General features: G+C 46.2%; 3 protein-coding genes and 1 pseudogene across 3 annotated transcripts; 1 reads left to right on the top strand and 3 right to left on the bottom strand.

Moving 5' to 3' along the window:
- Window positions 1–5,260: 5,260 nt before the first annotated feature.
- Window positions 5,261–6,259, top strand: LOC141980981 (olfactory receptor 52K2-like). Its single transcript, XM_074942789.1, has one exon. It carries the CDS (start codon window positions 5,261–5,263, stop codon window positions 6,257–6,259), a length of 999 nt encoding a protein of 332 aa, XP_074798890.1.
- Window positions 6,260–12,410: 6,151 nt separating this feature from the next.
- Window positions 12,411–13,409, bottom strand: LOC141980972 (olfactory receptor 52R1-like). The gene has a single exon (XM_074942779.1). The coding sequence runs from the start codon at window positions 13,407–13,409 to the stop codon at window positions 12,411–12,413; it is 999 nt and encodes a 332-aa protein (XP_074798880.1).
- A 20,252-nt stretch (window positions 13,410–33,661) lies between these two features.
- On the bottom strand, window positions 33,662–34,660 carry LOC141980964 (olfactory receptor 52K1-like). The gene has a single exon (XM_074942766.1). It carries the CDS (start codon window positions 34,658–34,660, stop codon window positions 33,662–33,664), a length of 999 nt encoding a protein of 332 aa, XP_074798867.1.
- A 25,744-nt stretch (window positions 34,661–60,404) lies between these two features.
- On the bottom strand, window positions 60,405–61,394 carry LOC141980958 (olfactory receptor 52K2-like; annotated as a pseudogene).
- Between the last annotated feature and the right edge of the window lie 10,465 nt (window positions 61,395–71,859).

Genomic DNA, 71,859 nt, shown 5'->3' with positions numbered 1-71,859 from the left:
TCTCTAGCCCTTGCTAAAGAAAACTTATAGGATGCTCAAAAAGAGCAAAAAGCCTGGTATGATAAACATGCCAGAGAGCGTTCCTTCAAAGTAGGGGACCAGGTCATGGTCTTAAAGGCGCTCCAGGCCCATAAAATGGAAGCGTCGTGGGAAGGGCCATTCCTGGTCCAGGAGCACCTGGGAGCCGTTAATTATCTCATAGCATTCCCCACCTCCAACCGAAAGCCTAAGGTGTACCATATTAATTCTCTAAAGCCCTTTTATTCCAGAGAATTAAAGGTTTGTCAGTTTACAGTCCAGGGAGGAGATGACACTGAGTGGCCTGAAGGTGTCTACTATGAAGGGAAAAGTGCTGGTGGTGTGGAAGAGGTGAACCTCTCCATGACCCTTGGGCGTATGCAGCGACAACAAATCAAGGAGCTGTGCACTAGCTACGCACCAACATTCTCAGCCACCCCAGGACTGACTGAACGGGCATACCACTCCATTGACACAGGTAATGCTCACCCAATTAAAGTCCAACCTTACCGGGTGTCTCCTCAAGCTAAATCTGCTATAGAACGGGAGACCCAGGATATGTTACGGATGGGTGTAATCCGCCCCTCTGGCAGTGCATGGGCATCTCCAGTGGTTCTAGTTCCCAAACCAGATGGGGAGATACATTTTTGCATGGACTACCGTAAGCTAAATGCTGTAACTCGCCCAGACAACTATCCAATGCCACGCACAGATGAACTATTAGAGAAACTGGGACGGGCCCAGTTCATCTCTACGTTGGACTTAACTAAGGGGTACTGGCAGGTACCGGTAAATGAATCTGCCAAGGAAAGGTCAGCCTTCACCACACATGTCGGGCTGTATGAATTTAATGTACTCCCTTTTGGGCTGCAGAATGCACCCGCCATCTTCCAAAGACTTGTAGATAGTCTCCTAGCGGGATTAGGAGAATATGCCGTTGCCTACCTTGACGATGTGGCCATATTTTCGGATTCCTGGGCAGAACACCTGGAACATCTACAAAAAGTCTTCGAGCGCATAATGAGGCAGGACTAACTGTTAAGGCTAAGAAGTGTCAAATAGGCCTAAACAGAGTGACTTACCTTGGACACCGGGTGGGTCAAGGAACTATCAACACCCTACAGGCCAAAGTGGATGCTATCCAAAAGTGGCCTGTCCCAAGGTCAAAGAAACAGGTTCAATCCTTCTTAGGCTTGGCTGGTTATTACAGGAGATTTGTACCACAATACAGCCAAATCACCGCCCCACTGACAGACCTAACCAAAAAGAAACAGCCAAATGCCGTTCAGTGGACCGAAAAGTGTCAGAAGGCCTTTAACCAGCTTAAAGCGACACTCATGTCTGACCCTGCACTAAGGGTCCCAGACTTTGACAAACCCTTCCTAGTAACCACCGATGCATCCGAGCATGGTGTGGGAGCAGTTTTAATGCAGGAAGGACCGGATCAAGAATTCCACCCTGTAATGTTTCTCAGCAAGAAGCTGTCTGAGAGGGAAAGCAACTGGTCAGTCAGTGAAAAAGAATGTTACACCATTGTCTCCGCTCTGGAAAAGCTACACCCATATGTTTGGGGATGGCTTTTCCACCTGCAAACCGACCATGCTGCGCTACAGTGGCTTCATACCGCCCCGGGAAATAACAACTGGTTAAAATCATCCTTGAGATGTGGAAATTATTGTTAGTCTTTATATACTTGGTAGTATATTTAGAGGTGCATGTGTCTATTTAACTCTGTTTTTTTCTAGAGCTCCAGGAAGAAATCCCAGCCAGCGTTTCACCTTATCTGTGATTTGGGGGGCGTGTCATAAATATAAAGGGAAGGGTAAACACCTTTAAAATCCCTCCTGGCCAGAGGAAAAACCCTTTCACCTGTAAAGGGTTAAGAAGCTAGGATAACCTCGCTGGCACCTGACCACAATGACCAATGAGGAGACAAGATACTTTCAAAGCTGGAGGGGGGGAGAAACAAAGGGTCGGGGTCTGTCTGTGTGATGCTTTTGCCGGGGACAGAACAGGAATGGAGTCTTAGAACTTAGTAAGTAATCTAGCTAGATATGCGTTAGATTATGATTTCTTTAAATGGCTGAGAAAATATTCTGTGCTGAATAGAATGAATATTCCTGTCTTTGTGTCTTTTTGTAACTTAAGATTTTGCCTAGAGGGATTCTCTATGTTTTTAATCTAATTACCCTGTAAGGTATTTACCATCCTGATTTTACAGAGGTGATTCTTTTTACTGTTTCTTCTATTAAAATGTTTCTTTTCAAGAACTGAATGCTTTTTTCATTGTTCTAAGATCCAAGGGTTTGGGTCTGTGGTCACCTATGCAAAATGGTGAGGATTTTTATCAAACCTTCCCCAGGAAGGGGGGTGCAAGGTTTTGGTGAGGATTTTGGGGGGAAAGACGTTTCCAAATGGGCTCTTTCCTAATAAAATAAAACCGGTTAAATGTTTGGTGGTGGCAGCGAAAGTCCAAGGGCAAAAGGTAAAATAGTTTGTACCTTGGGGAATTTTTAACCTAAGCTGGTAAAAGTAAGCTTGGGAGGTTTTCATGTGGGTCCCAACATCTGTACCCTAGAGTTCAGAGTGGGAAGGAACCTTGACAGGTACTATCACCTACCATAACTTGCTTGCTTTGCCTCTGTTAATGCAACCCAAAATTGCATTTGCTTTTTTTGCAATAGCAAAAGAATCCACACCCCTGAGACATGTCGCTATATCAACCTAACCCGGATGTAAACAGCATGAGGTCGATGGAACAATTCTTCCATTGACCTTGCTACCATCTCTCGGGGAGGTGATTTACCTGTGCTGATGGGAGAACCCCTGTCATCCATGTAAGTAGTGTCTACACTTCGGTGCTTTGCAGTGCTGCTGTAGTGTTTTAAGTGTAGACAAGCCCTCAAGCAGATCTTCGAGAAAAGCATCCAGTCTGGATCTGCAGACATGGGGAGTTGGAGAATCCACCACTTCCCTTTGCAGTTTGTCCCAACGGTTAATCACCCTGAGTGCTAATCATTTGGACCTTATTTCCAGTTGAAATTTGTCTGGCTTCAGCTTCCAGCCATTGGGTCTTCCTCTGCCTTTCTAAACTAAATTACAGAGCCCATTAGCACCCACTGTTTTCTCCCCATGGAAGTCTCTGTTTGATTGTCTTTTTGATGAGATAAATAGATGAAGCTCTTTTAATCTTTCTCTGTCAGGCATCTTCTCCAGTCTCCAATCATTTTTGTGGTTTTTTTCTGCACCCTCTCCAATTTTTCAAAATCCTTTTTGAAATGGGGACCCCAGAACTTCACACAGTCGGTTTCATCAATGCCATGTACAGAGGTAAAATCCTTCCCGTGATCCAACTCATCACTCCCCTGATTATGCATCCAAGGATCGCATTAGCCATTTTAGCCAGAGCATCACACCGGGAGCTCACAATGAATTAGTTGTCCACAGTCACCCCTAAATCCTTTTCAGGGTCCCTGCATTCCATAATACAGTGCCCTAGTCTGGGGGTCGGGCCTGCATTCCCTGTTCCAAGAGGATCACTTTGTATTTGACTGTATTAAAACATTTTGTTTGCATGGGCCCAACTCAACAAATGCTCCAGATCAATCAGTATGCCTGCCCTGGCCTCCTCATTGTAACCACTCTGCCAATCTTTGGGTAGTCCGCAAATTTTACTTGCAACAATTTTCTATTTGCTTCCAGATCATTGATGAAAATATTGAATAGCATCTGGCCTAGAACTGATCCCTGTAGAACCCCACTACAAACACCCACATTGCTGGAAGGTTTCCTAGAGATCTCTCTGGAGGATTCCAGTGAAATCTCAGTGTGCATCAACACCCTGTTCTGCCATACTGCCTAGCTGCTTGGGGAAAGGCCCAGCACACTCAAACACAGCCAGCCTTGTACATTTCTCTGCCCTCAACCCACAACTCTGCACTTCACAAAACAAAACCACTTTCCAGGGGTCTCTTCTCCTGCTTCTAGCTCACCTGATTGTGACTGACGAGACTGGCTGGACTCCTCCAGAGAGGAGAACAGCTCCTGACTGGACATAGCACTGGGCAACCCCGGCATGGGCTCCACATCTTCTAATGCCTCCATCTCTTCATCGATGACCTCCTCCTCTGGGTTAGGTCCATTTCCATCAGCTCCAGCCCCACCGAAGTATCCACAGGGCTCTTGGTGGTGGAAGTTGGGTCGCTGCCAAGGATAGCGTCCAACTCCTGATAAAAATGGCAGGTCTGGGGCACAGCACAGGAGCGACTGTTTGCCTCCCTGCCTGCTGGTACGCGTGCCTCAGCTCCTTCACCTTTGCTCTGCACTTCAGCTTCTCCTGATCATAGCCTTTTTCCCGCAAGCTACAAGAAATCTTCCCCAAGGTACTGAAATTCCTACAGCTGGAGCTCAGCTGGGACTGCACAGCCTCCTCTCCCCGAACACTGAGCAGATCCAGCAGCTCCATAGTGGTCCAAGCTGGAGACCATTTGCTGCATAGAGCCATCATGGCCACCTGGGAAGATGTGATGTGAACACTCCACATCGAGCAAACAGGAAGGGGAATTTCAAAATTCCTGGGCCTTTAAAGGAGGAGGAGTGGAAAGTATTTACCTGGATGCAGGGCAGCAGAGTTGAAACTCCTGACCAGAATGGTTAGGATGGGCATTGTGGGATGCCTTCAGGAGGCCAATTACAGCAATGAAGTCAAGCACGGTGTCTACACTGGCACTTCAGTGACAAAACTTTTGAGTAAAAAGCCTTACAACTCTCGTTAAGGTGCCTTTATTATATCACTGAAACTGGGGAGTTCCGTTGTCAAAAGCGGCTGTGTAATGTTTACACCTCTACTATTTCTTCACCAAATGCTGCCTTTTGGCAAAAAAAACTTGTCAGTGTAGATAAGGCCTAAGGCACAATGAGGGAAACCAGTATCCACTCGTGTTTCCTGCTGGTGCCTATTAAAGTTTCCCACACCACGATGTGTGGAATTATTGATGAAAGGAGCACCATAAAATATGGAATTGACATTAGTAGGGTCAATTGTTCATAATTCATTTATCTGAATAATGAAAATGTCATTTCTCCGTGTGTGAAGAGCGACCAATCGGCTTCATCCATGAGAAGAGCTTCCAGTTGTGCATGTAGTGTCTCATATTAACATTGTCTCTCCATCCAGACATTTGTCCTGCGACCATCACGCTAGCCCCAGGGCTATACAGGAAGTCAGGGGAACGTACGGTCTATGCAGGAAACACCGTTCTGGCTCAGTGTTGGACACCTTCTCCCCTACACCATGTCAGATTCCAACTCAACCGATTTCACAAACCCGTCCACCTTCATCCTGCTGGGAATTCCTGGCCTGGAGGCAGCCCATGTCTGGATCTCCATTCCCTTCTGCACCATGTACACCTTAGCCATCTTGGGGAACTTCACCATCCTGTTCATCGTGAAGAGGGAGCCAAGCCTCCATGGGCCCATGTACTATTTCCTCTGCATGCTGGCCGTCACCGACCTGGTCCTGTCTACGGCCGTCCTACCCAAAATGCTGAGCATCTTCTGGTTCAATTCCAGGGAGATCCATTTCAGTGCCTGCCTCACCCAGATGTACTTCCTTATCAGCTTCTCTGTGATGCAGTCTGGGATCCTTGTGGCCATGGCTTTTGATCGCTACGTGGCCATCTGTGATCCCTTGAGACATTCCAGCACTCTGACAAACCCTGTGGTGGCCAAAATTGGCCTGGCCGTGGTGCTGCGTGGCGTCATGTTCATATTGCCCTATCCCTTCCTGGTGAGGAGGTGGCCATATTGCAGAACCAACATCATTCCCTACACATACTGCAAGCACATAGCTGTAGTGAAGCTGGCCTGCACCGACATCCGCATCAGTAGTTACTACAGCCTCTCTGTGGCATTCTTGATGACCAGTGTGGATGTGTTTTGTATTGCCGTGTCCTATACCCAGATCCTCAGGGCCATCTTCAGCCTCCCAACAAAGGACACCCGCCTCAAGACTTTTGGGACCTGCAGCTCCCATCTCTGTGTCATCTTAGCCTCTTACACCCCACATATCTTCTCCACCATCACGCAAAGGTTTGGACACAATATGGCCCTGTATTTCCATGTTCTCATGGACAACATGTGTCTCCTGGCGTCCCCCATGTTAAACCCCATCATCTATGGGGTGAGGACCCAAGAGATCCGGGATAGGCTGCTCCAGCTCTTTACTCATAAAGGGACCTAAAGCTTTCTCCTGGTTGCAGTCTGGTGCTCTGGCTCTCAGGTTGAGCTCCATGCAGGGCTGGCTGGTGACATGGTGCTGGGCCCTCTTCCCTGAATTACTGACTGGCCAGTCATAGAGACATAAAATCCCTTCCTGACCTTACCGTGCTGTGTCAGAATGATAAATTGGCAAATCTGTCTATGTGCAACTCATAGGGTTGCTGCCTTTCTCATTCCTGGTAACTGGAAGCCTGATTCCCCACCCCTCTGCCCTGCCTCTTCCCCCAGGTTCCACCCCTGCTCTACGTCTTCCCCTCAAGGCCCCATCTGCAACTCTCTCCTCTCTTCTCCTCCCCCTTTCACTCTCTGGATCATCCCTGTGATACTCTGCACTCCGAAGCACCCCATATTGACCATGGTGATGTAATTATGGTACGTTTTGTACAAAATATTCCCTGTGAGCTATCATTCTAAAAGTCTTGATCTGCTAAACATTGATATCTCCTTGGGTTGTATGTGCGATCATTGTATGTGAAGTTATGAAATCGTGCTATGTGTGTGATGTGAGGCTGGAAACACCCAAAACTAGCCTGTCAGGTATGTCAATGGTGTAGCCAGACAGCGTTAATTGCTGTCGTCAACACCCACCGAGGGAAGAAACCACTAGCACAGGAACTCTGTACAAGGAAGCCTCTTCGGAGGGAGCACAGAGACAATGAGAATGTTTAATGAGTGGGGGTGGATCCCCCATATCACATGCATAGACCTTCCAGCAAGCTAGAAGAAACTATAAAAGATGGGGAGTGACATCATCTCTTGTATTCTTTCCTGCACAACTCAAAACCTTCAAGAAGCTCTGAAAGGCAAAGGACTTTGAATAGGGGAGGGGAACCCAGGCTGCAAAGCAGATGCAGCCTGTGCCTCAAGAATCTGTAAGACTTCTTGTATCATCAGTCAGGGTGAGATATTGCTGATTCAAATCCTATCTAGTTTGTAGAAATCTTAGATTGCAAGATTGTTTGATTTCCTAGGTAACCTGCTTTGATCTCTTTGTTATCACTTATAATCACTTAACATCTATCCTTCTGTAGTTAATAACCCTGAATAATGTTTTATCTTAACCAGTGTGTTTTTGAGTGAAGTGTTTGGAAATCTTAGCTCTGTTAAGAAAGGGTGTTGAATATCTTCCCTCCATCAAGGGGAGAGTGGATTATTTAATGAGTTTACACTGTACAGATTGCTGTGCAGTTCAAGACAGTCTAAGTCTGGATTTAAGCTCCAGCAGGGGTGCAAGGCTGGGGAGCTGGGAAAGTGGCTCGTGCCTCCATTGTTGGTCCATGAGTGGCTTAGGTAAAGCCCTCAGATAACTTAGCTGGGTGTGTGGCGCCACCTGCTGTCCGGAGGGGCTGGCTGTGTGTCACCAGCAGAGCAAGAGGAGAGGCCAACCCAGCTGAATGGTTTGGGGGCACAGCAGTCCCAACAGCTACCAGGCTTCGTGCTGGGGGTACATCCTGTCACACTCTCCACCTCCCACCCAACCCCCACAGCTGGGCTCCCTCTGCTCCGAAGCTGGGACGGGAGCTGCTGCAGTCTGATAAGGAGCTTGCCTGTGGGTAGGAGGTGGCGCCGGTTAATGATGCAATGCTACCTTCTGCACTGCAGTAACCAGATATCATTATACATAGAGAAATGAATAGAATTCTAAAGTCAGTTTCATGGTAATGATAGTGAGCTTTAGAGTAGCAAAGAGTTTTCAGAATTGATCCTTAGGTTGCAGTCGAATGTCCAACATCAGGGTGATCCAGAATGGAACTGGAGACCCCTGTCTTGTGACTTGAGTTTCCCTAATGAAGCTTAAGTAGATTTGAGATGACAGGATCAGGGCCCAAGTATTCTTTTATAGTCCCAGGGGGGAGCCTAGAGAAGGGTGATAGAATCACAGAAAGCACTGAGGAGGTGGGTGTGGGTTCCTTTAGTACTGGAGCAGGAGGCAACACTATCCCACTGTGTAGGAAAGATAGGAAGTATGGCAAGATACCACCCTGGCTTAACCAGGAGACCTTCAATGATCTAAAACTCAAAAAAAGAGTCCTACAAAAAGTGGAAACTCTGTCAAATTACAAAAGATGAATATAAACAAATATCACAAGTGTGTAGAGACAAAATTAGAAAAGGCAAGGCACTAAACGAGATCAAACTAGCTAGGGACATAAAAGGAAACCAAAAAATTTCTATAAATACATTAGAAGCAAGAGGAAGACCAAGGACAGAGTAGGCCCGTTACTCAATGATGGGGGAAAGACAATAACAGAAAATGTGGAAATGGCAGAGGTGCTTAATGTCTTATTTGTTTCCATTTTCACCAAGAACGTTGGTGGCGAGTGAACATTTAACATAGTGAATGCCAGTGAAAATGAAGTAAGATCAGAGTCTAAAATAGGGAAAGAACAAGTCAAAAATTACTTAGACAAGTTAGATTTCTTCAAATCACCAGGGCCTGATGAAATGCATCCTAGAATACTCAAGGAACTGACTGAGGAGATATCTGAGCCATTAGCAATTATCTTTGAAAAGTCATGGAAGACAGGAGAGATTCCAGAAGACTGGAAAAGGGCAAATATAGTGCCCATCTATAAAAAGGGAAATAAGGACAACCCAGGGAATTACAGACCAGTCAGTTTAATGTCTGTACCTGGAAAGATAATGGAGCAAATAATTAACCAATCAATTTGCAAACATCTAGAAGATAATAAGGTGATAAGTAACAGCATGGATTTGTCAAGAACAAATCGTGTCAAACCAACCTGATAGCTTTATTTGACAGAGTAACAAGCCTTGTGGATGGGGGGAAGCAGTATATGTGGTATCTCTTGACTTTAGTAAGGTTTTTGATACTGTCTCGCATGACCTTCTCATAAATAAACTACGGAAGTACAACCTAGATGGAGCTACTCTTAGGTGGGTGCATAACTGGTTGGAAAATCGTTCCCAGAGAGTAGTTAACAGTGGTTCACAGTCATGCTGGAAGGGCATAACGAGTGGGGTCCCTCGGGGACCAGTTCTGGGTCCGGTTCTGTTCAATATCTTCATCAATGATTTAGATAATGGCATAGAGAGTACACTTATAAAGTTTGCAGACGATACCAAGCTGGGAGGGGTAGCAAGTGCTTTGGAGGATAGGATTAAAATTCAAAAGGATCTGGACAACTGGAGAAATGGTCTGAAGTAAACAGAATGAAATTCAATAAAGACAAATGCGAAGTACTCCACTTGGGAAGGAACAATCAATTGCACACATACAAAATGGGAAATGACTGCCTAGGAAGGAGTACTGCAGAAAGGGATCTGGGGGTCATTGTGGACCACAAGCTAAATATGAGTCAACAGTGTAACGCTTTTGCAAAAAAAGCAAACATCATTCTGCAATGTATTAGTAGGAGTGTTGTAAGCAAGACACGAGAAGTAATTCTTCCGCTCTACTCTGCGCTGATTAGGCCTCAACTGGAGTATTATGCCCAGTTCTGGGCAACATATCTCAGGAAAGATGTGAACAAATTGGAGAAAGTCCAGAGAAGAGCAACCAAAATTTTTCACGGTCTAGAAACATGACCGGTGAGGAAAAATTGGAAAAATTGGGTTTGTTTAGTCTGGAGAAGAGAAGACTGAGAGTGGACATGATAACAGTTTTCAAGTACATAAAGGGTTGTTACAAGGAGGAGGGAGAAAATTTGTTCTTCTTAACCTCCAAGGATAGGACAAGAAACAATGGGCTTAATTTGCAGCAATGGAGGTTTAGGTTGGACATTAGGAAAAACTTCCTAATTGTAAGAGTGGTTAAGCACTGGAATAAATTGCCTCGGGAGGTCATGGAATCTCAATCATTGGGGATTTTTAAGAGCAGGTTGGACAAACACCTGTCAGGGATGGTCTCTAGATAATACTTAGTCCTGCCTTGAGTGCAGGGGACTGGACTAGATGACCTCTCGAGGTCCCTTCCAGTTCAATGATTCTATAACACCACCTCAGGAAGGGAGGGGGTGGAGAGCCTGCCACTGAGACAACTGTACAACTGTCCAGGCTGTTAGCTGTGAGCCCTTCACGGCTGATCAGGGGATAGTTCCTACTCTAGAGAGCATAGGGATACGTGTCCTAGAGGGGGGCCCAGAGGAGGAAACTGGGGAAGGAATAGTGGGAGTACAGGAATGTCTCCTCACTGATCACATGGGGGAGGATTCGCGGGACAGAATGGACGACTCAGCATTTGTGCTCCCAGGCACCCAGCCTGTGGCTTAGGCTTCGAAAGGGAACTGTGTAACTGACCTGCTGGAGGGGAGTAGTCACCACAACTGACCTCTCTGGGTAGAGAGAGGGGTGACTCAGGGTATTCCAATCCAGGTCACAATTTTTCAGGACTTTGTTCCTGACGTGCTTGTGAAAACTAACTCTGTCTCTTTAAGACAGGATGTAGCTCCAACTGAATCAATGGTTGTCTATGGAAATGCTAATGACCCAGCTGACAGAAGGGAGGAGGAAATTCCCTGGGTTGGGAAGACACAGAAACCAGCTGTGAATGAGCTGCTGGGAGAAGACACACCTCTTAGCCCAGAGAGCACAAATCACAACCCTCTAGGAAAAGGGGAGGGGAAAATCCCAGTGCTGGGAGTAGGGATCACAGGGAAAGTCCAAGGTGGGGGGTGGATTATTTCCATGGGTAAAACCCTGGGGTTGGGAAGCAGAGCCACAGAGCGTTAGCCACCATGCAAATTCCTCTTATAACTGGCATACCAAGACCCCAAAGATGGCCTTAGACTCAGATCCCTACTGAAGGGGACACTGAGGGGAAAGGAAAACCAGTAACTAAACACTTGGAACTAAACAAATTTAATTAACATGTTATGTTTTTAATGAGCCTCATGAGAATGGAAGCATGTCCTCTGAAATGATGGCTGAAGCATGAAGAGGCATATAAATGTTAAGCGCATCTGGCATGTAAATATCTTGCGTCACCGGTTAGAACAGTGCCATGTGAATGCCTATTCTCACTTTCAGGTGACATTGTAAACAAGAATCAGGCAGCATTATCTTCTGCAAATGTAAACAAACTTGTTTGTCTGAGCGATTGGCTGAACAGACTCCTTTTAACCCTTCCCTTGTGCATCAGACGTTCCTGCTCCATGCTCCGCTTTTCAGCTCTTCTCTGCACCCTCCATTTTATTGCGCTGCCAAGTGGCACCCATGGGTCTCAGCCGGTGCTGAGCACTCAGGGGAATGCTGCCGGCTCGAACCTTGCCATCGGTGCTGCAATCCCCCTGCTCACCCCAGCCTTTCACTTTGCTGGCTGTCTCTCTCCAGTTCTCAGGGGCTGCAGCCACAGTGATGGTCACCGCTCTCAGCTTCCTGACGGTGCTGGGCCAATTGCACCACGGGGCCACAGACCTCCAGGATGCAGTGTGAGCTTCAGCCCAGCAGTGACGGACCCTGGATGAGAGCCAGGCAGTCTCCGGACTGCCGTACAGATTTCTCTCATGCCGGACACACCTCCCGATGGGGGGCGCTGGCCCCTTCCCCACCATGCACTCATCCCGACCATGACTGCCCCCTGCAGGATGCTAATCGATTGTCAGACGGAGCTACCCCAACAGCTCAGGCTTTCCCAGCCCGCAGCACCCCATCTCAGCCCCTTGTGTCTTCTCATTATTGGGATTTGGGGCAGGTGCTGCCCGTCCAGCACCCAGCACCATGGGGACATGATGAGCCCCCTGGAGGATACTGCGGCACATGGTCACCTTACAATGGAGCTGTCTGTGTTCATTAGATGCTACGGGGATAGTGCCGGGGGTGACCCAGATGGGAACAGTAGTCCTGAAGCAACTTTCACTGGTTCTTGGTCTAGTCCTGACCCAAATCTAGTCCCCGGGACTCCCCACCCCACTCCTTCCCGGCCCTCCCCACTTTCCTGGGTCTTTAGAAGCAATTAGAGGCAATTAGAAAGGTGACAATTCTATGAGTTGTACATAGACAGATTCCCCAGTTTGTCATGCTGAAACAGCACAGTAAGGTCAGGGAAAGGTTTAATGTCTCTTTGACTGGCCAGTCAGTGATTCAGGGAAGAGGGCCCAGCAGCCAGCTCTGCATGGAGCACGGTCTGAGAACCAGAGCACCAGGAGAAAATTTTAGGTCCCTTTCTGAGTAAAGAGCTGGAGCAGCCTATCCCGGATCTCCTGGGTCTTCGCCCCATAGATGATGGGGTTTAGCATGGGGGGCACCAGCAGATACATGTTGGCCATGAGAACACGCAAATGCAGGGCCACATTGTGCCCAAACCGTTGCGTGAGGGCGGCGAAGAGATGTGGGATGTAAAAGGCTAAGATGACACAGAGGTGAGAGCCGCATGTCCCAAAAGTCTTCAGGCGGGCGTCCTTTGTTGGGAGGCTGAAGATGGCCCTGAGGATCTGAGTGTAGGATATGGCAATAAAAAACACATCCATACCGATCACCAAGAATGCCACAGAGAGGCTGTAGTAACTACTGACGCTGATGTCGGTGCAGGCCAGCTTCACCACAGCTATGTGCTCACAGTAGGTATTTGGAATGATGTTAGTTCTACAATATGGCCACCTCCTCGCCAGGAAGGGATAGGGCAGTATGAGCATGATGCCATGCAGCACCACGGCCAGGCCAATTTTGGCCACCACAGGGTTTGTCAGAGTGGTTGAATGTCTCAGGGGATAGCAGATGGCCACATAGCGATCAAAAGCCATGGCCACGAGGATTCCAGACCCCATCAAAAAGAAGCTGAGAATGAAGTACATCTGAGTGAGGCAGGCACTGAAATTGATCTCCCTGGAATTGAACCAGAAGATGCTCAGCATTTTGGGCAGAATGGATGTAGACAGGACCAGGTTGGTGAAAGCGAGCATGCAGAGGAAATAGTACATGGGCCCATGGAGTCTCAGCTCCATCTTTATGATGAACAGGATGGTGAAGTTCCCCAAGATGGCTATGGCGTACATGGTGCAGAAGGGAATGGAGATCCAGACATGGGCTGCCTCCAGGCCAGGAATGCCCAACAGGATGAAGGTGGACGGGTTTGTGAAATCGGTTGAGTTGGAATCTGGCATGGTGTAGGAGAGAAGGTGTCCAACACTGAGCCAGAACGGTGTTTCCTGCATAGACCGTACGTTCCCCGACTTTCTGTATAGCCCTGGGGCTAGCGTGATGGTCGCAGGACAAATGTCTGGATGGAGAGACAATATTAATATTAGACACTACATGCACAACTGGAAGCTCTTCTCATGGATGAAGCCGATTGGTTGCTCTTCACACACTGAAAAATGACATTTTCATTATTCAGATAAATGAATTATGAACAACTGACCCTACTAATGTCAATTCCATATTGTATGGTGCTCCTTTCATCAATAATTCTTACACATCATGGTGTGGGAAACCTTAATAGGCACCAGCAGGAAACACGAGTGGATACTGGTTATCCCTTATTGTTCCCTAGGCCTTCTCTAGTCTGCCACAAAAGGCAGCATTTGGTGAAGAAATAGTGGAGGTTTAAATACTGCAAACCCAGTTTCGATGGCAGAACTCCTCAGTTTGAGTGAAGTAATAAAGTTGCAAGACTTGCAAGGTTTTTACACAACATTTTTGTCGCCAAAGTGCCAGTGTAGACACCGTACTTGATTTTATCACTGTAATTAGCCCATTGCTTTTCTCCCACGCCCAACATCCCCCACCCCTGGGAACACTCACCATGCTTTTAGTGTTCATCAGCATGTGTGCTTGTCAAGGGTCAGCGGGAAAGGGATAGGTGTGTTACCAGTGGTGTATTTTAATGTAGCGTTTGAATGCTTTTCATATAGTTAACAATAATGCTTTTGTTTATTGTTACTTGTGCTTCATCAGATATGTCCTTGAAAGGAGGCACTCCCTCCACTCCAGCCGAGTGTTTCCGCCAGATAAGAAAGCGCCCAAGACAGAGCAAGGAAGATATGTTCTGGGAGGTGCTGCAGAACTCTGATTCAGACAGGACGGAATGCAGGCAGTGGAGGGAAAGCGAGAAGCAGGAAAGAAAAGAAAATGAGGCATACACTAGGGATGCAATGGAGAGGCTGATAAAAGTTTTGGAGTGACAAACCATCATGTTGCAGTCCCTCCTGATGCTCCAGACTGAGCCGATGGGTGCCCGCCCTCCCCTTCAGCACATTCAGAACTCTTTCCCATGTCCTCCCCAGGCTCCACCCACACATTCCTTTCCAATTTCTGGGACGTCTTACTTTACAGTTCACTCCACCTCCACAGAAGCTTTTTCAAATGAAAGCTGGACTTACGCCCAGCTGTGTGTGTGTGCATAGTGTTGTGGGGTTTTTGGCAATAAAAGCAAAGTTATTTGAATAAGAACCACTCTTTATTTGTTTCCATTGATGTTATGACAGCAGATGGCATTAGCACACAAGCAAGCAGTTTTATCATTTCCTTACACTGAACCCTGGGCCTGAACAATCACAACTGCTTCCTACACTACCAAAGCTGGTCTTCATTATGCATTACAATCCCAAGCATAGCAATAACTATTACTCATTCTCATTTTCAAAGTGTTGCCGCAAAACCTTCCTGATTCAAATTTCCCCCATTCTGTCCTCTAATAGCCTTGGTATCTGGCTGTTCAAAATCAGCAGTCACGTGTTCAAAATCAGCAGTGCACCCCTGAGCAAACTTTTTGCCCTTACCTTCACAAATATTATACAAGGTGAAACACATGGCTACAACCATGAGAATATTTTCCTCACTGAGGTCTAACCTGTCAAAAAGGCATTGCCAGTGCACTTTTAATCGCCAAACGCACATTCCACAGTCATCCTGCTCCTACTCAGCCTATTGTTGAAATGCTCCTTACTGCTATCCAGGTTTCCCATGTACAACTTGATGAGCCCTGGCATTGGGGGGTACGCCACGTCTCCCACGATCACTATGGGCATTTCGACATCCCCTGTGGGGATCTTCTGGTCTGGAAAGGAAGTTCCCGCTTTCAGCTTTCTGAAGGCCGATGTTCCTAAAGATTCATGTGTCATGCACTTTTCTGGACCACTCTGCACTGATGTCAATGAAACGCCCACAGTGATCCTTGAGTGCCTGCAATACCGTGGAGAAGTACTCCTGCTGATTGATGTATTCCATTGCAAGGCATCCAGTGCCAAAACTGGAATATGCGTGCCATCTATTGCCCCTCCGCAGTTGGGGAAACCCATTGTTCAAAGCAGTTGCCAGTACGTCCCTTGACCCACGCAGCTTTCAGCAGCTCCCATTGGCCTGGAGCAGCGAACTGCAGCCACTGGGAGCCGCGATCAGCCAAACCTGGAGACACGGCAGGTAAACAAACTGGCCCGGCCCGGCAGTGGCTTTCCCTGCACAAGCAGCGGAACAAGTTTGGGAACCACTGCTGCAAAGCCATCAACAATGTCACGCACATTGCCAAGAGTTAAGGTCTTGCACAGCAGTATGGGATTAATGGCCCTCTACAGAGTCATGCTGTAGGGAGTTTCCCATTCACCTAGCTACTGAAAATCTGAGAGGGGGAAAAAAACACCTTTGCCAAGACATGTGCCGGGGGAAACATCCCAACTAGAACACACCTCAGGGAAAAGACTTGGGCATCATTGATAGCAGCTCCACGGAAACACCTGCTCATTTGCAGTAGTGGCCACAACAAAGACAATGTTTAGATGCATAAGGAATGGGAGGGAGAATATCCTGCTCTGGAGATGCACTCAGTTTTGGTCACCCAGTCTCTATAAAGGATCTAGCAGATAGAAAGGGGATTTCCCAGGCAGCCTATGAGAATGGGGGAGGCTGGCGTATGCAGATAGACTGAAAAGTCTGGGACTGGATAGTTTAGAGAAGAGACAATTAAGAGGGCATATGATAGAGGAGAACAAAATAAAGAATGGAACTGATTACATTGAAATGGACAAACAGAGAACAGCTCCCAACCAGTAATATGTATCTACAGACACCCTTCAAAAGGGCTAGTTCCCCAAGGATGACACAAATTATCAGCAAAACTGATTGGGAGGAAAAATTTAGACAGAAAAATGGGAATGAAAAATGGAAGTTCTTTAAGAAGAGTTTATGAGAGAGCCAAAAAGCCATGATTCCACAATCAAGAAAGTGGAGAACTTTGGTTAAAAACCCAGTTCAGTAGCAAAGTGAAGGCAGCAATTGAGGCGGGGAAGCAATATATAACAAATGGGGAAAAGGGAAAATAGATAGCAAGCAATACAAATTGGAAGTTATGAAAATTGATACATGATATTACAGACATCAGGGAGAAATCCATGCTTTGCAGGGCTAAGGATAACAAAAAGGAGGTTATTAATTATCTTAAGAAGAAAAGAAACCCTAGAAAATGTATAGGCTAATTCCGAGAGGGAGAAAGGAAACTTGTTAATGTTGGAGAAAAAGGAGATGTGTTCAAGAAATAGTTTTGTTCTGCATTTGGAAAGGAGCAATATCAGGTACTCAGATCACATACGGTCATGAAAAACTTTCCAGTCCATTAGCAGTCAAGGAGGATGTTAAATAGCATCTACAGTAGAACCTCAGAGTTACAAAAACCAGAGTTATGAACTGACTGATCACCAAACATCTCATTCCGAATCAGAAGTAGGCAGTCGGGCATCAACAGACTGCCCCCACCCCCACCCCAAAGGAAATAGAGGACAGTTCTTCATTAAACCTAAACTATTAAAAAAATAAAGTTTTAAGAAAAAGATTTGACAAGATTAAGAAACAATGTAAAAGCTGATATGGGATAAACTAAAAAAAAATCTAGGAGTATAATTTATGCCAATCAACAATATGGTTTTATGGAAACAGGTCTTGTCAAATAAATCCAATTTCATCCCTTAATGAGAGTACACATTTGGTTGGTCAAGGGAACCAAACAGATGCAACAGACTTCAATTTCTCTGAGGCATTTGATTTAGTTGGGGAAAACATTTAGTTAAAAAAATGAACACTATACAATGTCAGTAGAGCACATGTTAAATGGAGTAAAAACTGGCTAACCTACATATCTCAGAAAGCAGTTGTGAATGCGCCATTGTCAGGGAATGGGGGTGTTTCTAGTGGGGTTCTGCAGGGATCAGGTCTAGGCCAGATGCTATTCAGTATTTTCATCAATGATCTGGAAGCAAATAGAAAATCATTGCAGGTAAAATCTATGGATGACCCAAAGATTGGCAGAGTGGTTACAATGAGGCAGCCAGGGCAGGCATACCGATTGATCTGGAGTATTTGTTGAGTTGGGCCCATGCAAACAAAATGTATTAGTACAGTCAAATGCAAAGTGATACTCTCGGAATAAGGAATGCAAGCCCCACCCACAGTCTAGGGTACCATATTATGGAACACAGGGACCCTGAAAAGGATTTAGGGGTCATTGTGGAGAACAAAATCATCATAAGTTCCTAGTGCAATTGTGATAAATATAAAGGGAAGGGTAACCACCTTTCTGCATACAGTGGTATAAAATCCTTCCTGTCCAGAGGCAAAACCCTTTCGCCGGTAAAGGGTTAAGGAGCTAAGGTAACCTCTCTGGCACCTGACCCAAAATGACCAATGAGGGGACAAGAGACTTTCAAATCTGGAGGGGCGGGGGAAAGGCTTTTGTCTGCCTGTGTGATACCTTTGCTGGGAACAGATCAAGGATGCAAGCCTCCAACTCCCGTAAAGTTAGTAAGTAATCTAGCTAGAAAATGCATTAGGTTTTCTTTGTTTTGACTTGTAAATTTGCTGTGCTGGAGGGAATGTGTATTCCTGTTTTTTTGTCTTTTTGTAACTTAAGGTTTTGCCTAGAGCGATTCTCTTTGTTTGGAATCTGACTGCCTGTGAGATTATCTTCCATTCTAATTTTACAGTGTTTCTTTTATCTTTGTTTTGTTCTACTAAAAAGTCTGTTTTTTAAGAATCTGATTGGATTTCTAGGGTTATAAGAAACCCAAGCTGGTCTGGGCTCAACTTGTTTATTCTCAAGCCTCCCCAGGAAAGGGGGTGTAAGGGCTTGGGGGGATTTCTTGGGGAAGAGGAACTCCAAGTGGTCCTTTTCCCTGGTTCTTTGTTAAAGCGCTTGGTGGTGGCAGCATACTGTTCAAGAACAAGGCAAATTTTGTGCCTTGGGAAAGTTTTTAACCTAAGCTGGTAAAAATAAGCTTAGGGGGTCTTCCATGCGGGTCCCCACATCTGTACTCTAGCAATGCTGTGGCCAAAAGGGCTCATGCGATCCTTGGATGCATAAACGGGGGAGTGGTGAGTTGGAGCAGGGGAAGGATTTTATCTCTGCATATGGCATTGATGAAACAGACTGTGTCCAGTTCTTCGGTCCACATTTCAGAAAGGATTTTGAAAAACTGGAAAGGGTGCAGAAAAAAACCACAAAAATGTTTGGAGACTGGAGAAAATGCCTGACAGAGAGAGAGATTTAAAGAGCTTCATCTATTTATCTCATCTAAAATGACAATCAGGCAGAGACTTCCATGGGGAGAAAACCATGGGTACTAATGGGCTCTGTAATCTAGTTTAGAAAGGCAGAGGAAGACCCAATGGCTGGAAGCTGAAGCCAGACAAATTCCAATCAGAAATATCGGCCAAATCATTAGCACTCGGGGTGATTAATTGTTGGGACAAACTGCAAAGGGAAGCGGTGGATTCTCTTACTTTCCATGTCTGCAGATCCAGACTGGATACTTTTCTGGAAGATCTGCTTGAAGGTTTGTCTACACTTAAAACACTACAGAGGCACTGCAAAGTGCTTCAGTGTAGACACGACTTACAGGGTTGGCCGGTGTACTCCCGTCAGCGTGGGTAGAAGAAATGGTTGTAGGAGGACAACCTTGGTTCAAGTGATCATGACCTAATTCAGTTCAAACTGAATGGAAGGATAAACAAAAATAAATCTGCGACTAGGGTTTTTGATTTCAAAAGTGCTGACTTTCAAAAATTAAGGAAATCAGTTAGGGAAGTGGATTGGACTGAAGAACTTATGGATGTAAAGGTGGAGGAGGCCTGGGATTACTTCAAGTCGAAGTTGCAGAAGCTGTCAGAAGCCTGCATCCCAAGAAAGGGGAAAAAATTCATAGGCAGGAGTTGTAGATCAAGCTGGATGAGCAAGCATCTCAGAGAGGTGATTAAGAAAAAGCAGAAAGCATACAGGGAGTGGAAGATGGGGGGCGAGGGGGGGATCAACAAGGAAAGCTACCTTATTGAGGTCAGAACATGTAGGGATAAAGTGAGACAGGCTAAAAGTCTAGTAGAGTTGGACCTTGCAAAGCGAATTAAAACCCATAGTAAAAGGTTCTATAGCCATATAAATAATAAGAAAAGAAAGAAAGAAGAAGTGGGACCACTAAACACTGAGGATGGAGTGGAGGTTAAGGATAATCTAGGCATGGCCCAATTTCTAAACAAATACTTTGCCTCAGTCTTTAATGAGGCTAATGAGGATCTTAGGGATAATGGTAGCATGACAAATGGGAATGAGGATATGGAGGTAGATATTACCATATCTGAGGTAGAAGCGAAACTCGAACAGTTTAATGGGACTAAATCGGGGGGCCCAGATAATCTTCATCCAAGACTTTTAAAGGAATTGGCACATGAAATTAGCAAGAATTTTTAATGAATCTGTAAACTCAGGGGTTGTACCGTATGACTGGAGAATTGCTAACGTATTTCCTATTTTTAAGAAAGGGAAAAAACGTGATCCGGGTAACTACTGGCCTGTTAGTTTCACTTATGTAGTATGCAAGGTCTTGGAAAAAATTTTGAAGGAGAAAGTAGTTAAGGACATTGACGTCAATGGTAAATGAGACAAAATACAACATAGTTTTACAAAAGGTAGATCGTGCCAAACCAACCTGATCTCCTTCTTTGAGAAAGTAACAGATTTTTTAGACAAAGGAAATGCAGTGGATCTAATTTACCTAGATTTCAGTAAGGCATTTCATACTGTGCCACATGGGGAATTATTCGTTAAACTGGAAAAGATGGGGATCAATATGAAAATTGAAAGGTGGATAAGGAATTGGTTAAAGGGGAGACTACAGTGGGTCCTACTGAAAGGTGAACTGTCAGGCTGGAGGGAGGTTACCAGTGGAGTTCCTCAGGGATCGGTTTGGGGACCAATCTTATTTAATCTTTTTATTACTGACCTCGCCACAAAAAGTGGGAGTGTGCTAATAAAGTTTGCGGATGATACAAAGCTGGGAGGTATTGCCAATTTAGAGAAGGACATCATACAGGAGGATCTGGATGACTTTTTAAACTGGAGTAATAGTAATAGGATGAAATTTAATAGTGAGAAGTGTAAGGTCATGCACTTAGGGATTAATAGCAAGAATTTTAGTTATAAGCCGGGGACGCATCAATTAGAAGTAACGGAGGAGGAGAAGGACCTTGGAGTATTGGTTGATCATAGGAGGACTATGAGCCGCCAATGTGATATGGCCGTGAAAAAAGCTAATGCGGTCTTGGGATGCATCAGGTGAGGTATTTCCAGTAGAGATAAGGAGGTGTTAGTACTGTTATACAAGGCACTGGTGAGACCTCATCTGGAATACTGTGTGCAGTTCTGGTCTCCCATGTTTAAGAAGGATGAATTCAAACTGGAACAGGTACAGAGAAGGGCTACTAGGATGATCCGAGGAATGGAAAACCTGTCTTATGAAAGGAGACTCAAGGAGCTTGGCTTGTTTAACCAGAAGAAGCCTGAGGGGAGATATGATTGCTCTCTATAAATATATCAGAGGGATACATACCAGGGAGGGAGAGGAATTATTTAAGCTCAGTACCAATGTGGACACAAGAACAAATGGATATAAACTGGCCATCAGGAAGTTTAGACTTGAAAGTAGACGAAGGTTTCTAACCATCAGAGGAGTGAAATTCTGGAACAGTCTTCCAAGGGAAGCAGTGGGGGCAAAAGACCTATCTGGCTTCAAGATTAAACTCAATAAGTTTATGGAGGAGAAGGCACGATGGGATAACATGATTTTGGCAATTACTTGATCTTTAACTATTCATGGTAAATAGGCCCAATGGTCTGTGATGGGATGTTAGATGGGGTGGGATCTGAGTTACTACAGAGAATTCTTTCGTGGGTATCCGGCTGGTGAATCTTGCCCATATGCTCAGGGTTCAGCTGATCACCATATTTGGGGTCGGGAAAGAATTTTCCTCCAGGGAAGATTGGAAGGGGCCCTGGGGGTTTTTCGCCTTCCTCTGTAGCATGGGGCATGGGTCACTTGCTGGAGGATTCTCTGCACCTTGAAGTCTTTAAACCATGATTTGAGGACTTCAATAGCTCAGACATAGGTGAGAGGTTTATTGCATGAGTGGGTGGGTGAGATTCGGTGGCCTGCATTGTGCAGGAGGTCAGACTAGATGATCATAATGGTCCCTTCTGACCTTAATATCTGTGAATCTATGAATCTATGACATGATAATTGTCTTCAAGTATTTGAAAGGCTGCCATAAAAAAGATGGAGAAAAATTATTGTTTTGAGACAAAGGGCAGGACAAAAGGCAATTGCTTCAAAGTACAGCAGAGCAGATTTAGATTCAATCTCAGGAAAAACTCCCTAACTATAAAAACAGAAGGACGATGAAACAGTCGCTTAGGCAGGTTGTGGAAGCTTCTTCACTGGAGGTTTTCCAAAGGAGGCTTGAGCCATCTGTCTAGGATGGTTCAGACACAACAAATCCTACATTTTGGCAGGGGGTTAGACTAGCTGACCCTTGAAGGTCCCCTGTGGCTCCATGATTCTACAATGTAAAATCCTAGTGTCGACCAGGTCTTAGTCAAACACAAGTTTTGGAGCTCAATACAGGGGCAACTGGGTTAAATTTAGTGGCTTTTGTTATACTGGAGTTCAGACAGGATGATCTAATTGTCCCTTCTGATCTTAAACCCTATGAATCTATGGATAAAGAAAGTAGGTCAAGCATTTATATTTACTGCATCTCATAACACAGGAACAAGGGAACATTCAGTTACATTGAAAGTCTGAATATATAACATTGAGAAAGGAAAATTGTTTACCTAATCTATATTTGGCCTGTGGAACCCCTTGCCACAGACATTATTGGAGCAAAGAGCATAGCTGAATGGGATTCACAAATGGTTTGGGCATTGTAGGTGGTGCTGGTGACACCATTGTTAGTTAACGCTGTCTGACACGTTCAATTAGGAAACCTCATTTTCAGTTGGTTATAAGTTTGCCAAACTTTAATCGTTTGGACTGAAATTTCCCACACTGGGTTTCTCCTTCTAGCTGAATCGTTTCTGAAAGTTTCAGGCCTAACAGTTCAGCCAAGTTCTCAAATGAAGCCAGGAGAAAAGCGGTCTTGCCCATGTTGAAAAATTCATATAATTCTTCCAGTGAGGAGCCCTAGCCCCTCCATGCTTTCCATCACAAAGTCAGGTGAGAGCCACCCCCGTTAACAGCCATAGCCCTGAAATGCAAGATGAGGAGTTGAGAGTCCTTGTGCATTAACTGACATACAGCTGGCTCCTGAGGTCTTTACTCAATTCTTACTCCAAGGGGAGTTTTGCTTCTGTGGGGCCTGAGAACGTATGGGCCACGGCCTCAGAATTTGGCCTTGTATTCTACATCTACTAAAACCTTTTATTCTGACGCATCCTCTGTGCCACTGAAATGCAGCCACCTTGGGACTGGAGCCCATCAGCCAGGGGCAGAGCAAAGGGGACATTTTGGCCAGTGATATTGGAGCAAACTCATCCCCTGTGGCAAGGGCCCCAGCATGGTTAATGGTTGTGCAGAGTGGAAAGGACCACAGACCTATTCTCTATCCCATAACGCCCACGTTGCACTGGGTTTGTCAAGCAGGTGAGCTCCACAGCAAGAGATGGGTACCTGTGAATTCTGAGCCAGACGTGTCTTCCCTGGGAATCCTCTGCAGGAAGCCATGTTCCACACCTCTCTCACCCCAGCATCTGCAGCAGCATCCCATGCCGAGAGCCGACACAGGGGTGTGCACCATTTATAAAATAGATGTGCACAATCACGGGGGGTTCACTCAGCCTCTAGGGAAAAAGCGGCATCTGGATGCAAATAGGCTGGAAACCATAGACACTTTAGCCAATGTCTCTCTTTCAATGTCTGTGCTTCTGTGTTCTTTATCTAGGTTTAGAAGTAAACAGTCATTAAGGAACGTTCCCAAAGGGAGATGAGAACTCTTGGGCTCTCCACTGAGTCAGAGAGGAATTGGCTGCTCTGTGTATTTGTGTATATTTAAAAAGTAGAGTTGATTAGGAAGACAACTAGGGGTAATGGGCAGCTCTCCAGAGGGTCTGATACCCTGTAAATGCCCAGTATTAATGGTTAGATAGTAGACAGAGAGATCTGGAGAAAGGTGACTATATGACTATAACAGGGTTTAAAAGAGATCTGGATAAATTCATGAAGGTTAAGTCCATTATTGGCTATTAGCCAGGATGGGTAAGGAATGGTGTCCTTAGCCTCTATTTGTCAGAGGGGGGTGATGGATGGCAGGAGAGAAATCACTTGATCATTACCTGTTAGGTTCACTCACTCCAGGGCATCTGGCATTGGCCACTGTCGGTAGACAGGATACTGGGCTGGATGGACCTTTGGTCTGACCCAGTATGGCCATTCTTATGTTCTTAAGGTAAGTGAGGAGAGATACGGACACTTTCTGCAGGCACATGGGGCTATCGCGAATGGATCAGAGAGCAGTAATTCTCATCAGTAACTATCATCATACTGTGTAACACCTTTCATTGAAGGATCTTCAAAACACCTAGTAAAAGAAAGTCACTGTGAACATATCCTCATTATACTGACAGGTAAATTGAGGCAAAGGGAGACGTAACTTGGTGAAGGTCACACAGAGAATGACAGAGAGAACCCAGGAGTCGTGACTTCCCTGCTGGAACTATTGTCTCTCCATTACTAACTGAGCACATGTCAAGAAGGAAATGGACTCACGGTCCCGCAGGGCTTGTTCGTTAGGTGGGCGTGACAGACTTGCCCAGGATGCAACCTGGAAAGGGGGTACCACTGAGCCCTCTGGCATACCAACCTGGGCTCCCTTTCACACTTTGAGGATGTGACAAGCTGCTATCCTCTCCAGGTTTGGACTCTCACAGCCAGACACAACTGCACCCAGCTGCAGTTACATGAATACTTTCACTAGGCACTCATGAACCAACAATAGAGAGGCTCCAACCAATTCCCCCTCCTCCCCGCCTCAGCTCCCCAGTCTAGGACCCCAGAGCTGTACCGTCTTATCCTTGTCAGAAGCCCGGAAAGTGTAAGTTTATTACCTAGTCTGCCCCTCCCTCAGTGTGGAGAGGATAATACACTAGCCCCTGTTCCTGAGCAGGTTTCCCTTTTGCGTTTCAAACAACACACTGTATTAGGTAAAAAAAAATATAAAACAGAGTTATTAACTACAGAAGGATAGATTTTAAATGATTATAAGTAATAAGTGTACAGATCAAAGGAGATGACCTAAGAAATAAAGCAAAATGACAATCTGAGTTCAAAAACTTGACACGATTTGAATCATGCAGTGTGTCACCCTGATGGTACACACAGTCTGCCTGTCCTCCATGCACAGACTAGAAATGCCTTCAGCCTAGGACCAAATCCCAAGTTCGGTCCTTGTTCCTAAGGTTTTTCCAGGTGTTGAGTTCTGGAGGGGAGTGAGGCTAAGCAATTTTGTTACTTCCACCTTTTATGGCTTCTGTCATTCGGAGGGAGCTTCATTTTTCCAAGCAGAAGCCACCAGCACAGTTAGCAGAAAAGTACAGGCATAAATGGAGTCCAGTGTCACATGAGCTGCTCCTTTGCCTTCACATGCTTTCAGAATTTTTGGCAAAAAAATGAGACATGCACACAAATAGGGTAATCATACTCAGCAAATCGTAACTTTTTCACTGATACCATTGATACCTGTTCCTTTGGGGGCACAGAATGTCACACATCCCCCCTTAGTTTACTGCAGAAGTGTTAGTCACTGACTAGTTTGGAGGGAGTATGCCAAATGCCTTCTTAAGGTTTGGAACATACAATGCCCAAGTGTTGCAAACCCTGGAGTGTGATCCACATGTGATTTTACAAAGTTCTGTGTGCCTTCTATTTGTCACTAGAAAACCTGTCTTTGTATATGTGCAGGATTGTCAACCATTGTGTTTTTCCAACTGGTGATAACTCAATACAGATAGTCAAAAAGCCATACAGTGGTTTGCCTCAGTTTCCACTTCCTCATAGCAGACCAGGTTTATTTATGCTTTCCCTGCTTTAACAAGCTTTGAGCCTGTTTAGAGGTGTTAGCTGAGAAGCAGTATTCCCATAGAGCTTCTTGTTTACTATTTGTAGCATGTCCAAAAGCTTTCCCCAAAAATCATGCATATTACACCTTTTCATAGGATTTACCACCAGTACCAAATTCTTTGTTATAAGATTTACCATTAGCAACAAACATTATATCATGAGATGTAACAATAACTCTGGATTTGGGTACCCTCCGTCCCCCTTCTCTCTATCTGCGAGAGGTCAGTTGTGTGACTGCTCCCCTCCGGCAGGTTAGTTACACAGTTCCCTCTCAAAGCCAGAGCCACAGGTTGGGTGCCTGGCAGCACAGATGCTGAATCAGCCATTCTGTCCTGGGCATCGTCCCCCATGTGATCAGTGAGGAGACATTCCTGTACTCCCACTGTTCCTCCCCCATTTTCCTTCTCTCCGCCCCCTCTAGGACACATACCCCTGTGCTCTCTAGAGTGGGAGCTATCCCCTGTTCATGCGTGAAGGACTCAGAGCTAACAACCTGGACAGATGTCTCAGTGGCAGGCTCCAAACCCCTCTCCCTTTCTCAGGTGGCCTTGCCTCCTGCTGCTTTGTTAAAGGAACCCATAACCACCTCTTCAGTAGTTTCTATGATTCTATCACCCTGCTCTGGGCTCCTGTAGTGGGGTGAGCACCCCACTCCGGCCCTGAAGGGGCTAAAACAGCCCTGGGAGAGGGCTGCCCTTGGGAGCCAATAGTAAAAGCAGCCCTGCAGAGAGCTGCAGCTGGAAAAAAGGAGTGAAAGCAGCAAACCTCGTTGATTGGGGAATCAGCCACAGCTGTGGCCAGCTCAGTCAGGGCCCAGCTGGCCCTTAGAAGAGGGCTGTGGGCCAGGAGCTGGGAGAAGACCCTCTGTCTCCAGCCTGGAGGGAGAAGGACCTGGCTACCTGAGAGAAAGGGTACCTGAGGCAGAGTAGAGCTGGGGAAAGGCAAAAGGAGCTGGGGAGCTCCAGCCTGGCAACTCCCCAGGCTGCAGGCCTTGAGCAAGGCCTATGGAGGTATTGGGGCTGCAGAGGGGCAGCCCAGGAATAGGCAGAGGCAGCTGGTCCCAACCTCCTTGCCAGTGATGAGCGGCCTTTACAGACTGCAGTTTGCCCCAGTGAGAGGGGGCTAGATGATGACTGGCAGTAGCCACTGAGGCAAGGTGGGGATAGAGGGTTGGGGGGTTCCCCTGGGAGGGGAAACCCAGAGTAAGGGGGTACTGCTGGGGGAAGCACCTTGACGTTATAGGGCTCCGGGGTCCAGGAGGTACATGGAGCCTGAGGCAGGTGTGACACTGACCAGAAGGAGGTGAGCTGCAAAGAGCTAATTCCCAGGATGACCAGCACGAGGTGCCGCACCAATGAATCTTTGCTTCACTACAGCTCCCCTCTGGAACACATCATCCTGTGCTCCCTAGCATTGGGTTTGCCCCTTGTTTAGCTTCAACATTGACATATTTTCCCCAAGGCAACGCTGTCTTCAGCTACCGGCCAGGAGCTGGTCTCGACCACCCCCACCCCTGGAAACATGCAGCTTCCCCCTCCTGCAGAGGAATCAAGGAAACCTCTCATTCTTTGAGCAGTTCCTGGGACTTTCCCCTTTCCCTCTGAAGTCCCAGCAGAAAGCACCTTCTTGCCTGAGCAACATGGAAGAAATCATTGCCAATTAGCATATCAACAGGATTATCGTCTACTACCCCCACTGATAATACAGCTTCCAAACCATCGGTTTCTATGTGCACTTTAACCAAAGGCAAAAGGATTTTGTAACCGCAAAATAATAAAATAAAATTTCTGCCATCTGTCCTGTCAGTATGTCTCCTTGTTGCAGTATACCTCTCCTAACCACCAAAATTTCTGCCCCTGTATCTTCCCACTCAAGGTGTTCCCTGCTATTAATGCTGACAGCCTATAAGTGCTTCATGCCTAGTTGTCCTTTCATAATGTGCTGGCTCGACTAGATGTGAACTACCATGTGGGAGTTACCACAGGAACAGACACATTTGAAATACAGGTACAGAGTAAATATTCATATCTTCAGATACAAAAATGAGACGCGCATACAAATAGGATAATCATATTCAGCAAACCATTGCTTTTCCACTGACACCTCACATGACATAGTTTGTACAAGATTTGGGGCAACTATATAACAGTGGTGAATATGGGGGTGCCAGGGTGTTGCTTTGGGGTACAGCGAGTTACAGCAATATATCTATCAAACTAGAGCTCTCTAAGGTCTAATTTTGTGTTTCAATATAAGCCATACATCCATCTCCTGAAAAAGACAACATTCTGTTCTGTATTACAGGAGCCATCGTTCAGAGCAAAGGAAACGGAAAGAGTGTTTTCCCAGCTACCCATCACATGTGCAATATGTGACTCCCTGAAAATGTCCCTCTCATTTTCATTGTTCAGCAAGTGTCCCCTGCACTTTCTGTTTGTCAGACCTCAGCCTCACACACATTACTGGAGAAACAGAACTTTTGCCACAGTATCTGGGGAGCCGTTCGTCCCATCAGGCATCATCATTATCTTCATGGCAAATCCCAAAGGAACGTAGCCTCCTTGCAAACCGAGTGCTGCCCTGATTAATCTCTGGAAGGTGTTTAAGGGGATCAGGTTGTATATTCACGCAGTGGCAGGTCTGTTGTGCCACCTAAACTTTTGGCACCCAGATGATCACTGGCCATACCATGATATTCCTTGGTATGCCCACTTCAGAATATGCTGGTCTTTCACTCTAGCTCTGTGTCCCCAGCAAGAAGGCTACCAAGACTGGCACAGCGCTGATGGGCGCGGTTGTGGGTTCAAGAATTCCTCACGCCTGTTCTTCTGCTGCTGATCTTGATACGGAGCAGCTGCTGGAGACTGTGAGCACTGAAAACATCAGCCTGGAGTTCCTCAGCCCCCCACATTTTCCTTCCATCTACTGGAGCTGGGGTACCCATTGTTCTATAGATCTCTAGCTTTGTAGCAAGCCTGCGGCCATGACATCCCCACAAATGCTGCACTGTAAGAGCGCAGCCCCCACATCTTTCTAGCAGCATCCAGCCCTATCTAAGAAGCTGCCTTCTGCCCAGCAATCCCTCTAGACAGGTTAATACTGAGCTGGTTGCAGTTTGCAGTTGCAGGCTTCTTGATGGTAATGACGAGGGACTTAGTGTTACGTGGATTATTAACCAGATTAATGCGCACTGCTTCATGCCCAGCCAGATCAGTGCTCAGCCGCAGCAGCTCACAGTGCTACACCTGCTATTTCCACTGAAGTGGATGGAATTACAGAGCCTTGAGTGTTTGTAACTGGCACCTAGGGTGGGATGCGCATTAGAGAGAGTGAGATGGGACGAAATCCATGAGAACAGGGTCTCCCTGCCTCTTCCATTCTGCGGAGCACTTTCCAAGGGAGAGACTGTCAGGGTTCCCCCCCATGCACTCTGAACTCTGGGGAACAGATGTGGGGACCCACATGAAAGACCCCCTAAGCTTATATTCTACCAGCTTAGGTTAAAACTTCCCAAAGGCACAAATTCTTTTCCTTGTCCTTGGATGGTATTGCTGCCACCACCGAGTGATTTAATCAAAAACTCAGGGAAGGATCACTTGGAATCCCTATTCCCCCAAAATATCCCCCCAAGCCCCTTCACCCCCTTTCCTGGGGAGGCTTGAGAATAGTACACCAACTAATTGCCTTAGTAATGTGTGCACAGACTAGACCCTTTGTCTTCAGAACGCTGAAATTTATCAGGTTTTTAAAAGAAGAACTTTATTGTAAAGAAAAAAGTAAAAGAATTACACCTGCAAAATCCAGATAGAAAGTAACTTTACAGGGTAATAAAAAGATTTCAAAGAAAGAGGATTCCCCTCCAGCTTCATCTTCACAGTTACAAAAACAGGAATCAAACTACCGTGGTAGCATAGAAGATTTCCCAGTTGAAATCCCGGACGATCCCCCACCTGTAACACTGACAGATGCTGGTCGTCAGTGGGCTGGATCGAACCTTGGACCTTTGGAGCTTAGTACATGAGCCTCTACCACATGAGGTAAAAGCCAACTGCCTATTAGTTAAGGCTGTCAAGCAGACTCATTTTATCTCTCTCTTTAAGTGGTCTCGGTGCCACTAGACGGGACAGAGCACCACACCCAGGAGGCGTGTGAGTTATACAGACAGCTGCATGCCAAGCGCCAGGGCCCTGAGACGAGATTTGGCTTGGCTCCCCCAGACTCTCCACTTGCTTCAACACACCTTCCCAGAGCCCCCCACCTTGGGCAAACTCTGTTTTCAGTTTCTCTCTTTCAGGGCACAGGATCGTTAAAGCAAACAGATCCAGGCCTTCCAAAAGGGGTTGCTAAACCAATTCCTCTACTTTACACAGCACAAGAGATACCCGGATCCAGTTAAACACAATACAACAACGGCACACCATTCCCACCTCAGTGTCCTCACTGCCCTGGAGCATTCTTTGGGATTTCGTCAGAGCCCTCTAAGGTGTCCAGAGGCCACCTCCTGGCTTCTCCTCCATCTGGAGGCTGTCTCTCTGCTGCAGCCATAGCTCTGAAACCAAAGAGTCCCCTCTGCTGCCATTGTGCCTCTCTCCTGCCCCAGCTTCTTCTGACTCATCCAATCTCTGTGTTTGTAAAGGGCTGGACCAATACCCCCTCTCTCTGGTCCCTCTCTTCTGGGGAGGTTCCATTCCTTCCAAGTCCATCCATCAGCAGAGAAGCTGGAGAAAACGGATTTTATCTAAAATGCAGTTACTCCTTTCTTCTGTCCGCCCAAGCCTCCTGCCTCTGAACACAAGGAGCATGAGCGAAGAGTACAGTAAAAGCCCCAAAGACATAAGGATACAGATGGTTCCTACGATCAAATGTGAGTAAATAGGTGTGACATGGTCAGAAAAGGTTATGCAACTAGCACGCTAACTGACCAAAATTCAACCTTTAAAGACATATTAGAGAAGTACATAAATGGTCATTATGGCCATTTCTCATAAATAGCAACATCGCCATGGGAAATGGACCTGAGCTTTGAAATGCAAACCTGTACTGTTAGAGAATTAAAGATGTCAGGGTTCCCTCCCCACTCTGAACTCTGGGGTACAGATGCGGGGATCTGCATGAGAGACCCCCTAAGCTTATTTCTACCAGCTTAGGTTTAAAACTTCCCAAAGGCACAATTTCTTCCTTGCCCTTGGTATCGCTGCCACCACCAAGTGATTTAAACAAACATTCAGAGAGGGCCACTTGGAGCCCCCAAAATACCCCCCCAAACTCCTACACCCCCTTTCCTGGGGAGGTTTGAGAATAATATCCTAACCAATTGGTTACAAAGTGAGCACAGACCCAAACCCCTGGGTCTTTAGGACACTGAAAATCAATCAGGTTCTTAAAAGAAGACTTTTATTTTTTAAAAAAGGTAAAAGAATCACCTTGGTAAAATCAGGATGGAAGGTAACTTTACAGGGTAAGAAAAGATTTAAAACACAGAGGAATTCCCTCTAGGCAACTTTAAAGTTACAAAAACAGGAATAAACCTCCCTCTAGCACAGGGAAAAGTCACAAGCTCAAACAAATGATAACCTAATGCACCTCACCTTGCTTACTTACACTTTTTGTAGTATGAGGGACTCGTTTCAGGATGGTCTGCAGGAGAAGGAGTTTTCTGCCTGGCCCCTCTCAGTCCCAGGAGAGAGCACACAAACAAAGAGCCCAAACAAAGCCTCCCACTCCCCCCCCCCCAGATTTGAAAGTATCTTCTTTCCCCATTGGTCCTTTGGTCAGGTGCCAACCAGGTTACTTGAGCTTCTTAAACCCTTACAGGTAAAGGAGGAATTCTAGGCTACCCTTAGCTATATGGTTATGACAAGAGGTAATCCTAATTGTATGTGTTTATTTATATCTTGTTAGATGTTAACCATGTAAACAGATGGTTCCTGTCTGTTGGTATATCTGTTGATTCAAAGATCAAAAGAAAATAGTGACATTGAAATTAAATTTGGGTGTAATAATTTCATTGTCTAGACTTCTATTTGATGTTTGTAGTTATCTACCGATGCACGCTTAACGGATAATTACCTTATGCTGATGAATGGAAGAGTTACCAGTGTATTCACAGGAAATAGGTAATTCTATTTCAAAGCAACAATTCTTCATTATCATAGCCTGCAAATGGTCCTTAAAAGAATACTTGGGTCCTGGTCCTGTCATCTCAAATCTGCTTAAGTTTCGTCAGGAGAAGCTCAAGTCACAAGACTGAGGTCTACAGTTCCATTCTGGATCACCCTGATACTGAACATTGGACTGCAAGCTAAGGATTAATTCTGAAAGAACTCTTTGCAACTCTAAAGCTCACCATCTCGACCATGAAACTGACTTAAGAATTCTATTCATATCTCTATGTAGAACAATGTCCAGTTACTGCAGGGTGGAGGGAGGCATTGGGTCATTAGGTGGGGCCACCTCCTACCTACAGGCAGGCTCCTTGTCAGGCTGCAGCAGCTCCCATCCCATCCCCAGAGCAGAGGGGGCCCGGGGGGGGGGGCTGAGTGGGAGCAGGAGATTGTGATGGGATGTACCTCTGGGAGAAGCCTGGAAGCTGCTGGAACCTCTGTGCCCCCAAACCATTCAGCTGGGTTGGCCTCTTCCCCTGCTCTGCTGGTGACACACAGCCAGCCCCTCCGGGCCCTGTTCTCACCCAACACGACAGCAGGTGTAACTCAACTAAGTTACCTGAGTGCTTTACCTAAGCTGCTCATGGACATCAGCCAATATCCCAGCTCTCCAGCCATGTACCCCTCCTGGAGCATAGACTCAGAATTACACCGTCTTGCACAACACAGAGATGTGTACGGTGCAAACTCATTTATTAGCCTCTCCCCCCTCGATGGGGGAAGATATGCAACAGTCTTTGCTAACGGAGCTAAGAGTCCCAGACACTTCACTCAAAAACACACTAGTTAAACATAAATCAGGTTTATTAACTGCAGAAGGATAGATGCTAAGTGATTATAAGTGATAAAGAAACAGATCAAAGCAGGTTATTCAGGAAATGAAACAAACCTGCAGCGTAAGACTTGTACATGCTTGATAGGATTTGAATCAGCAATATCTCACCCTGACTGATGATACAAGCAGGCTTACAGATTCCTGAGGAACAGGCTGTACCTGCTTTGAAGCCTGGGTTCACCTGCCCCATTCAAACTCCTTTGTCTTCCTGAGCTTCTTGCAGGTGTTGAGTTGTGGGGGAGTCAAGACAAGAGATGATTTCACTCCCCACTTTTTATAGTTTCTTCCAGTTTTCTGGAAAGTCTGTGTATGTGATGTGGGGGGTCCACCCCCATTGGCCAAACATTCTCCGTTGTCTCCGTACTCCCGCCATGGAGGCTTTCTTATACAGAGCTCCTGTGCTAGGGCATTCTTCCCTCAATAAGTGTTTATGACAGCAATTAACACTGTCTGGCTACTCCTTTGACATACCTGAAAGGTTGGTTTTGGGTGCTTCCAGCCTCATATCACACTTTAGTAACTCACACATAGCAAAATTTCATAGCTTCACATAAAATACAACCCAAGGGGATATCAATGTTCAGCAGATTAAGACTTTTAGAATGATACCTCACAGGGCATACTTTGTACAAAACATACCATAATTACATCAGAATGGTAAATATGGGGTGCTATAGGGTGCAGAGTATCACAGGGATGTTCCAGAGAGTAACAGGGGGTGGGGAGGAGAGCAGCGAGTGAGAGGCGGGGCCTTGAGGGGAAGAGGCAGAGCAGGGCTGGAACCTGGGGGAAGATGAATGGCAGAGGGGTGGGTCCTCAGGGTTCCAGTTACCAGCAATTAGAAAGGTGGCAACCCTATGAGTTTTACACACAGATGGATTCCCCTGTTTGTCACCCTGACACAGCACAGTAAGGTCAGGGAAAGGTTTAATGTCTCTTTGACTGGCCAGTCAGTGATTCAGGGAAGAGGGCCCAGCACCATGTCACCAGCCAGCTCTGCATGGAGCTCAGCCTGATGGCCAGAGCACCAGGAGAACGCTTTAGGTCCCTTTTTGAGTAAAGAGCTGGCGCAGACAATCCCGAATCTGTTGGGTCCTCACCCCATAGATGATGGGGTTTAACATGGGGGGCACCATGAGATACATGTTGTTCATGAGAACGTGGAAATGCAGGGCCATATTGTGCCCAAACCGTTCCGTGAGGGCGGAGAAGAGATCTGGGGTGTAAGAGGCTAAGATGACACAGAGGTGGGAGCTGCAGGTCCCAAAAGTCTTGAGGCGGGCGTCCTTTGTTGGGAGGCTGAAGATGGCCCTGAGGATCTGGGTATAGGACACAGCGATAAAAAACACATCCAGACCGGTCACCAAGAATGCCACAGAGAGGCTGTAGTAACTACTGATGCGGATGTCGGTGCAGGCCAGCTTCACTACAGCTATGTGCTTGCAGTATGTGTAGGGAATGATGTTGGTTCTGCAATATGGCCACCTCCTCACCAGGAAGGGATAGGGCAATACGAGCATGACGCCACGCAGCACCAGGGCCAGGCCAATTTTGGCCACCACAGGGTTTGTCAGAGTGGTGGAATGTCTCAGGGGATCACAGATGGCCACGTAGCGATCAAAAGCCATGGCCACAAGGATCCCAGACTGTATCGCAGAGAAGCTGAGAAGGAAGAACATCTGAGTGAGGCAAGCGCTGAAATTGATCTCTCTGGAATTGAACCAGAAGATGCTCAGCATTTTGGGTAGGACAGCCGTAGACAGGACCAGGTCGGTGACGACCAGCATGCAGAGGAAATAGTACATGGGCCCATGGAGGCTCGGTTCCCTCTTCACGATGAACAGGATGGTGAAGTTCCCCAAGATGGCTATGATGTACATGGTGCAGAAGGGGATGGAGATCCAGACATGGGCTGCTTCCAGGCCAGGAATGCCCAGGAGGATGAAGGTGGAGGGGTTTGTGAAGTCGGTTGAGTTGGAATCTGACATGGAGTAGGAGAGAAGGTTTCCAACTCTGAGGCACAACGGTGTTTCCTGCATGTACCGTGTGTTCCCCTGACTTCCTGTATGTGCCCAGGGTCTAGGGTGATGGTCGCAGGACAAATGCCTGGATGGAGAGAAAATGTTTATATTAGACACTACATACACAGCTGGAGGCTTGTCTCATGAATGAAGAAGGTTGATCGCTCTTCACAAACTGAAAAATGACATTTTAATGATTAAGATAAATGAATTATGAACAATTGACCCTACTAATGTCAATTCCATATTTTATGGTGCTCCTTTTGTCAATAATTCCTACACATCGTGGTGTGGGAAAACTTAATAGGCACCAGCAGGAAACACGAGTGGATGCTGGTTTTCCCTCTTTCTTCCTTAGGCCTTATCTGCACTGCCAAGTTTCTTTGCCAAGAGGCAGCATTTGCTGAAGAAATAGTGGAGGTGTAAACACTACAAAGCCGCTTTTGAAGACAGAACTCCTCAGTTTCAGTGACGTAATAAAGGCACCTTAATGACAGGTGTAAGGGTTTGCAACAATGATCTCTTTTAAAGGCTTTTTGGTCATTGACCAAACTTTCAGCAAAAAAAATCTGCCAATTTATACATCGGCTTAATACAATGAAACCCAGGCTACAGAGTCCATGCTGTAGGGAGTTTCCCATTCACCTAGTTACTGAAAATCTGAGAGTGGGAAAAAAACACCTTTGCCAAGACATGTGCCGGGGGAAACATCCCAACTAGAATACACCTCAGGGAAAAGACTTGGGCATCATTGATAGCAGCTCCACGGAAACACCTGCTCATTTGCGGTAGTGGCCACAACAAAGACAATGTTCAGATGCGTAAGGAATGGGATGGAGAATATCCTGCTCTGGAGATGCACTCACTTGTGGCCACCCAGTCTCTATAAAGGATCTAGCAGATAGAAAGGGGATTTCCCAGGCAGGCTGTGAGAATGGGGGAGGCTGGAGTATGCGGATAGTCTGGGACTGGTTAGTTTAGAGAAGAGACAATTAAGGGGGCATACGATAGAGGAGAACAAAATAAAGAATGGAACTGATTACACTGATATGGACAAACAGAGAACAGCTCCCAGCCAGTAATAGCTATCTACAGATACCCTTCAAAAGGGCCAATTCCCCAAAGATGAGGCAAATGATCAGCAAAACTGAGTGGGAGGAAAAATTTAGACAGAAAAATGGGAATGAAAAATGGAAGTTCTTTAAGAAGAGTTTATGAGAGAGCTAAAAAGCCATGATTCCACAATCAAGAAAGTGGAGAACTTTGCTTAAAAACCCAGTCAAGTAGCAAAGTGAAGGCAGCAATTGAGGGGGGGGGGAACAATATATAACAAATGGGGAAAAGGTAGATAGCAAGCAATAGAAATTGGAAGTTATGAAAATAGATACAGGATGTTACAGACATCAGGGGGAAATCCATTCTTTGCAGGGCTAAGGATAACAAAAAGGAGGTTCTTAATTATATTAAGAAGAAAAGAAACCCTAGAAAATGTAAAGGGCAATTCCAAGAGGGAGAAAGGAAACTTGTTAATGTTGGAGAAAAGGGAGATGTGTTTGAGAAATAGTTTTGTTCTGCATTTGGAAAGGAGCAGTGTCAGGTACTCAGATCACACACGGTCATGAAACACTTTCCAGTCCATTAGCAGTCAAAGAGGATGTTAAACAGCATCTACAGTAGAACCTCAGAGTTACAAAAACCAGAGTTACCAACTGACCAATCACCAAACATCTCATTCCGAATCAGAAGTAGGCAGTCGGGCAGCAACAGACCCCCCGGCCCCTTACCCCCCAAAGGAAATAAAGGACAGTTCTGAATTAAACCTAAACTATTAAAAAATAAAAGGAAAGATTTTTAAAAAAGATTTGACAAGTTTAAGAAACAATGGAAAAGCTGATCTGGGATAAGTTAAAAAAAATCTAGGAGTCTAATTAATGCCAGTCAACAATATGGTTTTATGGAAACAGGTCTTGTCAAATAAATATGGTTTCAACCTTTCATAGAATCATAGAATCATAGAATATCAGGGTTGGAAGGGACCCCAGAAGGTCATCTAGTCCAACCCCCTGCTCGAAGCAGGACCAATTCCCAGTTAAATCATCCCAGCCAGGGCTTTGTCAAGCCTGACCTTAAAAACCTCTAAGGAAGGAGATTCTACCACCTCCCTAGGTAACGCATTCCAGTGTTTCACCACCCTCTTAGTGAAAAAGTTTTTCCTAATATCCAATCTAAACCTCCCCCATTGCAACTTGAGACCATTACTCCTCGTTCTGTCATCTGCTACCATTGAGAACAGTCTAGAGCCATCCTCTTTGGAACCCCCTTTCAGGTAGTTGAAAGCAGCTATCAAATCCCCCCTCATTCTTCTCTTCCGCAGACTAAACAATCCCAGCTCCCTCAGCCTCTCTTCATAAGTCATGTGCTCTAGACCCCTAATCATTTTTGTTGCCCTTCGCTGGACTCTCTCCAATTTATCCACATCCTTCTTGTAGTGTGGGGCCCAAAACTGGACACAGTACTCCAGATGAGGCCTCACCAGTGTCGAATAGAGAGGAACGATCACGTCCCTCGATCTGCTCGCTATGCCCCTACTTATACATCCCAAAATGCCATTGGCCTTCTTGGCAACAAGGGCACACTGTTGACTCATATCCAGCTTCTCGTCCACTGTCACCCCTAGGTCCTTTTCTGCAGAACTGCTGCCTAGCCATTCGGTCCCTAGTCTGTAGCGGTGCATTGGATTCTTCCATCCTAAGTGCAGGACCCTGCACTTATCCTTATTGAACCTCATCAGATTTCTTTTGGCCCAATCCTCCAATTTGTCTAGGTCCTTCTGTATCCTATCCCTCCCCTCCAGCGTATCTACCACTCCTCCCAGTTTAGTATCATCCGCAAATTTGCTGAGAGTGCAATCCACACCATCCTCCAGATCATTTATGAAGATATTGAACAAAACCGGCCCCAGGACCGACCCCTGGGGCACACCACTTGACACCGGCTGCCAACTAGACATGGAGCCATTGATCACTACCCGTTGAGCCCGACAATCTAGCCAGCTTTCTACCCACCTTATAGTGCATTCATCCAGCCCATACTTCCTTAACTTGCTGACAAGAATACTGTGGGAGACCGTGTCAAAAGCTTTGCTAAAGTCAAGAAACAATACATCCACTGCTTTCCCTTCATCCACAGAACCAGAGTACACGTGAGAGTACACGTTTGGTTAATCAAGGGAACCAAACAGTTTCAACAGACTTCGATTTCTCTGAGGCATTTGATTTAGTCAGGGAAAACATTCAGTTAAAAAAATGAACAATATTCAATGTCAGTAGAGCACATGTTAAATGGAGTAAAAACGAGCTCACTGACAGATCTCAGAAAGCAGTTGTGAATGGGCCATTGCCAGCAAAAGGGGGTGTTTCTCATGGGGTTCTGCAGGGATCAGGTCTAGGCCCGGTGCTATTCAGTATTTTCATCAATCATCTGGAAACAAATAGAAAATGATTGCAGGTAAAATCTACGGACGACCCAAAGATCGGCAGAGTGGTTGCAGTGAGGCAGTCAGGGCAGGCATAGCGATTGATCTGCAGTGTTTGTTGAGTTGGGCCCATGCAAACAAAATGTTTTAATACAGTCAAATGCAAAGTGATCCTCTCGGAACATGGAATGCAGCCCCACAACCATGCTGGGGCACAGTATTATGGAACGCAGGGATCCTGAAAAGGATTTAGGGGTCGTTGTGGACAACCAACTTATCTTAAGCTCCCAATGCAATGCTGTGGCCAAAACGGCTCACGCGATCCTTGGATGCATAAACAGGCGAGTGGTGAGTTGGAGCAGGGGAAGGGTTTTATCTTTGCACATGGCATTGATGAAACCGACCGTGTCCAATTCTTCAGTCCCCATTTCAAAAAGGATCTTGAAAAACTGGAGAGGGTGCAGAAGAAAACCACAAAAATGTTTGGAGACTGGAGAAAATGCCTGACAGAGAAAGAGATTTAAAGAGCTTCATCTATTTATCTCATCTAAAAAGACAATCAAGCAGAGACTTCCATGGGGAGAAAACCATGGGTACTAACGAGCTCTGTAATCTCATTTAGAAAGGCAGAGGAAGACCCAATGGCTGGAAGCTGAAGCTAGACAAATTCCAATTGGAAATATGGGCCAAATGATTAGCACTGGGGTGATTAATCGTTGGGACAAACTGCAAAGGGAAGTGGTGGATTCTCTAACTCCCCATGTCTGCAGATCCAGACTGGATGCTTTTCTGGAAGATCTGCTTGAGGGTTTGTCTACACTTAAAACACTACTGAGGCACTGCAAAGTGCTTCAGTGTAGACACGACTTACAGGGATGGTCTGTGTACTCCCGTCAGCGAGGATAATTCACCTCCCTGAGAGATGGCAGTGAGGTCAATGGAAGAATTGTTCCATCGACCTCATGCTGTTTACATCCGGGTTAGGTTGATATAGTGACAGCTCTCAGGGGTGTGGATTCTTTTGCTGTTGCAAAAAAAGCAAATGCAATTTTGGGTTGCATTAACAGAGGCATAGCGTGCAAGTCATGGTAGGTGATTGTACCGCTCTACTCAGCACTGGTTAGGTGCTGTGGGCAGTTTTTGTCACTGCTGTCTAGAAAGGATGCAGAGAAACTGGAAAGGATCCAGAGTGAGCGACAAAGATGATCCAAGGGATGGCATGCAAACCATGTGCGCAAAGGCTGAAGGAAGTGGGTGTGTTTAGTTGAAAAAAGATTACGGAGGGACATGAGAGTGGTCTTCAAGTATTTGAAAGGCTGCCATAAAAAAGATGGAGAAAAATTGTCCTTTTGAGACAAAGGGCAGGACAAAAGGCAATTGGTTCAGAGTGCAGCAGGGCAGATTTAGATTCAATCTCAGGAAAAACTCCCTAACTATAAGAACAGAAGGACAATGGAACAGTTGCCTAGGCAGGTTGTGGAAGCTCCTTCACTGAAGGATTTCTAAAGGAGGCTGGAGCCATCTGTCCTGGATGGTTTAGACACAATAAATCCTACATCTTGGCAGAGGGTTGGACTAGCTGACCCTTGAAGGTCCCCTGTGGCTCTATGATTCTACAATGTAAAATCCTAGTGTCGACCAGGTCTTAGTCAAACACAAGTTTTGGAGCTCAATACAGGGGTAACTTGGCTTAAATTTAAAGGCTTTTGTTCTACTGGAGTTCAGACAGGATGATCTAATTGTCCCTTCTGATCTTAAACCGTATGAATCTATGGATAAAGAAAGTAGGTCAAGTATTTATATTTACTCTGTCTCATAACACAGGAGCAAGGGAAAATTCAAGTACATTGAAAGTCTGAATATATAACATTGAGAAAGAAAAATTGTTTACCTAATCCATATTTGGCCTGTGGAACTCCTTGCCACACACATTATTGGAGTAAAGAGCATAGCTGAATGGGATTCACAGAGGGATTGGCCATTGTAGGCGGTGCTGGTGACACCATGGTTAGTTAACGCTGTCTGACACATTCAATTAGGAAACCTCATTTTCAGTTGGTTATAAGTTTGCCAAACTTTAATCGTTTGGACTGAAATTTCCCACACTGGATTTCTCCTTCTAGCTGAATTGTTTCTGAAAGTTTCAGGCATAACAGTTCAGCCAACTTCTCAAATGAAGCCAGGAGAAAAGCGGTCTTGCCCATGTTGAAAAATTCATATAATTCTTCCAGTGAGGAGCCCTAGCCCTTCCATGTTTTCCATCACAAAGTCAGGTGAGAGCCACCCCCGTTAACAGCCATAGCCCTGAAATGCAAGATGAGGAGTTGAGAGTCCCTGTGCATTAACTGACATACAGCTGGCTCCTGAGGTCTTTACTCAATTCTTACTCCAAGGGGAGTTTTGCTTCTGTGGGGCTTGAGAACGTATGGGCCACGGCCTCGTAATTTGGCCTTGTATTCTACATCTACTAAAACCTTTCATTCTGAAGCATCCCCTGTGCCGCTGAAATGCAGCCACCTCGGGGTTGGAGCCCATTAGCCAGGGGCAGAGCAAAGGGGACATTTTGGCCAGTGATATTGGAGCAAACTCATCCCCTGTGGCAAGGGCCCCAGCATGGTTAATGGTTGTGCAGAGTGGAAAGGACCACAGACCTATTCTCTATCCCATAACGCCCACGTTGCACTGGGTTTGTCAAGAAGGTGAGCTCCTCAGCAAGAGATGGGTACCTGTGAATTCTGAGCCAGACGTGTCTTCCCTGGGAATCCTCTGCAGACAGCCGTGTTCCACACCTCTCTCACCCCAGCATCTGCAGCAGCATCCAATGCTGAGAGCTGACCTGGGGTGTGCACCATTTATAATCTAGCTGTGCACACTCCCAGGGGGGTTCACTCAGCCTCTAGGGGAGAAGCGGCATCTGGATGCAAATAGGCTGGAAACCATAGACACTCTAGCCAATGTCTCTCTTTCAATGTCTGTGCTTCTGTGTTCTTTATCCAGGTTTAGAAGTAAACAGTCATTAAGGAACGTTCCCAAAGGGAGATGAGAACTCTTGGGCTCTCCACTGAGTCAGAGAGGAATTGGCTGCTCTGTGTATTTGTGTATATTTAAAAAGTAGAGTTGATTAGGAAGAAAACTAGGGATAATGGGCAGCTCTCCAGAGGTTCTGATACCCTGTAAATGCCCAGTATTAATGGGTAGATAGTAGACAGAGAGATCTGGAGAAAGGTGACTATATGACTAAACAAGGTTTAAAAGAGAACTGGGACTATAACAGGGTTTAAAAGAGACCTGGATAAATTCATGGAGGTTAAGTCCATTTATGGATATTAGCTAGGATGGGTAAGGAATGGTGTCCTTAGCCTCTATTTGTCAGAGGCGGGTGATGGATGGCAGGAGAGAAATCACTTGATCATTACCTGTTAGGTTCACTCACTCCAGGGCATCTGGCATTGGCCACTGTCGGTAGACAGGATACTGGGCTGGATGGACCTTTGGTCTGACCCAGTATGGCCATTCTTATGTTCTTAAGGTAAGTGAGGAGAGATACGGACACTTTCTGCAGGCACATGGGGCTATCGCGAATGGATCAGAGAGCAGTAATTCTCATCAGTAACTATCATCATACTGTGTAACACCTTTCATTGAAGGATCTTCAAAACACCTAGTAAAAGAAAGTCACTGTGAACATATCCTCATTATACTGACAGGTAAACTGAGGCAAAGGAAGACTGACTTGGTGAAGGTCACACAGAGAATGACAGAGAGAACCCAGGACTCATGACTTCCCTGCTCTAACCATGGTCTCTCCATTAGTAACTGAGAGCATGACAAGAAGGAAATAGACTCACAGTCTAGCAGGGCTTGTTCTTTAGGTGGGTGTGACGGACTTGCCCAGGATGCAACCTGGAAAGGGTGTATCACCGAGCCCTCTGGCATACCAACCTGGGCTCCCTTTCACACTTTGAGGATGTGACAAGCTGCTATCCTCTCCAGGTTTGGACTCTTACAGCCGGACACAGCCAGACACATCTCCACCCAGCTGCAGTTACATGAATGTTTTCATGAGGCATTCATGAACCAGCAATAGAGAGGCTAAAGCCAATTCCCCACCTGCCCGCCCCTGCCCGCAGAGCTCCCCAGGCGAGGAACCCAGAGCTGTACTGTCTTACCCTGGTCAGAAGCCCAGAGACTGTTAGTTTATTACCCAGTCCACCCCTCCCTCAGTGTGGAGAGGACAATACACTAGCCCCTGTTCCTGATCAGGTTTTCCTTTTGCATTTAAAACAACACACTGTTTTAGAGAAAAAAAAATATAAAACCGAGTTATTAACCACAGAAGGATAGATTTTAAGTGACTATAAGTAATAAGTGTACAGATCAAAGGAGATGACCTAAGAAATAAAGGAAAATGACTATCTGAGTTCAAAAACTCAGGTTTATTATGCTTTCCCTGCCGTAACAAGCTTTGAGCCTGTTTAGAGGTGTTAGCTGAGAAGCAGTATTCCCATAGGGCTTCTTTTTCACTACATGTAGCATGTTACAACTTTTGATAGGATTTACCATCAGTGCCAAATTTTTGTTATAAGATTTACCATTAGCAACAAACATTGGATGAGGCTTTCTTCCAGCAACTCACAGAAGTTACTAGATGGCAGGCCCTGGTTCTCATGGGAGACTTCAATCACCCTGATATCTGCTGGAAGAGCAATACAGCGGTGCACAGACAATCCAGGAAGTTTTTGGAAAGTGTAGGGGACAATTTCCTGGTGGAAGTGCTGGAGGAACCAAGTAGGGGCAGAGCTCTTCTTGACCTGCTGCTCACAAACCGGGAAGAATTAGTAGGGGAAGCAAAAGTGGCTGGGAACCTGGGAGGCAGTGACCATGAGATGGTTGAGTTCAGGATCCTGACACAGGAAGAAAGGAGAGCAGCAGAATACGGACCCTGGACTTCAGAAAAGCAGACTTTGACAACCTCAGGGAACTAATGGGCAGGATCCCCTGGGAGAATAACATGAGGGGGAAAGGAGTCCAGGAGAGCTGGCTGTATTTTAAAGAATCCTTACTGAGGTTACAGGGACAAACCATCCCAATGTGTAGAAAGAATAGTAAATAGGGCAGGCGACCAGCTTGGCTTAACAGTGAAATCCTTGCTGATCTTAAACACAAAAAGGAAGCTTACAAGAAGTGGAGGATTGGGCAAATGACCAGGGAAGAGTATAAAAATATTGCTCAGGCATACAGGAGTGAACTCAGGAAGGCTAAATCACACCTGGATTTGCAGCTAGCAAGAGATGTTAAGAGTAACAAGAAGGGTTTCTTCAGGTATGTTAGCAACAAGAAGAAAGTCAAGGAAAGTGTGGGCCCCTTACTGAATGAGGGAGGCAACCTAGTGACAGAGGATGTGGAAAAAGCTACTGTACTCAATGCTTTTTTTGCCTCTGTCTTCAGGTACAAGGTCAGCTCCCAGACTACTGCACTGGGCAGCACAGCATGGGGAGGAGGTGACCAGCCCTCTATGGAGAAAGAAGTGGTTCGGGACTATTTAGAAAAGCTGGAAGAGCACAAGTCCGTGGGGCCGGATGCGTTGCATCCGAGAGTGCTGAAGGAGTTGGCGGATGTGATTGCAGAGCCATTGGCCATTATCTTGGAAAACTCATGGCGATTCGGGGAGGTCCCGGAGGACTGGAAAAAGGCTAATGTAGTGCCCATGTTTAAAAAAGGGAAGAAGGAGGATCCTGGGAACTACAGGCCAGTCAGCCTTACCTCAGTCCCTGGAAAAACCATGGAACAGGTCCTCAAGGAATCAATTCTGAAGCACTCAGAGGAGGGGAAAGTGATCAGGAACAGTCAGCATGGATTCACCAAAGGCAAGTCATGCCTGACTTATCTAATTGCCTTCTATGACGAGATCACTGGCTCTGTGGATGAAGGGAAAGCAGTGGACGTGTTGTTCCTTGACTTTAGCAAAGCTTTTGAGACGGTCTCCCACAGTATTGTTGCCAGCAAGTTAAAGAAGTATGGGCTGGATGAATGGACTATAAGGTGGATAGAAAGTTGGCTAGATTGTCGGGCTCAACGGGTAGTAATCAATGGCTCCATGTCTAGTTGGCAGCCGGTATCAAGTGGAGTGCCCAAGGGTCAGTCCTGGGTCCGGTTTTGTTCAATATCTTCATAAATGATCTGGAGGATGGTGTGGATTGCAGCCTCAGCAAGTTTGCAGATGACACTAAACTGGGAGGAGAGGTAGATATGCTGGAGGGTAGGGACAGGATACAGAGGGCCCTAGACAAATTGGAGGATTGAGCCAAAAGAAATCTGATGAGGTTCAACAAGGACAAGTGCAGAGTCCTGCACTTAGGATGGAAGAATCCCATGCACCGCTACAGACGAGGGACCGAATGGCTCGGCAGCAGTTCTGCAGAAAAGGACCTAGGGGTTACAGTGGACGAGAAGCTGGATATGAGTCAACAGTGTGCCCTTGTTGCCAAGAAGGCCAATGGCATTTTGGGATGTATAAGTAGGGGCATTGCCAGCAGATCGAGGGACATGATCATTCCCCTCTATTCGGCATTGGTGAGGCCTCATCTGGAGCACTGTGTCCAGTTTTGGGCCCCACACTACAAGAAGGATGTGGAAAAATTGGATAGCGTCCAGCGGAGGGCAACAGAAATGATTAGGAGACTGGAACACATGACTTACGAGGAGAGGCTGAGGGAACTGGGATTGTTTAGTCTGTGGAAGAGAAGAATGAGGGGGATTTGATAGCTGCTCTCAACTACCTGAAAGGGGGCTCGGAAGAGGATGGCTCTAGACTGTTCTCAGTGGTAGCTGATGACAGAACAAGGAGTAATGGTCTCAAGTTGCAGTGGGGGAAGTTTAGGTTGGATATTAGGAAAAACTTTTTCACTAGGAGGGTAGTGAAACACTGGAATGCGTTCCCTAGGGAGGTGGTGGTATCTCCTTCCTTAGAAGTTTTTAAGGTCAGGCTTGACAAAGCCATGGCTGGGATGATTTAATTGGGGATTGATCCTGCTTTGAGCAGGGGGTTGGACTAGATGACCTCCTGAGGTCCCTTCCAACCCTAATATTCTAGGATTCTATGATTGCATCATGAGATGTAACAATAACTCTGGATTTGGGTACCCTCCGTCCCCCTTTTCTCTATCCATGAGAGGTCAGTTGTGTGACTGCTCATGTCCGGCAGGTCAGTTACACAGTTCCCTTTCAATGCCAGAGCCACAGGTTGAGTGCCTGGGAGCACAGATGCTGAATCAGCCATTCTGTCCTGGGCATCGTCCCCCATGTGATCAGTGAGGAGACATTCCTGTACTCCCACTGTTCCTCCCCTATTTTCCTCCTCTGCGGCCCCCTCTAGGACACATACCCCTGTGCTCTCTAGAGTGGGAGCTATCCCCTTTTCATGTGTGAAGGACTCACAGCTAACAGCCTGGACAGATGTCTCAGTGGCAGGTTCCAAACCCCTCTCCCTTTCTCAGGTGGCCTTGCCTCCTGCTGCTTTGTTAAAGAAACCCATAACCACCTCTTCAGTAGTTTCTATGATTCTATCACCCTGCTCTGGGCTCCTGTAGTGGGGTGAGCACCCCACTCCAGCCCTGAAGGGGCTAAAACAGCCCTGGGAGAGGGCTGCCCTTGGGAGCCAATAGTAAAAGCAGCCTTGCAGAGGGCTGCGACTGGAAAAAAGGAGTGAAAGCAGCAAACCTCGTTGATTGGGGAAGCAGCCACAGCTGTGGCCAGCTCAATCAGGGCCCAGCTGGCCCTTAGAAGAGGGCTGTGGGCTGGGAGCTGGGAGGAGACCCTCTCTCTCCAGCCTGGAGGGAGAAGGACCTGGCTACCTGAGAGAAAGGGTACCTGAGGCAGAGTAGAGCTGGGGAAAGGCAAAAGGAGCTGGGGAGCTCCAGCCTGGCAACTCCCCAGGCTGCAGGCCTTGAGCAAGGCCTATGGAGGTATTGGGGCTGCAGAGGGGCAGCCCAGGAATAGGCAGAGGCAGCTGGTCCCAACCTCCTTGCTAATGATGAGCGGCCTTTACGAACTGCAGTTTGCACCAGTGAGAGGGGGCTAGATGATGACTGGCAGTAGCCACTGAGGCAAGGTGGGGATAGAGGGTTGGGGGGTTCCCCTGGGAGGGGAAACCCAGAGTAAGGGGGTACTGCTGGAGGCAGAACCCTGACATTAAAGGCCACCAGGGTCCAGGAGGTACATGGGGCCTGAGGCAGGTGAGACACTGGCCAGAAGGAGGCACGCCGGAGCTGCAAAGAGCTAATTCCCAGGACGACCAGCACAATGTGCCGCACCAGTGAATCTTTCCCTCACTACAGCTCCCCTCTGGAACCCATCTCCCTGTGCTCCCTAGCATTGGGTTTGCCCCTTGTTTAGCTTCAACACTGACATTTTTTCCCTAAGGCAACGCTGGCCTTAGCTACAGGGCAGGAGCTGGTCTCAACCACCCCCACACCTGGAAACATGCAGCTTCATCCTCCTGCAGAGGAATCAAGGAGACCTCTCATTCTTTGAGCAGTTCCTGGGACTTTCCCATTTCCCTCTGAGGTCCCAACAGAAAGCACCTTCTTGCTGAAGGTGGACACTCTAACAGCCTGAGCTACATGGAAGAAATCATTGCCAATTAGCTTATCAATAGGATTATTTTCTCCTACCCCCACTGATAATACAGCTTCCAAACCTTCGGTTTCTATGTGCACTTTAGCCAAAGGCAAAAGGATTTTGTAAGAGCAAAATAATAAAAGTTCTGCCATCTGTCCTGTCAGTATTTCTCCTTGTTGCAGTATACCTCTCCTAACCACCGAAATTTCTGCCCCTGTATCTTCCCACCCAAGGTGTTCCCTGCTATTAATGCTGACAGCCTTTAAGTGCTTCATGCCTAGTTCAGCAGAGGCTAATTTTAGAAACCTTATGATAAATGACACGTGCCAAAGGGGCTTCTGTGCTAAATCGCAGCATTCACATGGCCTACCTGCTGAATGTGTTAAGGAAAAGTTAGCACATGTGACTCCATTTTGGTTTGGGGCCCACCATTGTTTAAATGCCAGCACATCATACACCAGGAGGAGTGATCCTTAGATACTGAATCCCTGTGAAAATCCTCCTCCTTGTCTCCAGCCTGCCTTGACTCCCAGTATTTGGTTTTTGTTAGTCTCTAACTCCCTGTCTCTTGACCTTGATGTGAGGCCTCCCATCCTGATAATAAAAGTTACTGATGCATGGCTTTAGGACCATGCTGTGTAATTAACATACTGGTATAGCACGAGGAATGCACCAAGCAGGGATAGGTGGTAGATAAGACAAGGGTTTGTTTATTGGCTAAGGTTTCCGATGCACGAGGGCAACATGCTTTGCTAAAAAGTATATAACCTTTGTATAATCTGTATTCAGGGTCCCCTCCTGGCTAGCAGGGGGGCACCACGCTCGAGCGTAATAAACTTAGTGTCTTTTGGGAACTCTGCAGTTGTGGACTTTGTTTCTGTGCCTCAGCCTAGATTCGAACTGTGCGTGTCCTATCAGGTATAATTTGCAGCACTGGTGTGCGTGTCCTATCAGGTATAATTCGTAGCATTGGTGTGCGTGTCCTACCAGGTATAATTCGCAGCAGTTGTGTGTGCGTGTCCTATCAGGTATAATTTGCAGCACTGGTGTGCGTGTCCTACCAGGTGTAATTTGTAGCATTTGTGTGCGTGTCCTACAAGGTGTAATTCGCAGCAGTTGTGTGTGCGTGTCCTACCAGGTGTAATTCGTAGCACTCGTGTGCGTGTCCTACCAGGTGTAATTCGTAGCACTTGTGTGTGTGTCCTACCAGGTATAATTCGCAGCAGTTGTGTGCATGTCCTACCAGGTGTAATTCGTAACAGTTTTCGCGACTCCGCCGGGACTCTAGGCTCGCCCCAACAAGCAAGGCTACACTCCTCCTCTCGGACAGCTCCAGCCGGCACAGGGTGAGTTCACCTTTGAGAACTCCGAGAAGGGGGGGTGAGCCGTCGCTTAGGCGATAAGGTGGCACATTTTGTATTCTTTTGGTAGCCCATTATGGGTTCTGGGCACAGTGTAAGTAAGGGGACCCCTTTGGCTGAAATTCTTGAGAATTGGGGGAATATTTCTGGCACCCATGGGTTAGGTAGGAAAAAAGCTGTTATTTTATGTAAGGTTGAGTGGCCAGCACTAACAACTCAAACATCTGTTGAATGGCCACCGGACGGGTCCTTTGCTGGGGATACATTAACAGCGTTTAGAAGGAGGCTGGAGAACAAAGCTCCAGCCCAGATGGATTATTGGTATGTATGGGACAACTGGGCTTATGCGCGTGCGAAAGGACATCCTCTTTCCTCCTCCTTTTCTTATTCATCTCAGGGGTCTCCAGCCCCGCTCTGTGCTATGCCTGCTTCTGCCCCTCCTCTGGCTTACCTTCGGCTTTCTGACTTATGCCCGTCACCTCCTTGCTTGCCAATTAGCCATGCTTTCTGTCCAGGTGACAAGCCTCATGGGGGGAGGACTCGGGTAGCCTTTGTAAGTGAAAATATTTAAGAAAAGAGACCAGGAGGGCTGGGGGCTAGTTAAGAAGTCCACCCTCCTTGTTAATTTGGTAGTGAAACAAAGCTGGTGCTCCTGGAAGGGGCAGTTCAGAGAGAAAAACAGGATCGGGCCCAAGCAGGCAGGCAACAGATAGAGAGACTGGAAAACAGGTTGGAAACTTGGAGGTCATAGTGGAAAAAGAGGAGTAAATAATTACAGGAATGAAAAACGTAAATCCCGGAATAATACTTGGAATGGTAAAATCTAAGTTAATTGGGTGTCGTTTTGGGAAATAAGCAAGTGATTTAAGAAAGGAAAGTAAGAAGTTAACTCTGTAGTTGCTGGAAAGAATTAAGCAGTTGAACTTTGTGAAATACTGGAAAGAAAAAGAATTCTTGGTTTTTTTGCAGCCATTTTGGAAAAAATGGGCCCTTTTCCAAAGAAATGCAATTATACAGTGCTACTTAATTAATATCTTATTAGGCTCCAAGGGGCTACAATAGGTAGTGTCTTCCTTTTCAGGTCGCTGTGTGTTTGACAGCAGGAGTTAAAAGTAAAAGGCAATCAAAAGTCTGGTAAAGTTTATTGTGCCCTTTTTAAAGTAAGAATCTTTAACCTGTGGATCCAAAAGCAAGCTGGAAAGCATTTGTTTTAATGTAAATTACCTAACTGATAAGGTAGAGGCCACTGAAACCTGGGCTGCCTATAAAACAAATACAAGAAAATATGGATAATTCCTCTGTTTTGCCTGCAATTAACAAGGGTATTTGTATAAAAAGGAAATATTTTAAGCAATGACTGACTGCCCAAATGGGGTAGATCTGTGTTTTATTTTTGTCTTTCAGAAAATCAGAGAAAACTGATGCCAGCTGAAAAGCAATTCAACATCTCATGAATTTACTGGCACAATAGGAATTCTGTTCTGTGTTCTATGTCCAGTCTTGTGGTGTTTGTCTTGTGGCCAGAATTGCTGTGTTTAATTTTTCATAGGACAGTTTAGTTTAAAACTAAATAAAAGGGTTAAATCAAAATGCAGATACTTGTTTTATTCAACTTGGAATACAAAGTGTTTGGATAATATCAAAAAATGTGATATACTAAAGTTTAATACATTTGCTTAAGTAAAAAAAAAAAATTTCATTGGCCAGATCTTTTAATTGAAAAAAATTGTTGTTAAAATTTGCACACCAACAGTCTTTGGAAGCAAGGACATGAAAGGTTAACCCACTCCCCATATTATACATGAGACCCTTCTGGCTACCTCACATTTCTAGCCAGAGGGCTGGGGAGGGAGGAAAGCTATTGGACACCAGAGGTTGTACCAAGTGGACTCCTCAAAAGTGGGTGTGCTTGTCCTGGCTTGTTGCTCCAAAGCTCCGTAATAAAGTCATTTTCCTAGAAGGGTGTATGTGGCATACATTAAACAATAAGACTAAAGTGCTGTATAATGGGCAATGTACAGGTGTTCCTTTTTAAACAAAGGTGTATGAGTAAAAAGTGAAAGTTTCCTTTGCAGGTTAATAAAAGCCAAGGAGGGGAAAAGAAATAAAACGGAGGACGAGCTAATTCAACGCTGCAGCTGGCAGGCTCGGCCCAAAGATAAGACACTGGCCTGCCCAAGGACACTACTCACAGCTAGGATTTGGCTAATAGCCAAGAAAGAGTGGGGCTTGAATGTGCCCAAGCAGCTGTGAGATCTGCAACACACTGCCAGACATTAATGAAATGTGTTAGGTCTCTGTATTTACAGGTAAAAGAAGTCCTGCTCCAAGGATCCTAAGCAAACTTGCTATTTGTTAAAACCAGGTAACTGGGTCTAAATAAAGGTCCATCAACAAAAGACTACTCTGGCCCCATGCTGGAAAGGCCCTTATTAAGTCCTGCTAACTACCAACACTGCTGTGAAGTGCCAAGGACTGACTGCCTGGACCCATGCTTCTTACTGCAAAAAGACCCCTCCACCTCGAGATGACTTCACTTCGACTACTGATCAGCCTGTCCCTCCTTCTGGGTTTTTTTTTTCTTTCCTCCTTTTAAACAGCAGAAAAAAAAACCAAGGTGAAGTGCTAGTAACCTCTCCCTTGTCCACTGACAAAGCTAACCTGCATTCAGTATTTGCTAAAGAAACCAAAGCACTACAGGGTGACGTGCTAGTAACCTCTCCCCTGTATAATGCAAAACCATGCCTGTTCCAAGAAAAAAGAAAAAACGCCTGCTCTGCTAAAACCACCAAAACCCAAGGATTCCTGACTGCAAAAGACACTGAGAATTGGCCTTAATGGCAAAAACGGAGCATTGTACATTGGCAGGGAGGAAGTTGCGGGATGTATTCTTGGGAATGTGAAGTGAAATGGTGGGTTGTGTTTATTCCAGAGGCTGGAACCTGTGCTTGTAGGCAAGTATAAATACCAAAAACGCCTTACAGCCACGGACATTACTCCCACCATCTGCCACCACTCCTTTGCAGGTAAAGGTTCCTGGATCCATCATAGCTACGTTAAGTTGGCGCTGGGACCCCCCACCTGACCCTGACAAGCCATTGGACGAGCCACTTCACGAATGAACACTACAACCAACCCATGGACTGAGCTTTCCAGCTACTGGGACCTTCACAGCCCGCCAGGACCTTTTGTGTTCCTGTTTATTGGACTTACATTGGGGGTAGTGTTTTTTGTATGGTACAGGGGAGGATGTCGACATTGGTATGGTTTACCTGGGGGGTCCTCTCCCTATTCCCAAGTCCAGTACAAGGATGGGAGGGCAATAGCTTCTTGAATTTAACCCGTGCTATCAAACAGGGTGTAAATCGAATGCAGTGTTGGATTTGTATTCATACCCCCACATATTTAGGTCAGGGGGTCCATTGATAGGGGTACCTATCCCCCTTAATCAAACACTCCAAGCTAAGCTATGGGCAAACACTACATTTAACTGGAATGTTACAATCCAAATATGGTTTATTGATATGGTGGCTCAGGGTAATTATGCTTTATGTGTGTCACGACGTAAGGGTATAGAAAATACAGTTTTTGTAGGGAATTTTGTGGGGTGCCAGAACACCACCCAAATCAGCTCTGGTGCGGGAGGCCCCTCTACCTACTCCAGGACCCCGTGGCCAGTCCCCGAGGGGTCTGGCTGGCATTGGTTATGCAATCACACAGCCTATAAGGTTCTCCCAGCAGAATGGTGTGGTACATGTACCTTAGGGGCTATAGTACCCGCCGTGACAGTACACCAGAACCTGACCCGAGGAGAGATCCGCAATCTAGTATGGAGGGACCGATGAAGTATTCCTTTAAACCCCCTTTCTCAACGGCCCAAAGACTTTCACTCCTTTGTGCATTGGTTTCTGCCATGGTTGGGAGTAAGCCAGCTGGAAAAAGCTATAGTTAATATTTCAGCTGCTTTGGAACTAATGGCAAATGCTACTGCAGATGCTCTATCTGCCCTTCAAATTGAAGTCACCCAGCTATCCCAAACTACATTGTAAAACCGCCTAGCCCTGGATTATCTCCTTGCAAATCAGGGCGGGGTGTGTGCTCTGGTCAACTCAAGCTGTTGTGTATTTGTAAATCAGCACTATAGGGTGGAAACTGACATCCACATCCTCAAGCAACAGGCAGCCCTATTCCACCACATCAGCCTCGACACTACCAGCGCCGGATTCCAGGAGGTCTGAGACTGGCTCACCTCATGGCTACCGGATGTGGGGACTTGGGGACGGCGTATTTTGTATTTACTTTTTTTGCTGTTATTGTTTTTGCGTTATTTTTTGTATGCCTACAATGCTGCAGTATATGCTGTCGGCAGTTGCTAACCCTGCAGCATGGTTACTCAGCCCCACTATAGCTTACTGATGTACAAAAAAAAAGGGAGGACTGTTAAGGAAAAGTTAGCACATGTGACTCCATTTTGGTTTGGGGCCCACCATTGTTTAAATGCCAGCACATCATACACCAGGAGGAGTGATCCTTAGATACTGAATCCCTGTGAAAATCCTCCTCCTTGTCTCCAGCCTGCCTTGACTCCCAGTATTTGGTTTTTGTTAGTCTCTAACTCCCTGTCTCTTGACCTTGATGTGAGGCCTCCCATCCTGATAATAAAAGTTACTGATGCATGGCTTTAGGACCATGCTGTGTAATTAACATACTGGTATAGCACGAGGAATGCACCAAGCAGGGATAGGTGGTAGATAAGACAAGGGTTTGTTTATTGGCTAAGGTTTCCGATGCACGAGGGCAACATGCTTTGCTAAAAAGTATATAACCTTTGTATAATCTATATTCAGGGTCTCCTCCTGGCTAGCAGGGGGGCACCACGCTCGAGTGTAATAAACTTAGTGTCTTTTGGGAACTCTGCAGTTGTGGACTTTGTTTCTGTGCCTCAGCCTAGATTCGAACTGTGCGTGACCTATCAGGTATAATTCGCAACATTGGTGTGCGTGTCCTACCAGGTATAATTCGCAGCAGTTGTGTGTGCGTGTCCTACCAGGTGTAATTCGTAGCACTCGTGTGCGTGTCCTACCAGGTGTAATTCGTAACAATGCTTTCTTTGAGCACAGGGCATTTATTCCTCAGGTGATCAGTGAAATTACATTGATAGGACCTCCTGGACTCTTCCCTTTTCACAGGAGATTAGGGTTGGGAATTAGAAGAATGGGGTAAAATGGGACCATACTTCCCATCAAGTGTAAACCCCTCTGTCTGTGGTTTATTCACAATAATTGCTTGTCTTCTCAAATCATCAGCTAGAGAAGCCATCTCATCCACAGTTTTCACCTTTTTGTCCCACAGACACTGTTTCACATCATCTTTACCTGTGTTTAAAAAGTGTCCTAAGAAACAAGTTCAAACATTCCTTCAAAGCTTGTAACACCTGTGCCCCTTACCCACTTTCCCATCTAGCCCGGGGCAGTAGCCTGACCATTGTAAGTTTATTTTCCACTCCATCCCTCCCTCAATGTGGAGAGGACAATGCACCAGCCCCCGTTCCTGAGCAGATTTCCCTTTACACTTCAAACAACAACTATTTTAGGTAAAAAATATTAAAATGATTTATTTACTACAGAAAGTGATTGTAACTAAGAAGTGTACAGCTCAAAGTAGATAAGCTAAAAAATAAAGCAAAATCGCAATCTCAGTACTATAAATTAGACAGGGTTTGAATCAAGCAGTATCTCACCCTGATGGGACAATCTTCCCTACACAGGCCAGGATTTCTCCTTTCCAGTCTGGGACCACCTCCCCAGTCAAAATCTTTTCCCTCCAGACGTGTCTTGTGGTGTTTAATTGCGGGGGGAGTTGGCTAAGTGATGATGTCACTTCCCCGTTTTATAGCTTCTGCCATGTTCAGGGAACTTCATTGTTCCAAACAAAGCCCCCAGCACTGTCAGTGGGAAAGTAGAGGCACAAGATGGAGTCCAGTGTCACATGACCTGGTCACATGTCCTTGCATCCTTCAGTGAGTCATCACAGGGACCATTACCCACATTCTGGCCAGACATCTACAGGAAAGTCCACCAGGTGGGGAGAAGCTTCTTCCATGGCCCATTGTGTGCTCATTGATGGGCCATCAACTTGAATAGTCCTTTCATAATGTGCTGGCTCGACTAGTTGTAAACTACCATGTGGGAGTTACCACAGGAGGAATCACATTTGAAATACAGGTACATAGTAGATATTCATATTTGCATGCAAATAGGATAATCATATTCAGCAAACCATTGCTTTTCCACTGACACCTCACATGACATAGTTTGTACAAGATTTGGGGCAACTATATAACAGTGGTGAATATGGGGGTTCCAGGGTGTTGCTTTGGGGTACAACATGTCACAGCAACATATCTATCAAATTAGAGCTCTCTAAGGTCTAATTTTGTGTTTCAATATAAGCCATACATCCATCTCCTGAAAAAGACAACATTCTGTTCTGTATTACAGGAGAAAAGCAAGCCATCATTCAGAGCAAAGGAAACAGAAGAGTGTTTTCCCAGTTACCCATCACATGTGCAGTATGTGACCCCCTGAAAATGTCCAATTCACTTTCATTGTTCAGCGAGTGTCTCCTGCACTTTCTGTTTCTCAGACCTCAGCCTCACACACATTACTGGAGAAACAGACCTTTTGCCACAGTATCTGGGGAGCTGTTCGTCCCATCAGGCATCATCATTATTTTCATGGCAAATCCCAAAGGAACGTAGCCTCCTTGCAAACCGAGTGCTGCCCCGATTAATCTCTGGAAGGTGTTTAAGGGGATCAGGTTGTATATTCACGCAGTGGCAGGTCTGTTGTGCCACCTAAACGTTTGGCACCCAGATGACAACTGGGCATATCGTGATATTCCTTGGTATGCCCACTTCAGAATATGCTGGTCTTTCACTCTAGCTCTGTGTCCCCAGCAAGAAGGCTGCCAAGACTGGCACAGCGCTGATGGGCGTGGTTGTGGGTTCAAGAATTCCTCACGCCTGTTCTTCTGCTGCTGATCTTGTTACGGAGAAGCTGCTGGAGACTGTGAGCACTGAAAACATCAGCCTGGAGTTCCTCAGCCCCCCACATTTTCCTTCCATCCACTGGAGCTGGGGTACCCATTGTTCTATAGATCTCTAGCTTTGTAGCAAGCCTGCGGCCATGACATCCCCACAAATGCTGCACTGTAAGAGCGCAGCCCCCACATCTTTCTAGCAGCATCCAGCCCTATCTAAGAAGCTGCCTTCTGCCCAGCAATCCCTCTAGACAGGTTAATACTGAGCTGGTTGCAGTTTGCAGTTGCAGGCTGCTTGATGGTAATGATGAGGGACTTAGGGTTATGTGGATTATTAACCAGGCTCATGCGCACTGCTTCATGCCCAGCCAGATCAGTGCTCAGCCGCAGCAGCTCACAGTGCTACACCTGTTATTTCCACTGAAGTGGATGGAATTACAGAGCCTTGAGTGTTTGTAACTGGCACCTAGGGTGGGATGCACATTAGAAGTGGCAGAGAGAGGGAGGCATGTGTGTGTGTGAGGAATTAGAGAGGAAAGGGAGAGAAAAGGCACCAAAATTCATGGATAGAGAGAGTGAGATGGGACAAAATCCACTAGAACAGGGTCTTCCTGCCTCTTCCATTCTGCGGAGCACTTTCCAAGGGAGAGACTGTCAGGGTTCCCCCTCCCCACACACTCTGAACTTGGGGTGCAGATGTGGGGACCCACATGAAAGACCCCCTTAGCTTATATTCTACCATTTTAGGTTAAAACTTCCCCAAGGCACAAATTCCTGTCCTTGTCTTTGGACGGTATTGCTGCCACCATCGAGTGATTTTATCAAAAACTCAGGGAAGAATCACTTGGAATCCCTATTCCCCCAAATATCCCCCCAAGCCTCTTCACCCCCTTTCCTGTGGAGGCTTGAGAATAATAGACCAGCTAATTGCCTTAGCAATGTGTGCACAGACTAGACCCTTTGTCTTCAGGACACTGAAATTTATCAGGTTTTTAAAAGAAGAACTTTATTATAAAGAAAAAAGTAAAAGAATTACACCTGCAAAATCCAGATGGAAGGTAACTTTACAGGGTAATAAAAAGATTTCAAAGAAAGAGGATTCCCCTCTAGCTTCATCTTCACAATTACAAAAACAGGAATCCAACTACCTCAGTAGCATAGAAGATTTCTCAGCTGAAATTCTGGAAGATCCGCCACTTGAAACACCGACAGACCCTGGTCGTCAGTGGGCGGGATCGAACTCTGGATCTTTGGAGCTTAGTACATGAGCCTCTACTACATGAGGTAAAAGCCAACTGCCTATTAGTTAAGGCTGTCAAGCAGACTCATTTTATCTCTCTCTTTAAGTGGTCTCAGTGCCACTAGATGGGACAGAACACCACACCCAGGAGGCGTGTGGGTTATACAGAGAGCTCCATACCAAGCACCAGGGCCCAGAGACTAGATTTGGCTTGGCTCCCCCAGACTCTCCAATTGCTTCAACACACCTTCCCAGAGCCCCCCACCTTGGGCAAACTCTGTTTTCAGTTTCTCTCTTTCAGGGCACAGGATCGTTAAAGCAAACAGATCCAGGCCTTCCAAAAGGGGTTGCTAAACCAATTCCTCTACTTTACACAGCACAAGAGATACCCGGATCCAGTTAAACACAATACAACAACGGCACACCATTCCCACCTCAGTGTCCTCACTGCCCTGGAGCATTCTTTGGGATTTCATCAGAGCCCTCTAAGGTGTCCAGAGGCCACCTCCTGGCTTCTGCTCCATCTGTTGTCTGTCTCTCTGCTGCAGCCATAGCTCTGAAACCAGAGAGTCCCCTCTGCCGCCATTGTGCCTCTCTCCTGCCCCAGCTTCTTCTGACTCATCCAATCTCTGTGTTAGTAAAGGGCTGGACCAATACTGCCTTTCTCTGGTTCCTCTTCTGAGGAGGTTCCATTCCTTCCAAGCCCACCCCTCAGTAGAGAAGCTGGAGAAAACGGATTTTATCTAAAATACAGTTACTCCTTTCTTCTGTCCGCCCAAGCCTCCTGCCTCTGAGCACAAGGACCATGAGTGAAGAGTACAGTAAAAGCCCCAAGACATAAGGATACAGATGGTTCCTACGATCAAATGTGAGTAAATAGGTGTGACATGGTCAGAAAGGGTTACGCAACTAGCACGCTAACTGACCAAAATTCAACCTTTAAAGACATATTAGAGAAGTACATAAATGGTCATTACGGCCATTTCTCATAAATAGCAACATCGCCATGGGAAATGGACTTGAGCTTTGAAATGTAAACCTGTACGGTTAGAGAATTAGAGGTGTCAGGGTTCCCTCCTCACTCTGAACTCTGGGGTACAGATGCGGGGATCCGCATGAAGGACCCCCTAAGCTTATTTCTACCAGCTTAGGTTAAAAACTTCCCCAAGGCACAATTTCTTCCTTGCCCTTGGTATCGCTGCCACCACCAAGTGATTTAAACAAACGTTCATGGAGGGCTATTTGGAGCCCTCAAAATATCTCCCCAAACTCCTACACCCCCTTTCCTGGGGAGGCTTGAGAATAATATCCTAACCAATTGGTTACAAACCGAGCACAAACCCAACCCCCTGGGTCTTTAGGACACTGAAAATCAATCAGGTTCTTAAAAGAAGACTTTTATTTTTTAAAAAAGGTAAAAGAATCACCTTGGTAAAATCAGGATGGAAGGTAACTTTACAGGGTAAGAAAAGATTTAAAACACAGAGGAATTCCCTCTAGGCAACTTTAAAGTTACAAAAACAGGAATAAACCTCCCTCTAGCACAGGGAAAAGTCACAAGCAAAAACAAATGATAACCTAATGCACCTCACCTTGCTTACTTACACTTTTTGTGGTATGAAAGACTTGTTTCAGGATGGTCTGCAGGAGAAGGAGTTTTCTGCCTGGCTCCTCTCAGTCCCAGGAGACAGCACACAAACAAAGAGCCCAAACAAAGCCTCCCACCCTTCCAGATTTGAAAGCATCTTCTTTCCCCATTGGTCCTTTTGGTCAGGTGCCAGCCAGGTTACTTGAGCTTCTTAACCCCTTACAGGTAAAGGAGGAATTCTAGGCTACCCTTAGCTGTATGGTTATAACAAGAGGTAATCCTAATTGTATGTATTTATTTATATCTTGTTAGATGTTAACCATGTAAACAGATGGTTCCTGTCTGTTGGTATATCTGTTGATTCAAAGATCAAAAGAAAATAGTAACATTGAAATTAAACATGCGTGTAATAATTTCATTGTCTAGATTTCTATTTGATGTTTGTAGTTATCTACCAATGCACGCTTAATGGATAATTACCTTATGCTGATGAATGGAAGCGTTACCAGTGTATTCACAGGAAATAGGTAATTCTATTTCAAAGCAACAATTCTTCATTATCATAGCCTGCAAATGGTCCTTAAAAGAATACTTTGTTCCTGATCCCGTCATCTCAAATCCACTTAAGCTTCGTCAGGAGAAGCTCAAGTCACAAGACTGAGGTCTACGGTTCCATTCTGGATCACCCTGATACTGAACATTGGACTGCAAGCTAAGGATTAGTTCTGAAGGAACTCTTTGCAACTCTAAAGCTCACCATCTTGACCATGAAACTGACTTAAGAATTCTATTCATATCTCTATGTATAAGGATGTCCAGTTACTGCAGGGCAGAGGTAGGCATTGGGTCATTAACTGGGGCCGCCTCCTACCCACACACAGGCTCCTTGTCAGGCTGCAGCATCTCCCGTCCCATCCCCAGAGAAGAGGGAGCCCAGCTGGGGGCACTGGGTGGGAGGAGGAGATTGTGATGGGATGTACCTCTGGGAGAAGCCTGGAAGCTGTTGGAACCGCTGTGTCCCCAAATCATTCAGCTGGGTTGGCCTCTTCCCCTGCTCTGCTGGTGACACACAGCCAGCCCCTCCGGGCCCTGTTCTCACCCAACACAAGAGCAGGTGTTGCCACACACTCAACTAAGTTACCTGAGTGCTTTACCTAAGCTACTCATGGACCATCAGCGAATATCCCAGCTCTCCAGCCTTGCACCCCTCCAGGAGCATGGCTGAGATGTGTATGGTGCAAGCTCATTAATTACCCTCTCCCCCCTCGATGGGGGAAGATATGCATCTTTCTTTGCTAACGGAGCTAAGAGTCCCTGACACTTCACTCAAGAACACACTAGTTAAGATGAAACATAAATCAGGTTTATTAACTACAGAAGGATAGGTGATAAGTGATTATAAGTGATAAAAGAACAGATCAAAACAGGTTGCTCAGGAAATGAAACAAACCTGCAGCATAAGACTTGCACGTGCTTGATAGGATTTGAATCAGCAATATCTCACCCTGACTGATGATACAAGCAGGCTTACAGATTCCTGAGGAACAGGCTGTACCTGCTTTGAAGCCTGGGTTCCCCTGCCCCATTCAAACTCCTTTGCCTTCCTGAGCTTCTTGCAGGTGTTGAGTTGTGGGGCAGTGAAGACAAGAGGTGATTTCACTCCCCACCTTTTATAGTTTCTTCCAGTTTTATGAAAAGTCTGTGTATGTGACGTGCGGGGTCCGCCCCCATTGGCCAAACATTCTCCGTTGTCTCCATACTCCCTCCGCGGAGGCTTTCTTATACAGAGTTCCTGTGCTAGTGGATTCTTCCCTCGATGAGTGTTTATGACAGCAATTAACACTGTCTAGCTAATCCTTTGACATACCTGAAAGGCTGGTTTTGGGTGTTTCCAGCCTCGTATCACACTTTAGGAACTCACACAAAGCATGATTTCATTACTTCATTTACAACCCAAGGAGGTATCAATGTTAAGCAGATTAAGCCCTTTAGAATAATACCTCACAGGACATACTTTGTACAAAACGTACCATAATTGCATCACCATGGTAAATATGGAGTGCTTTGGAGTGCAGAGTGTCACAGGGACGATCCAGAGAGTGACAGGAGGTGGGGAGGAGAGGAGAGAGTGAGGGGCAGGGCCTTGAGGGGAAGACACAGAGCAGGGGCGTAACCTGGGGGAAGATGCATGGTACATGGGTGGGGCCTCATGCTTCCAGTTACCAGGAATTGGAAAGGCGGCAACCCTTGGAGTTGCACATAGTAAGATTCCCCAGTTTGTCACACTGACACAGCCCAGTAAAGTCAGGAAAGGGTTTCAGGTCTCTTTGACTGGCCAGTCAGGGATTCAGGGAAGAGGGCCCAGCACCATGTCACCAGCCAGCTCTGCATGGAGCTCAGTTTGAGAGCCAGATCACCAGGAGAAAGCTTTAGGACCCTTAATGAGTAAAGAGCTGGAGCAGACTATCCCGAATCTGCTGGGTCCTCACCCCATAGATGATGGGGTTTAACATGGGGGGCACCATGAGACACATGTTGTTCATGAGAACGTGGAAATGCAGGGCCATATTGTGCCCAAACCGTTCCGTGAGGGCAGAGAAGAGATGTAGGATGTAAGAGGCTAAGATGACACAGAGGTGGGAGCCGCAGGTCTCAAAAGTCTTGAGGCGGGCGTCCTTTGTTGGGAGGCTGAAGATGGCCCTGAGGATCTGGGTATAGGACATGGCGATACAAAACACATCCACACCGGTCACCAAGAATGCCACAGCCAGGCTGTAGTAACTACTGAGGCGGATGTCGGCGCAGGCCAGCTTCACCACAGCTATGTGCTTGCAGTATGTGTAGGGAATGATGTTGGTTCTGCAATATGGCCACCTCCTCACCAGGAAGGGAAGGGGCAATACGATCATGACGCCACGCAGCACCAGGGCCAGGCCAATTTTGGTGACCACAGGGTTTGTCAGAATGGTGGAATATCTCAGGGGATCACAGATGGCCACGTAGCGATCAAAAGCCATGGCCACGAGGATCCCAGAATGCATCACAGAGCAGCTGAGAAGGCAGAACATCTGAGTGAGGCAAGCGCTGAAATTGATCTCCCTGGAATTGAACCAGAAGATACTTAGCATTTTGGGTAGGATGGCCGTAGATGGGACCATGTCGGCGACGACCAGCATGCAGAGGAAATAGTACATGGGCCCATGGAGGCTGGGCTCCCTCTTCACGATGACCAGGATGGTGAAGTTCCCCAGGATGACTATGGCGTACATGGCACAGAAGGGGATGGAGATCCAGACATGGGCTGCCTCCAGGCCAGGAATGCCCAGCAGGATGAAGGTGGAGGGGTTGGTGAAGTCAGTTGAGTTGGAATCTGACATGGAGTAGGAGAGAAGGTGTCCAACGCTGAGGCACAACTATGTTTCCTGCATGTACCGAACGTTCCCCTGACTTCCTGATTGTGCCCAGGGTCTAGGGTGATGGTCCCAGGACAAATGTCTGGATGGAGAGAAAAAGTTAATATTAGACACTACATACACAGCTGGAGGCTGGTGTCATGGATGAAGCAGATTGGTCGCTCTTCACACACTGAGAAATGACATTTTTATGATTAAGATAAATGAATTATGAACAATCGACCCTACTAATGTCAGTTCCATATTTTATGGTGCTCCTTTCATCAATAATTCCTACACATCGTGGTGTGGGAAACCTTAATAGGCAGGAAACACGAGTGGATTTTCCCTCATTCTTCCTTAGGCCTTATCTGCACTGCCAAGTATTTTTGCCAAGAGGCAGCATTTGCTGAAGAAATAGTGGAGGTGTAAACACTACAAAGCCGCTTTTGAAGACAGAACTCTTCAGTTTCAGTGACGTAATAAAGGCACCTTAACGAGAGGTGTAAGGGTTTGCAACAATGATTTCTTTTCAAGGCTCTTTGGTCATTGACCAAACTTTCAGAGAAAAAAGTCTGCCAATTTACACATAGGCTTAATGAAATGAAACCCAGACTAGAGAGTCCATGCTGTAGGCAGTTTCCCCATTCACCTAGTTACTGAAAATCTGAGAGTGGGGAAAAAACATCTTTGCTAAGACATGTGCCGGGGGAAACATCCCAGCTAGAACTCTCCTCAGGGAAAAGACTTGGGCATGATTGATAACAGCTCCACAGAAACACCTGCTCATTTACAGTAGTGGCCACAACAAAGACAATGTTCAGATGCCTAAGGAATGGGAGGGAGAATATCCTGCTTTGGAGATGCACTCACTTTTGGTCACCCAGTCGCTATAAAGGATCTAGTAGATAGAAAGGGGATTTCCCAGGCAGGCTGTGAGAATGGGGGAGGCTGGAGTATGTGGATAGACTGAAAAGTCTGGGACTGGTTAGTTTAGAGAAGAGACAATTAAGGGGGAATACGATAGAGGAGAACAAAATAAAGAATGGAACTGATTACATTGCTGTGGACAAGCAGAGAACAGCTCCCAGCCAGTAATAGCTATCTACAGATACCCTTCGAAAGGGCCAATTCCCCAAAGATAAGGCAAATTATCGGCAAAACTGATTGGGAGGAAAAATGGGAATGAAAAATGGAAGTTCTTTAAGAAGAGTTTATGAGAGAGCTAAAAAGCCATGATTCCACAATCAAGAAAGGGAGAACTTTGCTTAAAAACCCAGTTCAGTTGCAAAGTGAAGGCAGCAATTGAAGCGGGGGGGTGGGGGGGAAGCAATATATAACACATGGGGAAAAGGGAAAATAGATAGCTAGCAATAGAAATTGGAAGTTGTGAAAATAGATACAGTATGTTACAGACATCAGGGGGAAATCCATGCTTTGCAGGGCTAAGGATAACAAAAAGGAAGTTATTAATTATCTTAAGAAGAAAAGAAACCCTAGAAAATGTATAGGCCAATTCCTAGAGGGAGAAAGGAAACTTGTAAATGTTGGAGAAAAGGGAGATGTGTTCAAGAATTAGTTTTGTTCTGCATTTGGAAAGGAGCAGTATCAGGTACTCAGATCACACACGGTCATGAAACACTTTCCAGTCCATTAGCAGTCAAGGAGGATGTTAAACAGCATCTACAGTAGAACCTCAGAGTTACAAAAACCAGATTTACGAGCTGACCGATCACCAAACATCTCATTCCGAATCAGAAGTAGGCAGTCGGGCAGCAACAGACTCCCCCCCCCACCCCCAAAGGAAATAAAAGACAGTTCTGCATTAAACCTAAACTGTTAAAAAATAAAAGGAAAGTTTTCAAAAGAAGATTTGACAAGATTAAGAAACAATGGAAAATCTGATTTTGGATAATTTAAAAAAAAATCTAGCATGATCTAATTGTCCCTTCTGATTTTAAACCTATGAATCTATCAATAAAGAAAGTAGGTCAAGCATTTATATTTACTCTGGCTCATAACACAGGAACAAGGGAACATTCAATTACATTGAAAGTCTGAATATATAACATTGAGAAAGGAAAATTGTTTACTTAATCCATATTTGGCCAGTGGAACTCCTTGCCACAGACATTGTTGGAGCAAAGAGCATAGCTGAATGGGATTCACAAATGGATTGGGCATTGTAGGTGGTGCTGGTGACACCATGGTTAGTTAACCCTGTCTGACACATTCAATTAGGAGACCTCATTTTCAGTTGGTTATAGGTTTGCCAAATTTTAACCGTTTGGACTGAAATATCTCACAATGGGTTTCTGCTTCTAGCTGAATTGTTTTTGAAAGTTTCAGGCATAACAGTTCAGCCAACTTCTCAAATGAAGCCAGGAGAAAAGAGGTCTTGCCCATGCTGAAAAATTCAAATAATTCTTCCAGTGAGGAGCCCTAGCCCCTCCATGCTTTCCATCACAAAGTCAGGTGAGAGCCACCCCTTTTAACAGCCAGAGGCCTGAAATGCAAGAGGAGGAGGTGACAGTCCCTGTGCATTAACTCACACACAGCTGGCTCCTGAGGTCTTTACTCAATTCTTACTCCAAGGGGAGTTTTGCTTCTGTGGGGCCGGAGAACGTATGGGCCACGGCCTCAGAATTTGGCCTTGTTATCAACATCTACTAAAACCCTTCATTCTGAAGCATCCTGTGTGCCACTGAAATGCAGCCACCTCGGGGCTGGAGCCCATCAGCCAGGGGCAGAGAAAAGGGGACACTTTGGTCAGTGATATTGGAGCAAACTCATCCCCTGTGGCAAGGGCCCCAGCTTGGTTAATGGTTGTGCAGAACAGAAAGGACCACAGACCTATTCTCTATCCCATCATACCCACGTTGCACTCGGTTTGTCGAGCAGTTGAGCTCCTCAGCAAGAGACGGGTACCTGTGAATGCTGAGCCAGACGTGTCTTCCCTGGGAACCCCCTGCAGGCAGCCGTGTTCCACACTTCTCTCACCCCAGCATCTGCAGCAGCATCCTACGCCGAGAGCCGACCAGGGGTGTGCACCATTTATAATCTAGCTGTGCACACTCCCAGGGGGTTCACTCAGCCTCTAGGGGAGAAGCGGCATCTGGATGCAAATAGGCTGGAAACCATAGACACTCTAGCCAATGTCTCTCTTTCAATGTCTGTGCTTCTGTGTTCTTTATCCAGGTTTAAAAGTAAACAATAATTAAGGGACTTTCCCAAAGGGAGATGAGAACTCTTGGGCTCTCCACTGAGTCAGAGAGGAATTGGCTGCTCTGTGTATTTGTGTATATTTAAAAAGTAGAGTTGATTAGGAAGAAAACTAGGGATAATGGGCAGCTCTCCAGAAGTTCTGATACCCTGTAAATGCCCAGTATTAATGGGTAGATAGTAGACAGAGAGATCTGGAGAAAGGTGACTATATGACTATAACAAGGTTTAAAAGAGAACTGGAACTATCACAGGGTTTAAAAGAGACCTGGATAAATTCATGGAGGTTAAGTCCATTTATGGCTATTAGCCAGGATGGGTAAGGAATGGTGTCCTTAGCCTCTGTTTGTCAGAGGCGGGTGATGGATGGCAGGAGACAAATCACTTGATCATTACCTGTTAGGTTCACTCACTCCAGGGCATTGGCCACTGTCGGTAGACAGGATACTGGGCTGGATGGACCTTTGGTCTGACCCAGTATGGCCATTCTTATGTTCTTAAGGTAAGTGAGGAGAGAAACGAACACTTTCTGCAGGCACACAACTATCGCTAAGGCATCAGAAATCAGTAATTCTCATCAGTAACTGTCATCATACAGTGTAACACCTTTCATTGAAGGATCTTCAAAACACCAAGTAAAGGAAAGTCACTATGAACATATCCTCATTATACTGATAGGTAAACTGAGGCAAAGGGAGACGTGACTTGGGGAAGGTCACACAGAGAATGACAGACAGAACCCAGGAGTCATGACTTCCCTGCTCTAACTATGGTCTCTCCATAAGTAACTGAGCGCTCGACAAGAAGGAAATGAACTGACAGTCTAGCAGGACTTGTTCTTTAGGTGAGTGTGACGGAATTGCCCAGGATGCAACCTGGAAAGGGCATATCACCGAGCCCTCTGGCATACCAACCTGGGCTCCCTTTCACACTTTGAGGATGTGACAAGCTGCAATCCTCTCCAGGTTTGGACTCCTACAGCCAGACACATCTCCACCCAGCTGCAGTTACATGAATGTTTTCACGAGGCACTCATGAACCAACTATAGAGAGGCAAAAGCCAATTCCCCGCCTGCCCGCCCCCACCCCCAGAGCTCCCCAGGCGAGGAACCTAGAGCTGTACTGTCTTACCCTGGTCAGAAGCCCAGAGACTGTAAGTTTATTACCCAGTCCACCCCTCCCTCAATGTGGAGAGGACAATACACTAGCCCCTGTTCCTGAGCAGGTTTTCCTTTTGCATTTAAAACAACACACTGTTTTAGAGAAAAAAAAAAATATAAAACCGAGTTATTAACTACAGAAGGATAGATTTTAAGTGACTATAAGTAACAAGTGTACGGATCAAAGACGATGACCTAAGAAATAAAGGAACATGACAATCTGAGGTCTATAAACTTGACAGGATTTGAATCACGCAGTGTGTCACTCTGATGGTACAAACAGTCCACCTGTCCTCCATGCACAGGCTAGAAATGCCTTCAGCCTGGGACCAAATCCCCAGTTCTGTCCTTCTTCGTAAGGTTTTTCCAGGTGTTGAGTTATGCGGGGGAGTGAGGCCAAGCGATTTTCTTACTTCCACCTTTTATGGCTTCTGTCATTTGGAGGGACCTTCATTTTTCCAAGAAGAAGCCCCCAGCACAATTACCAGAAACGCACAGGCACAAATGGAGTCCAGTGTCACATGAGCTGCTCATATGCCCTCACATGATTTCAGAATTTTTGGCACAAAAATGAGACATGCATACAAATAGGGTAATCATATTCAGCAAATCATAACTTTTTCACTGATACCATTGATACCTGTTCCTTTGGGGGCCCAGAATGTCACACCTCCCCCCTTAGTTTACTGCAGAAGTGTTAGTCACTGACTAGGTTGGAGGGAGTGTGCCCAATGCCTTCTTAAGGTTTGGAACATACAATGCCCAAGTGTTGCAAACCTTGGAGTGTGATGCACATGCGTTTTTACAAAGCTCTGTGTGTCTTCTATTTGTCCCTAGAAAACCTGTCTTTGTAAATGTGCAGGATTATCAACCATTGTGTTTTTCCAACTGGTGATAACTCAATACAGATAGTCATCAATGCCATGCAGTTGTTTGTTTCAGTTTCCCCTTCCACACAGGAGACCAGGTTTATTATGGTTTCCCTGCCGTAACAAGCTTTGAGCCTGTTTAGAGGTGTTAGCTGAGAAGCAGTATTCCCGTACGGCTTCTTTTTTATTACATGTAGCATGCTGTAACTTTTGATAGGATTTACCATCAGTACCAAATTCTTTGTTATAAGATTTACCATTAGGAACAAACATTGCATCATGAGATGTATCAATAACTTCGTATTTGCATACCCTCCGTCCCCCTTCTCTCTATCTGCGAGAGGACAGTTGTGTGACTGCTCCCCTCCGGCAGGTCAGTTACACAGTTCCCTCTCAAAGCCAGAGCCACAGGCTGGGTGGCTGGGAGCACAAATGCTGAATCAGCCATTCTGTCCTGGGCATCGTCCCCCATGTGATCAGTGAGGAGACATTCCTGTACTCCCACTGTTCCTCCCCCATTTTCCTCTTCTGCGCCCCCTCTAGGACACGTACCCCTGTGCTCTCTAGAGTGGGAGCTATCCCCTGTTCATGCGTGAAGGACTCACGGCTAACAGCCTGGACAGATGTCTCAGTGGCAGGCTCCAAACCCCTCTCCCTTTCTCAGGTGGCCTTGCCTCCTGCTGCTTTGTTAAAGGAACCCATAACCACCTCTTCAGTAGTTTCTATGATTCTATCACCCTGCTCTGGACTCCTGTAGTGGGGTGAGCACCCCACTCCAGCCCTGAAGGGGCTAAAACAGCCCTGGGAGAGGGCTGCCCTTGGGAGCCAATAGTAAAAGCAGCCTTGCAGAGGGCTGCGACTGGAAAAAAGGAGTGAAAGCAGCAAACCTCGTTGATTGGGGAAGCAGCCACAGCTGTGGCCAGCTCAATCAGGGCCCAGCTGGCCCTTAGAAGAGGGCTGTGGGCTGGGAGGAGACCCTCTCTCTCCAGCCTGGAGGGAGAAGGACCTGGCTACCTGAGAGAAAGGGTACCTGAGGCAGAGTAGAGCTGGGGAAAGGCAAAAGGAGCTGGGGAGCTCCAGCCTGGCAACTCCCCAGGCTGCAGGCCTTGAGCAAGGCCTATGGAGGTATTGGGGCTGCAGAGGGGCAGCCCAGGAATAGGCAGAGGCAGCTGGTCCCAACCTCCTTGCTAATGATGAGCGGCCTTTACGAACTGCAGTTTGCACCAGTGAGAGGGGGCTAGATGATGACTGGCAGTAGCCACTGAGGCAAGGTGGGGATAGAGGGTTGGGGGGTTCCCCTGGGAGGGGAAACCCAGAAAAAGGGGGTACTGCTGGGGGAAGCACCTTGATGTTAAATGGCACAGGGGTCCAGGAGGTACATGGTGCCTGAGGCAGGTGAGACACTGGCCAGAAGGAGGCACGCCGGAGCTGCAAAGAGCTAATTCCCAGGATGACCAGCACGAGGTGCCGCACCAGTGAATCTTTGCTTCACTACAGCTCCCCTCTGGAACACATCTCCCTGTGCTCCCTAGCATTGGGTTTGCCCCTTGTTTAGCTTTGACACTGACATTTTTTCCCTTAGGCAATGCTGTCCTTAGCTACAGAGCAGGAGCTGGTCTCAACCACCCCCACCCCTGGAAACATGCAGCTTCCCTCTCTTGTAGAGGAATCAAGGAGACCTCTCATTCTTTGAGCAGTTCCTGGGACTTTCCTCTTTCCCTCTGAGATCCCAATAGAAAGCACCTTCTTGCTGAAGGTGGACACTCTAACAGCCTGAGCTACATGGAAGAAATCATTGCCAATTAGCTTATCAATAGGATTATCGTCTCCTACCCCCACTGATAGTACAACTTCCAAACCTTCGGTTTCTATGTGCACTTTAGCCAAAGGCAAAAGGATTTTGTAAGAACAAAATAATAAAAGTTCTGCCATCTGTCCTGTCAGTATGTCTCCTTGTTGCAGTATACCTCTCCTAACCACTGAAATTTCTGCCCCTGTATCTTCCCACTCAAGGTGTTCCCTGCTATTAATGCTGACAGCCTTTAAGTGCTTCATGCCTAGTTCAGCAGAGGCTAATTTTACAAACCTTATGATAAATGACACGTGCCCAAGGGGCTTCTCTGCTCAGAATCGCAGCATTCACATGGGCTATCCTGCTTTCTTTGAGCACAGGGCATTTATTCCTCAGGTGATCAGTGAAATTACAATGATAGGACCTCCTGGACTCTTTCCTTTTCACAGGAGATTAGGGTTGGGAATTAGAAGAATGGGGTAAAATGGGACCATACTTCCCATCAAGTGTAAACCCCTCTGTCTGTGGTTTATTCACAATAATTGCTTGTCTTCTCAAAATCATCAGCTAGAGAAGCCATCTCATCCACAGTTTTCACCTTTTCGTCCCACAGACACTGTTTCACATCATCTTTACCTGTGTTTAAAAAGTGTCCTGAGAAACAAGTTCAAACATTCCTTCAAAGCTTGTAAAACCTGTGCCCCTTACCCACTTTCCCATCTAGCCCGGGGCAGTAGCCTGACCATTGTAAGTTTATTTTCCACTCCATCCCTCCCTCAATGTGGAGAGGACAATGCACCAGCCCCCATTCCTGAGCAGATTTCCCTTTACACTTCAAACAACAACTATTTTAGGTAAAAAATATTAAAATGATTTATTTACTGCAGAAAGTGATTGTAACTAAGAAGTGTACAGCTCAAAGTAGATAAGCTAAAAAATAAAGCAAAATCGCAATCTCAGTACTATAAATTAGACAGGGTTTGAATCAAGCAGTATCTCACCCTGATGGGACAATCTTCCCTACACAGGCCAGGATTTCTCCTTTCCAGTCTGGGACCACCTCCCCAGTCAAAATCTTTTCCCTCCAGACGTGTCTTGTGGTGTTTAATTGCGGGGGGAGTTGGCTAAGTGATGATGTCACTTCCCCGTTTTATAGCTTCTGCCATGTTCAGGGAACTTCATTGTTCCAAACAAAGCCCCCAGCACTGTCAGTGGGAAAGTAGAGGCACAAGATGGAGTCCAGTGTCACATGACCTGGTCACATGTCCTTGCATCCTTCAGTGAGTCATCACACGGGACCATTACCCACATTCTGGCCAGACATCTACAGGAAAGTCCACCAGGTGGGGAGAAGTTTCTTCCATGGCCCATTGTGTGCTCATTGATGGGCCATCAACTTGAATAGTCCTTTCATAATGTGCTGGCTCGACTAGTTGTAAACTACCATGTGGGAGTTACCACAGGAGGAATCACATTTGAAATACAGGTACATAGTAGATATTCATATTTGCATGCAAATAGGATAATCATATTCAGCAAACCATTGCTTTTCCACTGACACCTCACATGACATAGTTTGTACAAGATTTGGGGCAACAATATAACAGTGGAGAATATGGGGGTTCCAGGGTGTTGCTTTGGGGTACAACATGTCACAGCAACATATCTATCAAATTAGAGCTCTCTAAGGTCTACTTTTTTGTGTTTCAATATAAGCCATACATCCATCTCCTGAAAAAGACAACATTCTGTTCTGTACTACAGGAGAAAAGCAAGCCATCATTCAGAGCAAAGGAAACGGAAGAGTGTTTTCCCAGTTACCCATCACATGTGCAGTATGTGACCCCCTGAAAATGTCCAATTCACTTTCATTGTTCAGCGAGTGTCTCCTGCACTTTCTGTTTCTCAGACCTCAGCCTCACACACATTACTGGAGAAACAGACCTTTTGCCACAGTATCTGGGGAGCTGTTCGTCCCATCAGGCATCATCATTATTTTCATGGCAAATCCCAAAGGAACGTAGCCTCCTTGCAAACCGAGTGCTGCCCCGATTAATCTCTGGAAGGTGTTTAAGGGGATCAGGTTGTATATTCACGCAGTGGCAGGTCTGTTGTGCCACCTAAATGTTTGGCACCCAGGTGACCACTGGCCATATCGTGATATTCCTTGGTATGCCCACTTCAGAATATGCTGGTCTTTCACTCTAGCTCTGTGTCCCCAGCAAGAAAGCTGCCAAGACTGGCACAGCGCTGATGGGCGTGGTTGTGGGTTCAAGAATTCCTCACGCCTGTTCTTCTGCTGCTGATCTTGATATGGAGCAGCTGCTGGAGACTGTGAGCTCTGAAAACATCAGCCTGGAGTTCCTCAGCCCCCCACATTTTCCTTCCATCCACTGGAGCTGGGGTACCCATTGTTCTATAGATCTCTAGCTTTGTAGCAAGCCTGCGGCCATGACATCCCCACAAATGCTGCACTGTAAGAGCGCAGCCCCCACATCTTTCTAGCAGCATCCAGCCCTATCTAAGAAGCTGCCTTCTGCCCAGCAATCCCTCTAGACAGGTTAATACTGAGCTGGTTGCAGTTTGCAGTTGCAGGCTGCTTGATGGTAATGATGAGGGACTTAGGGTTATGTGGATTATTAACCAGGCTAATGCGCACTGCTTCATGCCCAGCCAGATCAGTGCTCAGCCGCAGCAGCTCACAGTGCTACACCTGCTATTTCCACTGAAGTGGATGGAATTACAGAGCCTTGAGTGTTTGTAACTGGTACCTAGGGCGGGATGCGCATTAGAAGTGGCAGAGAGAGGGAGGCATGTGTGTGTGTGAGGAGTTAGAAAGGAAAGGGAGACAAAAGGCACCAAAATTCATGGATAGAGAGAGTGAGATGGGACAAAATCCACGAGAACAGGGACTCCCTGCCTCTTTCATTCTGCTGAGCACTTTCCAAGGGAGAGACTGTCAGGGGTCCCCCACACACTCTGAACTCTGGGGTACAGATGTGGGGACCCACATGAAAGACCCCCTAAGCTTATATTCTACCATTTTAGGTTAAAACTTCCCCAAGGCACAAATTCCTGTCCTTGTCCTTGGACGGTATTGCTGCCACCATCGAGTGATTTTATCAAAAACTCAGGGAAGGATCACTTGGAATCCCTATTCCCCCAAAATATCCCCCCAAGCCCCTTCACCCCCTTTCCTGGGGAGGCTTGAGAATAATAGACCAACTAATTGCCTTAGCAATGTGTGCACAGACTAGACCCTTTGTCTTCAGGACACTGAAATTTATCAGGTTTTTAAAAGAAGAACTTTATTATAAAGAAAAAAGTAAAAGAATTACACCTGCAAAATCCAGATGGAAGGTAACTTTACAGGGTAATAAAAAGATTTCAAAGAAAGAGGATTCCCCTCTAGCTTCATCTTCACAGTTACAAAAACAGGAATCCAACTACCTCGGTAG

This window comes from Natator depressus, chromosome 1 (genome assembly GCF_965152275.1).
Source record: "Natator depressus isolate rNatDep1 chromosome 1, rNatDep2.hap1, whole genome shotgun sequence".
NCBI lineage: Eukaryota > Metazoa > Chordata > Testudines > Cheloniidae > Natator > Natator depressus.
This window is presented reverse-complemented; position numbering and strand designations above follow the sequence as displayed.

What these genes read in the sequence shown, in the direction of transcription:
- LOC141980972 (XM_074942779.1), bottom strand. Translation starts at nt 13,409, where the DNA reads ATGCAGGAAACACCGTTCTGGCTCAGTGTTGGACACCTTCTCTCCTAC.
- LOC141980964 (XM_074942766.1), bottom strand. Translation starts at nt 34,660, where the DNA reads ATGCAGGAAACACCGTTGTGCCTCAGAGTTGGAAACCTTCTCTCCTAC.
- LOC141980981 (XM_074942789.1), top strand. Translation starts at nt 5,261, where the DNA reads ATGCAGGAAACACCGTTCTGGCTCAGTGTTGGACACCTTCTCCCCTAC.